The 72,089-nt window shown below is 42.8% G+C and overlaps 2 protein-coding genes across 7 annotated transcripts in view; one reads left to right on the top strand and one right to left on the bottom strand.

Moving 5' to 3' along the window:
• LOC129701676 (serine/threonine-protein phosphatase 2A 55 kDa regulatory subunit B gamma isoform) overlaps positions 1–12,580 on the top strand; it is a 280,842-nt gene extending 268,262 nt beyond the window's left edge. For all 5 annotated transcript variants that reach the window (XM_055643057.1, XM_055643031.1, XM_055643022.1 and 2 more), the window contains one exon: positions 10,070–12,580. In XM_055643057.1, coding sequence (XP_055499032.1) covers positions 10,070–10,361 — 292 coding nt within the window. In that variant the 3' untranslated portion in view covers positions 10,362–12,580. The remainder of the gene's footprint in view (positions 1–10,069) is intronic.
• Positions 12,581–31,143: 18,563 nt separating this feature from the next.
• Positions 31,144–70,858, bottom strand: LOC129701663 (wolframin-like). Of its 2 annotated transcripts, none has more exons than XM_055643003.1 (7): positions 70,628–70,858; positions 55,796–55,881; positions 41,445–41,589; positions 39,734–39,904; positions 39,513–39,593; positions 36,674–36,816; positions 31,144–36,134 (listed from the first exon to the last, which is right to left on the bottom strand). In XM_055643003.1, the coding sequence occupies exons 1-7, from the start codon at positions 70,746–70,748 to the stop codon at positions 34,329–34,331; spliced, it is 2,553 nt and encodes an 850-aa protein (XP_055498978.1). In that variant the 5' UTR covers positions 70,749–70,858; the 3' UTR covers positions 31,144–34,328. The 2 variants fall into 2 exon arrangements, with proteins under 2 accessions (XP_055498978.1, XP_055498986.1); XM_055643011.1 differs by having other exon boundaries at positions 39,857–39,904.
• Positions 70,859–72,089: the final 1,231 nt, after the last annotated feature.

The following is a 72,089-nucleotide window of genomic DNA, read 5'->3' as shown; positions in this document are numbered from 1 at the left end:
GCCTGACACAGCACTTGTGCCTCAGTGTAGAATCCTTGGATTTGAATCATCAGGTCACAGTTTTGTTACCCACTCACAAAAGATTTAAAATAAAACCCACACACCTATTTGAAATCTCACGACTGGCCAATGATAGGGGCATCATTTTGCTAACCACAATCCAGTAAACAAACTGAGTGGTGGAGAAAATCGCAGGAATCTGGACAAATCTTAACTGTGAGGAATAAGGCTCGGGGAAATGTGATCTCAAGGGGAAGGCAAGGAACAGCTCAACGTGTGACTGTGGCTGGAGCAATGGCCATGTATCAAATACTGCCCTGGGGACGATTCACTTCTGGTGGTATCACAATCATGCTGATGGTCCAATATGTAATACCAGTTTAGTTTTAGATTAGTTTACTGTCACGTGTACAGAGATGCAGTGAAAAGCTGTTTTGTTGCTTGATATCCAGTCAGCGGAAAGACTGCACATTACAATCAAGCTGTCCACAGTGTACAAATGGTAAGAAATGCTGCTGTTGGAGTAGAGGTTTAAAAGAGTTGAGCGATTGTAAGGAATGATTGCAGATCCACTGCAGAGACCATCACGCAGAGAGTGACCTGGCTTCGGTGCCATCTTGCCAAATTTAATAACATTTAAAGTAACTTCTAAAATAAATTCACTAAAACAGCTCGAGCTGCCAGGAATTAATTCAAAATAATGATAAAGTCGTACCTTTTCAATTAAGGTCAGCAATCCGATTCACATGAATGAGCCTGTACCAGCTGGTTAGGGTTAGGCTGAAGGACCAGATGGGAAGTGCATTGAGACCCTCATCTTGGGTATGCATGACCCTGATCTTACTGCTGATTTCAGTAGTGGATGTGTAGATCAGGTGCCCCTATGCAAGGCCACCAACTTGTACCAGAATGCGTGATCTATGAAGAAGACCGCGCCACCACTTCCCTACGGTATGTTTGCAGCTACCGATTGTTTTTGTTCTCCATCAGAATACACAATGCTTCCAATCCAGTGTTTATTATCCAGAATTCCCACACATGCAGTGTTTTGCTTTTGGCCTGTGAGCACAGACGTCATGCACTGCGCAATAATCTAGATTCATGAGAGCTCTTGTGAGAGGAGAAGAAAGTGATGATGGATTGTGGAGGACAGTTCTACTGTCTGATACTTTCTCCTTCCTGCCCAAGGTTGAAGGCAGTAGTGGCATAATGAAAAATTGGTGCCACATATTTAGAGAGAATAAGTTCAAGTCATTTAAAACATAATTTTGTCACAATATGGTAATTCCTCAAGGCAAACATGTTACAATATGCAAAAAATTAAATTTCAGAGCAAGGGAGGACACAATCTACCTGATGTACTAGTGGCCAGAGGATCTGGGATGACGGAGGAACTGAAGGAAATCCACATTAGGCAGGAAATGGTGTTGGGTAGACTGATGGGACTGAAAGCTGAAAAATCCCCATTGCCTGATGGTCTGCATCCCAGGGTACTTAAGGGAGTGGCTCTAGAAATCGTGGACGCATTGGTGTTAATTTTTCAATGGTCTACAGATTCTGGATCAGTTCCTGTGGACTGGAGGGTAGCTAATGTTATCCCACTTTTTAAGAAAGGCGGGAGAGAGAAAATAGGGAATTATAGACCAGTTAGCCTGACATCGGTGGTGGGCAAGATGCTGGAGTCAATTATAAAAGATGGAATAACGGCACATTACGATAGCAGTAACAGGATTGGTCTGAGTCAGCATGGATTTACGAAGGGGAAATCATGCTCGACTAATCTTCGGGAGTTTTTTGAGGAGGTTACTAGGAAAATGGACAAGGGAGAGCCAGTGGATGTTGTGTACATGGAGTTTTAGAAAGCATTTCATAAGGTCCCACATAGGAGATTTGTGGGCAAAATTAGGGCACATGGTATTGGGGGGTAGAGTGCTGACATGGATAGAAAATTGGTTGGCAGACAGGAAACAAAAGAGTAGGGATTAACGGGGTTCCTTTCAGAATGGCAGGCAGTGACTAGTGGGGTACCGCAAGGCTTGGTGCTGGGACCACAGCTATTTACAATACACATCAATGATTTAGATGAAGGGATTCAAAGTAACATGAGCAAATTTGCAGATGACACAAAGCTGGGTGGCAGTGTGAACTGTGAGGAGGATGCCATGAGAATGCAGGGTGACTTGTACAGGTTGGGTGAGTGGGCAGATGCAGTTTAATGTGGATTAATGTGAGGTTATCCACTTTTGTAGCAAAAACTGGAAGGCAGATTATTATCTAAATGGTGTCAAGTTGGGAAAAGGGGAAGTACAACGGGATCTGGGGGTCCTTGTTCATCAGTCAATGAAAGTAAGCATGCAAGTACAACAGGCAGTGAAGAAAGCGAATGGCATGTTGGCCTTCATAACAAGAGGAGTTGAGTATAGGAGCAGATAGGTCCTTCTGCAGTTGTACATGGCCCTAGTGAGACCGCACCTGGAGTATTGTGTGCCGTTTTGGTTCCCTAATTTGAGGAAGGACATTCTTGCTATTGAGGGAGTGCAGTGTAGGTTCACAAGGTTAATTCCCGGGATGGCGGGACTATCATATGCTGAGAGAATGGAGCGGCTGGGCTTGTATACTCTGAAATTTAGAAGGATGAGAGGGTATCTTATTGAAACTTATAAGATTATTAAGGGTTCGGTAACGCTAGAGGCAGGAAACATGTTCCCGATGTTGGGGGAGTCTAGAACCAGAGGCTACAATTTAAGAATAAGGGGTAAGCCATTTAGAACGGAGATGAGGAAACTTTTTCACACAGTTGGAATTCTCTGCGTTCAAGGGCAGTGGAGGCTGGTACTCTGGATACTTTCAGAAGAGAGCTAGATAGGGCTCTTAAAGATAGTGAAGTCAGGGGATATGGTGAGAAGGCAGCAACGGGGTACTGATTGTGGGTGATCATCCATGATCACATTGAATGGCGTTGCTGGCTCAAACTCTCTGCCACAGAGGGTAGTTGAGGCCAGTTCATTGGCTATATTTAAGAGGGAGTTAGATGTGGCCCTTGTGGCTAAGGGGATCAGGGGGTATGGAGAGAAGGCAGGTACGGGATACTGAGTTGGATGATCAGCCATGATCATATTGAATGGCAGTGCAGGCTCGAAGGGCCGAATGGCCTACTCCTGCACCTAATTTCTATGTCTATGTTTCTATGTAAAGGGCTGAATGGCCTACTCCTGTGTCTATTGTCTATATCCCTTCGGTATCTTGATCTTAAATTTTGTAGTTACTAAATTGTTCTTCTAAATCGGTTCTAAGCCAGACTGAAAATCAGTTCCTTATTAGCCCTTATTCCTTATTAACCCATGTCTTTGTGCTTTGTTGTAGAGTGAGGGTATGCATTTACAGGTAATTAACAAATTAGCCTCAGGATATAATGTCAATTTGGTGTTGGCATGCAATGCACCATTAAATAAAAACAAATAAAGAAGATGGAGGGAAAAAAATAGTAAAAAACCTATCGTCTTGCATTGATATGCAGATATATGATGTGGTGTAATCCCATCTTTGACCAACTTCTCCCTGGGTAACAAAAATTACTGAAAGGTCCTGCAAATCTGTTAATTTTAAATTTGCTAACTCTCAGTCCTTACTACTGATGGCGTCAGAAAATATTCTGGAACTTCCCTTTTACAAAAAAATAAGTAATATACATTTACCCAATGAAATTTTCCATTTTCTTCTGAGAATGAAATAATCAGTGAAGTCTGTGTGGGCACGGCATTTTATAAATGAATCAAGATGGGAAAATGCTTCTGCAGCAGAGGACAATTTATTCATCAAAGCTATGCTGTTGATTCAAAAATTGCAGAGGACTGAAAGCTGGATAGCAGGATGTCTGGGAGAAGGAGAGCTAAAGGGGGGGAGATGGAAAATGTTATGTAAAAATGGAGAGAGTGATGCTGAAACATTAAACAGATTGAGAACTATGCAGCAAAGGTTTCTTATTTAATAATTCCATAGCAGTGGTGATTAGAATTTGATTTATGTACTTATGGTGTAATCATCAGACTGAATACAGATCTTAAGAAGTGATTTATTTTAGACTCTGGGTACATTTGTCATCTGAGCATTTATACAAGCTATTAACTTTAAACTTGTGCTATCACAATGTTGGAACATAAAGCCCACCACTGCAATATCAGCATGTAGAACTATGGAAAATTAAGTTACTGTTATATTTAGAAAACAATTACTGAAAACTATATCAAACCAATGTTCTACCAATTGGCAGACAGAACTTCACAGAGGAATGTAATCCTTTAATAGCATAATCACAAATATTGGCCTTGCATGAAATCCAGGAAGGTTACAAATATGGCTAATTCTTACCAGATGTATTATCTTTGTGCAAGCTATTCTGTCTGTTACAATGCAACCCCAGGCCACCTCTTGCACCATCTGTGATTCATTGGGAATAGTTTATTTGCTCCTAATCTCTCGAGTACTTCCACTAAATGGCCTGTATGCGGCTAGTGCGACCTAACGTGGTCGCTTGAGCCGTACGGCCTCACGGGGCCGGTCCCACTTCGATCGCCGGAGCCGTATGGAGTTGTGCGGGGCTTGTCCCGACATCGCGCGGGGCTCCAAAAAACTGACACTGTCCAAAAATTCAGCGCGACAACGACCTGTTGGCCCACAGCCGTATTGAGGTCGTACGCAGCGTCTCGACAAACGTACGCAGCGTCTCAACGCCATATGCAGCGTCTTGATGGCGTATGCCAAGCGCGTGGCATTGCGCGATGACATCACCGCCCCGCGTGCCGTTGCTCGATGACATAACCGCCCGACGCCATGCGACGTTTAAATTCAGTCGGCCCGCCTCCTGCCCAGCTGATTGGTGAGTATCATGTCGGGACCAGCCCCGCACAACTTCAGACGGCTCCGCGGTTGGAAGTGGGACCAGCCCCGCAAGGCCGTACGCCTCAAGCCACCACGTTTGGTCGCGCTAGACGCATGCAATCGCATGCTGGTGGAACAGGCCCTTATGTCTTCTGTTTTAGTTGAAAAGGAATAGTGTAGTATAATGCTAGTGTAACATGTGACTGGTTTTACAACTAGCTCTTTCTTAATATGAGTTTTGGATGATTAATCTTCATGAGTTCTTTTAATTACCCAGATGTTTTGCAAAGTAGTTTAAGAAAAAGAGTCATCACCAAGACCATGTGTAGAAAGGAACCGCAGATGCTGGTCTAGATAAAAGTAGACAAAAAAGTGCTGGAGAAACTCAGCGGGTCAGGCTGCATCACTGGAGATAAAGGGTGGGTGACGTTTTGGGTCAGGACCCTTCAGCCCAAATTCTGTATTAATCCTCCTGGAGATGGTGCTGTCATTAGAAATGCATTGTGTTTGCAAGGTGGGGTCACAAGTGTTTGGCACCTTTTGAGTACACCTTGAATGCCTCTAAAATAGAAACATGGAAAACCTGTGGCATAGAAGTAAAGCTATTCCAGTTCATTCCATCTTCCAGCATTAAGCCCTTTAACCCCACAAATCTTCAACACATATTCAAGCACTTTATTAAGTGATGGTGTTTTGCCTCCATCACATTTCCTGTGTTGAAAGAATTTTCCTAATTTCTCTTCTAATCTTTCCACCAATTACAGGTATTTCTGCAATAGTTGCATTCCTAAACAAAATGTATTATGGGAAATTATATTTATAAAAACCATTGTGATAATGAGGGAAAGTGGGTTAGGGGCTGAAGAGATTGAGACTCTGGATTGAGACTTTTTCTCATTGGATTTTCAAAAATAAATATTTTTTCACTCGACCGTAAGTGTTTGTTACAGCAAGTTAAAATCACTAAAGGCTACATGCTGCATTAAGTATCATTGCTCACCCAGTATTAATAGAAGCAATTGCTTATCATTTTGAATGACCACCCGTGGTTAAAGTAGCAGCTGTGTTCTCTAGAGACAATGGTGGCTTATTACTGCAGGGAGATTGCATGCAAACAGATTTTGTTTTCTCACCTATACTTTTTAAATCAAAGGCGGCTTTTTCGTGCTCGTCAATTTCCAAAGTAACTTCCAAGTGGTTCTCCAGTTCCCAATCGAAATTGAGTTATAACCGGTGCCATTTGCACTTGGTGAGGTGATTCTAAATTGCTAATGAAAACGCATCTTGTCCTGGCTCTCAAACTGATTTTAAGTGTTGTCATTTCCTTAAAATAATAATTTTTAATTTTTTATGGGGAATAAAATTCTTTAATGTTAATGCAAATTGGTATACCTTTTGTTGGAATGTTTTAATTAAATTGGCTGGTCAGTTCTTGGAGGTCACGGATCCTCTATCGCAGGCACCAAGCTGCAGCATGATGGAAAAGTGGCATGAGACATACAGAAGTCAGTGCAAGTGTTAACCCTCTGCTGTGGTCACAAAGAAGTGACCTGTTAACCATAGGTGCAGCTTGTCAAACAAGATAACACACAGATGTGTACAGAGCATTTGTAAATCTTAACTCATGCTCATTCTGATCCAAACATTCTTGTGGAATGCTAATGAGGTTAATAAAAATGTTACTTTTGTATCATATTTTGTCAGAAATATGATGATTATGTGTCTACAGGGTTTGCTATAAACTTGATGTATTTTACTTTTAAGTCTCTGGGGAAACATTTGATTCTGGTTTGCTAAATCATTTTGAGTTATTGGTTTCTCTCCTTCCTTGGGAACATTTCTGCCAGTAGTAATAAATAAGTTTAACATTTTCATCTCTCACAGTTCAGTAGTTCAGTGAGACTATATCGCATGCATGAATTAATTTCTGCATTGTTGGTCTGTATTGATGTTTTCAGCAAGCCATTGCTATAAATTATAGCAGTGGAAATTTTTACAAGGTGTGAGGGTGGATGAATATTACTATTTTATTTCAGTTTGGTAATCTGATCATTGTCTCCAGAAATTCTTGAAAACTAGCTGAATAATGAATGCTTAAGCGAAATATCATAGTCTGAGAAATGATATTTTATTTCACTTGCCATTGAATCTCAGGATACTACGTTACTGACTTTTGTATGATACTTTTTATATTACTCTTGTTTTCTCCACTAAGTGCAGGATAAATTCACCTTGTGATCGGTGATCACCGCATGGTCTCTTTTCTTAACGATTGCCACGTGCGTTTGGAGCCATCCTTGTTGCACACAGTGTCATTGTATCACCTGTGATGTGTCTTAATTGTTCAAGCCATTTCCTTAGGCATCAGCTACACATTTAGTGGCTAAATCGCATTGAGCATGCCAACTATTATGGTCAATTGAAGTGAACTTGGTTTGTAATGTTGAGTTGTTTTTTTTCCGTTCCGTGTTCGGAAATCTCAGATTGGTTGATGTAGAAGAAGAATTCGAACGGAGTCTAAACTTTGTGCACGTTTGTTATGCAGTCCTGGGAAGAAGTTGGCTTGCAGATGAAGTGCATTTTGGAATGCCAGCAAGCCATTAGTGGAGAGCGAGACTGAGATTGCTCAACTGACATTGATGGGGAGTGAAACATCGAACAAAATGAATGGCTGTCTTTGTTCTAGCTCTCATTCTTGGATCAAGTGTACTAAATGAGTTGTGGATTCTTGGTTTAGACATTTCATTCAAGACTCTCAACAACTACCTCTGAAAATTGGATAAAAGGAGAGTTTCAATAAATGGTGGGAGAGTCAGTAACAACTATAATCTGAAAATTAATTTAAAAAAAAACAACATGGAAAAGCAACATTGGTTTAATCTTTTGATGGGCTTTCTCACCACAGAAATGGAGAGGGAAGTCTTTAGGTTGAGGTTTGATTGTCAGAATGGATAAAATTAAAGGTTCCTTTACAGTTAATAATCAAAAGAGATGTAGCATCAAGCTATACACAGTAGATGGTAAAATCTGATGCTGACAGTTTATAGGATAATGGATGCATTTTCTACAGCCATGACACCTTTAAGAAATCAACGGTCAATCTGTGAACTTGGATTTCTTTGAAGATTTCTGATGTGAACAGGTTGGCACGTTCAATCCCTGGGAAGTTATCGCCGGGATGTAAAGCTGCATGTACTGTACTGTAAGTAGTCATGTGGTAACCAATTTGAAGCAATAATGAGTGTAGCTAATTGACTGGCACTTTAATGTCTTGGGTCTTTCAAAATGCGTAAGAATTGTCTTCCCAGTGCAGGACCTCAGCAACATTTCCGGATATATATTTAATTAAGCAAATCAAAATTGCAGTACAATATTAGCAGATGTCCTATTGCTTAATGTGACCATGACTGTGCAAGCATGCGTTGATTGGTCTATTTGATGGCTATTGTACCCCCCACAGCTAAAGCTTAAAGTTTTTTGCACACAAGTTTAAACTTTGCATGACATGATACAAAAACATTGTACAAATTGTCGTGATTATGTGCTTTATAGTTTATGTTGTGGGCATGGTCTGGGAAATCATGGGCAGCATTTATTCTGTGCTGGGGCAGTAGATCTGGAGGACTATACTGGCTTCCTGTATATTTAAGAGATACAAACCAATGGAATATTCCTCCCCTGATCAGAACATAATAACTTCTGGATGCACATCTGACACTCTTACGATAAGATTGGCTGTGATTTTTATCCAGCTCTTTTCTGATGATGAGCATTAATCTGGGGTTCAAACCTGACAAATTTGAGTTTAGTTTATTGTTATGTGTACAGAGTAAACCTTTTGTTGTGTGCTGACAAGTCAGCAAAAAGACTATTTCATGATTGCAATTGGGCCATCCACAGTGTACCGATACAAGATAAAGGTAATAACGTTGAGTGCAAGGTAAAGACTGATCAAAGATAGTTGGAGGGTTTTGGATGAGGTAGATAGTAGCTCAGGACTGCTGTTTAGTTGTTGCTAGGATGGTTCAGTTCCATGATAACAGCTGGGATGAAACTGTCCCTGAATCTAGAGGTGTGATTTTACACTTCTATACCTCTGGTCTGATGGGTGAGGGGAGAGGTGGGAGTGGCTGAGACTCATCCTTGATTATGCTGGTGTCCTTGCCGAGGTTGGTTTATGTGATGGTCTGGGCTGCGTCCACAATTCACTGCATCACATTTTGCAGTCTTGGATGGAGCGTTTTCCAAACTTTGCTGTGATGCATCTCGGCCAAATGGCTGCTGACACGAATGGTTTGCAACTGGATGGAAGAGGTTCTGTGCTCTGGTGTCAAAAATTAAACTTGAATATCAAAAGGCATTGTGGTTCGGAGAGTAACATTTGGTAGTAAGAGAAGCCTGGCTGGAATGGAACCTGCAGCTAGAGCCTGGGTATTATAGGCTCTGAACCACAGAGATGTAGCATCTGACCTGTGACGTTGGTGACTCTGTCACTGGGGTGGAAGATTGCAACCTTCACGTGGTCCGCGTTGTTTCAACGAATGCAATCTGTTGTGTCCTGGAGTCACCACTAGAGGGCTCTGTCTCGAAATGGATGTTTCCTCAGGGAGGGTCCCTGGGGGATCTTCAGGGCTTTAGCAGCAGTCATGTTTGGCTTGTAATAAATACACTTCGGGTTCTGGACACCAAGTGTAGTTTGTGAATTATTTAGCCCTCGAATACAAGACAATCAACCCGGTGTGCACAATCAAATAGAACAAGTTGTTCTACAACTTTAAGCTGTGCACACCATATGCAGGAAGAAGACACTGTTACTCATCAAAATGGCACAAATATTGCTCTAAGAAATTGGGGTTGAACACCATCAGTCACATTGATCACCCAACCAAAGTTGAACACATCTTATTTGGGGCATTAAACTCTCAAAGGTACTATAATGCAAAGCTGTTTGTTTTGTTGTCGTTTTTGAGCACAAGTGTATGAGGAATAGACGCTTTCACAAGGGAAGTACACACATTGAAAGAAATGTCGTTTGAAAATCCATTTGATTTACAAAACTTTGCTACATTTTGAAACCTGCACATTCATTGATTACATAATTGAAGCAGGCTTGCTGTATGTTGTCATTTGTATCTGATCATGCTGATTACTGGACTAAAAACACTTTCCTTCAACATCTGTTTCTTCACAGTGTTATTATGACTGGTGCCTACAATAATTTCTTCAGGATGTTTGACCGCAACACTAAACGAGATGTCACCCTGGAAGCTTCCAGGGAGAACAGTAAACCACGGGCTGTCCTGAAGCCACGGAAAGTCTGCACGGGAGGCAAGCGGAGAAAAGATGAAATTAGTGTTGACAGTTTAGACTTTAACAAGAAGATCCTGCACATGGCCTGGCATCCAACTGAGAACATAATAGCAGTGGCAGCGACAAACAATCTCTACATATTTCAGGATAAAGTGAACTCGGAGATGCACTAGGTTTATAAATACCTTGGTGTAATTATAAACCAGCCTTCTTTTTCCAGACCTCTCTGCCAGTGATCTTCGCAAGTTTGAATTCATCTTAGTGGAATTGTCAAGTGTGGTTTCTCATTAGTGTGTATCACTTGTCAGTAAGAATTGATTTTTGTCTGTCACTGGGGTGAACTGAGCACCTAGAGTCAAATACAGAAGGGCAAGCTTGGTCACCATCTACACAGTCAATCGGATGTCTATGGTTCAGGCATCTTAGAAAATGTACTTGGAAATATTTTCATCCAAGATCTGAATTTATAGACGAGGGGACATACAGGATCTGACTACATTTTAATTTCTGATACAGTCTTCAGTCTTTATGATGGATTCACTTGGTCATGCATAAGTAAATAACTTCAGCAGGCACTTGAAACGTGGAAGAGCTGCTGTCTTTGTTTTGCCAGATTGTCCATATATAAGGATTGCTAACCAAATTGATGCCATTTCTTTTGAATGCACCATTTTAGTTGTTAGACAATTTGAGACAAAAAAATGCAGGGCGGGTCAGGCAGCATCTATAGAGAGAGAAACGTAATTCACTTTTCAGGTCAATTGCCCGATTGAGCAGTTCCCTATTTCAATCTCCACACATGCTGCCTGATCTGTGGAATATTTCCCGCAATTTGTTATTATTTAAACTTCTAGCACCTGCATTCTTTTGGTTTTCTATGGATAAGTGGATTCTGATATTACTCTCTTGCCAATTGGCTTGAATAGCTAGGTAACAATCTATCTTTCCTTTCAAATTGTTGGAAGCAAAGTGAATTGAATTATTTGCACTCCTAGTTAAAAAGTATGTACCAAAAAATTCGCAACTGCTGTTAAATTTGGCATAAATGAAATTCCGATTCAAAGGCATTTAGTTAAAAGCAGACAGTACAAAGAACATTGTTTTGAAGTTAGCATCAGTGGATATTCTGTGAATTTTTCATTGAACAGTTTTACACCTGATCTGAATCTTTCTGTCAGGGTCACTGGTCACAAAATGGGGAAATCATCCACAATGCAGCACTGCCATTGAAAAGGAAAAAAATGCAAGGTAATGCAATTTTATTTTGAAGAATATCTTCAAAATCCTGAAGAAATAGCCATGCATTAATCATTTATCAAACAGCTAAAAATATAGTTTAAAATCTCTTTACTAAACTGATCTGTAGGGGAAAGAATAATTTCCACAAATTGAGGCAAAGCTGCATTTAAAAAAAACTGTTTAATGAGTTGAATTATTTGTGGCCTGTCATAACATTTAAGATGACCTTCAAAAATGTTCGGCATTTGTGGAGGTTTCAGAAATCTACCGCATCATTAATTTGGATTATCCCGAATATGACCATTGCTCTCTGTGATGAAGCTGTGGGGAACAGGAAAGGTAACTTTACTCCTACATTTTTCGCAGCTGCTTGAAATAAAATACCAGACGACGGTGCCTCTTGGGTGCTGACGATACCTGCATTTACGTTGAGGTTGGCATAGCAATGGGATAAAATAATGGAAGTCATTACATTATGAACACTACTTAATTCTCATACCCATCGTTCTGCACTGAAAACCACAAGACCTACTATGTTTTTATATTTTTCTGAATTTTCCAATTACCTAAAATCATGTGCTAAAGAGTGGACAGTGTTATGTTGAAGGGGATTGATGAAGGGGAATGGGAGTTAATGGGCATTGCAAAGTGGAAGGCATAAGTACTTTGTCTTTATTCTTTATTAAAGTTACTGAAATATCATTGAGTTTGGAGATATTCATTGAGAAAATTGGATGTGAATCATAAAGCACAATACAGTTTTAATAAATTGATTAATGTCAGAACGCCATGGATGTCTGAAAATTCAGAGTGCTTTGGTTCTTTTTACTCCCGAGTTCACTGAGCAGTCACATTGCAGGTAACACACTAACACTGACTTCTGCGAGAAAGAACTGAACAAAAGCTATTGAACATTTTGACAAAATTGTACTGTGTTAAATAGAAATCTACAGGAGGTTCCTCAGTAGGTGCTTCAACTTTAGCTATTTTGGGTACAAACTTTGAAATTTGCTTGGAAAAATGATGTCTCTCGAACCTGTTGCTGGTCTATACCTGGGCAATGCTTTTTACTTCTAATATGAAATTGGTAAAAATGTTTGTCAATGAGAGAGATGTTAACAGGTTTTCAAATAAAATCTAATGTCAGCCACTGCATCCTTTAATTTTGCCTAAATGTACACTTTACAGTTTTGGGCATTCTTCGAGTGACGGGTTTCTAACATAAGAGAATCTTCCTTGATGTTGGCCTAGGCACTGCTGTAATTGGTCTTCAGCTGCTCATTAGAAATACAGAGGATCAGATTTTACGACTGCTGTCATTCAATGACAATTTGCACAAGATATTACAGCATGAAATTGTAATGTCTTGTATCCCTATTATCATCAGACTGTCACCAGTGCTATTGAATAGTCTCAATTGTAAACAATGTCTCACCATTGTCACATGCCTTGCTTCAGCTGTGTTGATGTATTTGCTGAATGTTGTCTGCTCCATGACAGTACTATACATTACTTTCTGAATGTCAGCCCCAAATTTAAGAAATTTTATATTTACAATTAAAAATGAGTTCAAAATATGGAAATATTCACAAATCAGAATTAGTCATAATTTTTCAAAAATAAATTTATGTAATGAAAGTAAAATGTCAGTTTAGTCTGAAGGTTCCTGAGGAGTAGTAGATAATAAAGTTCCTTGTGTGGAAACCAGGATGTTTGAAGCACTGCCATGGTTTAAATGTAACATGCACTTTTAAATTGACTTTCCTTGTCAACATGCAATCTGTGCTGATAAAAGCAAACATTTTGATGACTAAGGTTACATGAAAAATATTAATGAAGGTTGTGGATAATTTGAGGAGGGTTGATTGTTTGCATGTACCAAGCATAGAAAGATATTGCAAAAATCTTTAAATGCCTTGCCTGACAAAAGGTGTTAAAATTCTAAAATCTTCTCAGTTTAGCCATTTAATGTTTAACAGCCAGTGCAATGTATTCCTCTCAGTGTTGCATCCAGGAGTCTCAAGTTGATGGTGCAGTGAGTAATAGAGAAGGTGAAGGTAGGTACTATCACTGTGTTTAAGTAACTAGGATGAGAACATATTTTGCCAAATACACTGAAGGCTCCACACTGAGCTGTAAATTGGATTAGTATAGATGGATACATGATGGTCAGCATAGGCATTGTGGGCTGAAGGACCTTTTTCTCTACTGGATGACCCTTTGATCATGTATGAGCTGCAGAAGTAGTATAGGGAACTCCAGAATTATGATGTTTAAGAAGGGACTGCAGATGCTGGAGAATCGAAGGTACACAAAAAAGCTGGAGAAACTCAGCGGGTGCAGCAGCATCTATGGAGCGAAGGAAATAGGCAACGTTTCGGACCAAAACCCTTCTTCAGACTGATCGGGGGCGGGGGTGGGCGGGGACAAGAAAGGAAAAAGGAGGAGGAGCCCGAAGGCTGGGGGATGGGAGGAGACAGCAGGGGGACTGAGGAAGGGGAGGAGACAGCAAGGACTAACAAAATTGGGAGAATTCGATGTTCATGCCCCCAGGATGCAGACTCCCCAAACGGAATATGAGGTGCTGTTCCTCCAATTTCCGGTGCTGCTCGCTGTGGCCATGGAGGAGACCCAGGACAGAGAGGTCGGAGACGGAGTGGGAGGGGGAGTTGAAGTGCTGAGCCACCGGGAGGTCAGCTTGGTTATTGCGGACCGAGCGGAGGTGTTCGGCGAAACGATCGCCCAACCTCCGCTTGGTCTCACCGATATAGATCTGCTGACATCTAGAGCAGCGGACGCAATAGATGAGGTTGGAAGAGATGCAGGTAAACCTCTGTCGCACCTGGAACGATTGCTTGGGTCCTTGAACGGAGTCGAGGGGGGAGGTAAAGGGACAAGTGTTGCATCTCTTGCGGTTGCAAGGGAAAGTGCCCGGGGAGGGGGTGGTACGAGAGGGAAGGGAAGAATTGACAAGGGAGTTATGGAGGGAGCGGTCTTTGCGGAAGGCAGATATGGGGGGAGATGGGAAGATGTGGCGAGTGGTGGGGTCACGTTGGAGGTGGCGAAACTGACGGAGGATTACTTTTTGTATGTGACGGCTGGTGGGGTGAAAGGTGAGGACTAGGGGGAATCGGCCCTTGTTGCGAGTGGGGGGGGATGGGGAGAGAGAGCAGTGTTGCGGGGTATGGAAGAGACCCTGGTGCGAGCCTCATTTATGGTGGAGGAGGGGAACCCCTGTTCCCTGAATAATGAGGACATTTCAGATGTCCTGGTGTGGAACGCCTCATCCGTGGAGCAGATGCGGTGTAGACGGAGGAATTGGGAGTAGGGGATGGAGTCCTTACAGGAAGCAGGGTGGGAAGAAGTGTAGTCCAGATAGCCATGGGAGTCAGTGGGTTTATAGTGTATGTCGGTACGTCGGGGGAGGGGAGAGACAGGAGGGGGACAGGACAGGAGGGGGAGGGGAGAGGTGGGCGGGACATACATGAGGGAGGGTGGAGGGAGAGGGGAGGGAGCTGTGAAGGGGAGTGTGGGAAGGAATGGGGTAGGGAGAGAGAGGATGGAAGGGGTGAAAGGAAGACTAAGGAAGCCACAAACAATCTCCCAAAAATACTAGCGGACTGAGGATCCAGTGGGAGGGAGGAACTGAAGGGAATCCACATTCGTCAGGAGATGGTGTTAGTTAAACTGTTGGGACTGAAGGCAGATAAATCCTCAGGGCATGATCATCTGCACCTCAGAGTACTCAAGGAGGTGGCCCTAGAAATCGTGGATGCACTGGTGACCATTTTCCAATGTTCTCTCCACTCGATCAGTTCCTGTGGACTGGAAGGTAGCCAATGTAACTCAATTTTTTAAGAAAGGAGGGAGAGAGAAACCGGGGAATTATAGACCAGTTAGCCTTACATCAATAGTGGGGAAGATGCTGGAATTGATTATTAAAGATGTTACAGCAGCGCATTTGGAAAGCATTGACAGGATCGGTCAAAGTCAGCATGGATTTATGAAAGGGAAATCATGCTTGACTAATCTTCTGGAATTTTTTGAGGATGTAACAGTAGAATGGATAAGGGAGAGTGGATGTGTTGTATCTGGACTTTCAAAATGCCTTTGACAAGGTCCCACACAATAGATTAGTGCGCAAAATTAGAGCACATGTTATTGGGGGGTAGGGTATTAACATGGATAGAGAACTGGTTGGCAGACAGGAGGGAAAGAGCAGGCGTTAACCTCCTTTTCAGAATGGCAAGCAGTGACAAGTGGGGTGCCACAAGCCTCGGTGCCGGGACCCCAGTTTTCTTTTTACAATAACGATTTAGACGAGGGAATTAAATGTAACATCTCCAAGTTTGCGGATGACAGAAAGCTGGGTGGCAGTGACATGCGAGGAGGCTGTAGGGCAACTTGGATAATAGGTTGGGTGAATGGGCAGATGCAATATAATGTGCATAAATGTGAGGTTATCCACTTTGGTGGCAAGAACAGGAAGGCAGATTATTATCTGAATGGTGTCAGATTAGGAAAATGGGAGGTAAAACGAGGCCTGGATGTGCTTGTACATCAGTCACTGAAAGTAAGCATGCAGATACAGCAGGTAGTGAAGAAAGCTAATGGCATGTTGGCCTTCATTGCAAGAGGATTTGAGTTTGGGAGCAAGGAGGTCCTGCTACAGTTGTGCAGGGCCCTGGTGAGACCACACCTGGAGTATTGTGTGCAATTTTGGTCTAATTTGAGGAAGGACATTATTGCTATTGAGGGAGTGCAGAGTAGATTCACCAGGTGAATTCCCGGGATGGCGGGACTGACATATGATGAAAGAATGGGTCGCCTGGGGTTGTATTCACTGGAATTTAGGATGAGAGGTTATCTTATAGAAACACATACAATTCTTAAAGGATTGGACAGGCTAGATGCAGGGCAAATGTTGCCGATGTTGGGAGAGTCCAGAACCAGGGGCCACAGTTTAAGAATAAAGGTTGGGCCATTCAGGTCCGATATGATGAAAATTGTTTTTTCCCAGAGAGTTGTGTATCTGGAATTCTCTGCCACAGAAGGCAGTGGAGGCCAATTCACTGGATATTTTGAAGAGCTCTTGGGGCTAAAGGAATCAAGAGATGTGGGGGATAAAGATGTAACAGGGTACTGATTTTAGATGATCAGGCACGATCATATTGAATGGCGGTGCTGGCTCGAAGGGCCGAATGGCCTACTCCTACATCTATTTTTCTATGTTTTATGTTCTAATACATCTGTGGAGATTTGTTTGAGTATTTGGAAACATACTGAACCTTTTTAAGATTCCAAGAGAACAGAGATGCTGGATCACCTCCTTGATATTTGCATCTGTGTGTTGGGCACAGAGCAGGTCTCGCAAATGTAATGCCCAGGGATTTAATGCTCTCCACCACCCGCCCACACACTGATGAAAACCTCATTTCTCAAGTTGACGATTAATTCCTTGGTCTTGTTGACATTGAGTGAGAGAACGTTGCAGCACCACTCAGCAGGTGTTCCATGTTGACTCACTCCTACCCGAGATACAGCCAACTGCAGTGGTGTCGGTGAATGTATAGATGACATTGGAGATGGGAGTAGCCACACGGTCATAGGGTCAATATTTGGACATCCTGGATCTACCTACAGTGACATTTACACATCGTTCTAATTGGCTTTGCTCTGTCATATTCTGCAATTAATTTAAATCATCATCACTAATTATTGATTTCCTGTAATCTGCTATCAATTGGAATTTGTATCAAATTAATTGTAGAATGATTCCTAGTTTGGATAATTTCCCTGCAAGATGTTAGAGGTGGGTATACTCAATCATGTAGATGCCAACTGATTGTCACATTGGCCATCCAGATGTTCTTTGAAGAATCATTGCGATATATGAGTGATAACATAGTCTACATTTTTTTTTAGAAATTCTATTTGTTTGCAAAACAAACCGTGGTATTAATAACCACATGATATTAAGAAGTCATTGTTGCATAACCCACCCATCAACTACTTTTGTCTTCACTATTTTGAAAAAATTGGTTCTAACACATGAACATTCCAATTAAGACCATCAGTGTGGGATAAATGACATAACAGGACTTCCTTTAGATTATTGTTTTGGATCATTGATCAGTTTTGTCCCTCATATCTTCCATAGAAATGTAAACATTAATTCTAATTCTGGCATTTAATTGGTCAATTTACTGAAGAAAATGTAATTGAGCAATGCAGCATGGAATCAGGCCTATGGGCCTAACTCGTCCACACAGCCAAGATGCCCCGTCTAAGCTTGTCTTGTGTGCCTGCATTTGGCTGGTATCCATTTAAACCATATCTGACCATGTACCTGTCCAAGTGTCTTTTAAATGCTGATATTGTACCTGCCACAATTACCTCCTGGAAGATCATTCCATATACCCACCACCCTCTGAGTGGTTCCTCTTAAATCTTTCCCCTCTCACCTTAAACCTCTGTTCCTGGTTCTTGATTTTTCTTTACCCTTTATGCCAGTGGTTCTCAACCTTTTTTCAGTGATGTACCCCCTGTGAAATATTTTTTCAGCCAAGTACCCCCTAACCAGCGCAAAGCATTTTTGGTTGAAAAAAAAAGACTTAAAACAGAGCACTGTGCCATCAGTGTCTGATTTATTAAACTTTGGAACTGATAAACACATACAAAATTCAAACATTTGGAAAAAAACTATTTCGAACATTTTAAATGTTAATAATCCATGACTAAATTTATTGCAAATATTTCTCATCACTAAAATGTAGTGATTCAAACTAATGTAGCATTGACAACATCAAATATGTCCTCTCCTGTTGTTTTCCCCTTCAAACTTTTGCAGAATAGTATGTGCTCATAAATGTCGTCAGTATCAACGTACCTCACAAAAGCAACAAGTTGTGCATTTCCACTGACATCTGTGGATTCATCCAGCTGGAGTGAAAAGGAGTCGCTAAGTTTTCCCACAACTTGCTCGACAATGTCTGTTCCCATTGTATCTACTCTGCGGCAAACAGAGTCATTTGACAACGGTACAGTCTTTAATTTCTCTGCTGCGTTTTTGTCCAGCATTGTCTCAGCCAGCACTACAGCCGCTGGAAGGAGCAGGTCTTCAGCGATAGTGAATGGCTTCTTGGCTTTAGCTACGAGCAAAGACACTGCATAAGAGGCCTCCAGGGCTTTGGCTGATGTTGTGGACGCCTTCCGCATCGTGTCTTGAGATGATCTGAATTCAGACAGTTTCCTCTTAAAAAAGTCAGGTGGATTACCAACATGACATCCATGTTTTGTCTTAAGATGACGCTGCAGATGTGCTGGCTTCATGCTACTGTTAGCTAATTTCTCCCCACAGAAAAAAACACAGTGCCTTGGGTGGGTTGCAACTTGTGGACGTAAATCCAATTAAAACATAATCTTCAAGATACAGCGGGAATTTTTCCGGCTCTGGTTTGGCCGCCTTTGCCACTTGTCCCTCCGTGTTTTCAAAAGAATTGCTGCTACGCTTCAACCACGACTCCATCGTTTGAGTTGTGATTGACAGGTGATGCCGGGTGGCATATGACAGGTTGGGTCGAACCATCCTGGAATGGGGGAGACTCTGGGTTTTTAGGATAATGAAATTGAATAGCCTACTGAATACAAAATTCATTTTATGAACATACTTATATTTTCCTGAAATACTTATTAAATAATTATTTTTAAAGGATTTTTGCATGGATGCTACTTTTTAAATATATGTAGGCCTATATTTTAAAATCTCACGTACCCCCTGGAGTGCCTTCACGTACCCCCATTTGAGAACCACTGCTTTATGCATTCACCCTGTCTATTCCTGTCATGATTTTATATCCCTCTGTAAAATCACACCCTCAGCCTTCTGCATTGCAAGGAATAAAGTCCTAGTTTGCCCAATCTCTCGAAAGCTCAGACCATTGAGTCCTGGTAACATCCTCGAAAATCTTCTCTGGACTCTTTCAAACTTAATAACCTTTCCTATTGCAGGGTGACCAAAACTGAACACAAAACTCCAAAGCGGCTTCACCTATGTCTCGTACACCTGTAACATAACATCCTAACTTCTATACTCATTACCCTGATTTGATGAGCTGCCTTGTAACCATCCTATTTACCCAGGATGCCACTTTCAGGGAATTCTGCCTGTACGCCTGGATCTCTCTGCTCTACAACACTCCCCATGGTCTGACCATTCACTGTGAAGGTCCTGCCCTGGTTTGACTTCCCAAACAGCAACACCTTGCATTCATAATCATAATCATATTTTATTAGCCAAGTACGTTTTGCAACATATGAGGAATTTGATTTGCCATACAGTCATACCAATAGAAAGCAAAAAAACACAAAAAATCCATTTTAACATAAACATCCCCCATGTAACTCCTCCACATTCCTCACTGCGATGGAAGGTGAAAATAAAAGTTCAATCACTTCCCTTCTTTGAATTGAATCCTTTATTTGTCATTCAGACCTTTCGGTCTGAACGAAATGTCATTGCCTGCAGCCATACATGTAATAATAAACAACACATAATAAATACAAATTAACATCCACCACAGTGAGTTCACCAAGCACCTCCTCACTGTGATGGAGGCAAAAGTCTTAGGGTTGCTGTCTCTTCCCTCCTCTTCTCCCTCTGCGCTGAGACGATACCCCACCGGGCGATGGAAAGTCAGTCCCGCGGTTCAAGCTCCGCGGCCCGGGGATGGTCGAAGCTGCCGCCGTCCAGTCCAGCGAACGCAGTTGTTGCCACGGGAGCTTCGGAAAACAGGCATCGACCTGTGACCCGCGGGCTCCCGACGATGTCATCCACTGGCCTGCAGTCCTCCCGCAGTTGGGAGCCTCGAGCCTTGTTGGGACGATCTCGGCTCCCGTAGCCGGCAGTGCGGCTCTCTGCGTTGGGGGAGTCTCAGCTCCCCCGCGCTGGGCGATCGGACCCCAGATCGGGGCTAGTCGAGCCTCCTGCGGCTTGGAGCTCCCCGACATCAGTCTCTACACAATACTACGAGCTCCTCGATGGTGAAATCCGCAAGCCGCGGTTGGAGTGTCGATCCCAGGCAAGGAATCGCAGGCTCCGATGGTAAGTCCACCGCCCCGCGGAGGGGCTCAAAGTCAGCCTCGAGCAAGGCCGCCAGCTCCATGATTTTAGGCCGCAGAGCGACCATAGATACAATCCGGAAAACAATTGCATCTCCGGCAAGGTAAGAGTTTGATAAAAAGTTTCCCCCGACCCCCTCCCCCCCCACATAAAACAAACCAGAGAACATTAACACATACTTTTTAAAACACACTAAAAATAACAAAAAAGACAAAAAGACAGACAGACCGTTGGCGAGGCTGCCATGGCTGACGGCACCACCCGGTGGCTAAACTCCATCAGCCAATCCTCAGCCCACTTGCCAAGCTGATCAAGGTCCTGCTGTAATTTTTGACAACCAGTTTAACAATCTACCGACCACATACTTTAGTGTCATTTGCAAATTTAGTAATGCCTTGTGCATTCTCACCTAAATCATTGATATAAACCACAGACACCAATGAGTTCAACACTGATCCCTGAGGCACAGCATTCATTAGTCACAATGATCACTAGTTCACAATGATTCAATACTAGAGAGGATTTGTTTTTATTATACCTTTCACAATCCAAGATTGTTACAACACACTTCATAGCCAATGAAGAAGTGATAATTTCCCTAAAACATCTGTTGCAATTACTCCTCCAGGAATAATTGTGAACATTATTTGGCAGGTGGGAGATTTATGGCAACACATTATCTGCATGTTTCACACTTCTAGAATGAAAAATGAAATATTAGATAGGCAGCCACTCCAGTTAATGTCACTTGTTATCCCTCCTGGATTGTATTTCACCGTATCATATTTTAATTAAGTCATTTTAATATTTCTACCGGTTGAATTGAATATTTTTATTTTTTAAAACACGTCTGTCTCAAATAGACCATACCCAAGTATCAGTATTACTGGTTACACAAAAAAGCTGGAGAAACTCAGCGGGTGCAGCAGCATCTATGGAGCGAAGGAAATAGGCAACGTTTCGGGCCGAAGGGTTTCGGCCCGAAACGTTGCCTATTTCCTTCGCTCCATAGATGCTGCTGCACCCGCTGAGTTTCTCCAGCTTTTTTGTGTAACCTTCGATTCTCCAGCATCTGCAGTTCCCTCTGAAACACTATCAGTATTACTGATTGAGGGATTATTAGTGACCACAATTCTAAAATTCATTGTGAACTGAATTATTTACACCATTTAAAAAAATAGAATGTTCACATGGATTAAAATAGACAAAAAAGACGAGTGCAAGAAATTTGAAGTGATTATCATGACATCACAAGCTGTCGACTATTAATTATAAAGACACAAAGTTGTGGAGTAACTCAGCTGGTACTCAAATTTGTGTCAATAATCAATGGCAACTAAAGTTTTTTAAGTTAGGTTAGCAAAGATATTTTATTTTTGAATGGCGTATTTTCCCATTTTCAGGACTGATCAGATTTTATTTCTATTCTTAGCAAGGAAAGACTTTTTTTTTTCCCTACAAACATCCCCATGTCACATGAATCTTCTGGAAGATAAACTGGAGGGAGTTTTACTCGGGGTTTGGATTGACAGCTAATTATATTCAACTGTAGTCTGATTGCCTTGGCTTAAAGAACTCATCGCTTCTGGGGTACAGTACACCCACCAGTTGCCACATTAAACACCAATAAGGATTCCCTCTGCAGAAGGTGTTCTCGGGTGTCACGAGAATGGCAGCTGAACACTACTCCCTGCTACATCACAAGAGTTAATCAACCACTGCTGTAGTTTTGTTGTAATGTGATGCCTTGCCTTGGGTTTCGGAGTTCTTTGTCCTTAATATTCCTTACGAGCAAGGAAATGTTCTCTAAGAAAAATAAATAAATTATGGAAACAATCATTTGACATGGGGTGATGCTTGGTAAGTATGTCGTACACAAATGTGTCTGTGTGTATTTTATATATAAATGGATTGAATATGTTTTGTTAATTGGATCCCTTCCATTGTGCAGATGTTTGTGTTAGGTGACTTCAACCACACCAACCTGTCCACTGAGCTTCCAAACTACCAACCTGCCCCAGCAGAGGGAACAACACGCTCGACCACTGCTATACTCCGTTTAAGGAAGCCTACCGTGCCTTTGTAGGAGCTCCGTTGGGCAAGTCAGACCACGCGCTGCTGCTGCTTATCCCAAAGTATAAGCAAAAAATAAAATCCTCAAAAACTTCGCCCAAATCTGTCAGGTCGTGGTCTACAGACGCCATCGACAAGCTGCAAGGCTGCTTCGCATGCACTGATTGGGAAGTCTTCCGCGCAGCTGGTGACCTCCACGACTACACGGACACAGTGACGTCATATGTCCAATTCTGCGAGCAACTCTGTATCCCTTTAAGAACGGTTAAACAATACAACAATAAGCCCTGGTTCACAAAAGAAATTCAACAATTAAGAACTGAGAAAAATGCTGCATATAAAGCTGGAAATAAGCAGGACAATATGGCTGCAAAATATAAATTAAGGTCTACAGTAAGGAAAGCCAAATACAATTATGCCACTAAAATAGAACAAGAAATCTCAACCAATAACACAAGAACTGTCTGGAAAAAACTTCAGGAAATCACCAACTACAAAAAGAAATCCACCCCCATCCCTGATAATGATCATCAACTCCCAGATAAACTGAACATTTTCTATGGCAGGTTTGAACAGTATCCAGTCCCTCCACCATCGTCCCCCTCTCCTCTTCCTCCCCCTCCATTCCACATCCAGGAGGCCGAGGTGAGGACTACCTTCAGGAGACAGAAGAAAAATAAATCAGCAGGCCCAGACAACATCAGCCCAGCAGTGCTCCATCATTGTGCTGCAGAACTGGCCCCTGTCTTCACCAACATCTTCAACACCTCCCTCTGCCAATGTTCAGTGCCCCAGTGCTTCAAACAATCCACCATCATTCCTGTGCCCAAGTCTAACACAACATCCTGCCTCAATGACTACAGACCGATTGCCCTCACATCCGTGGCCATGAAGTCATTTGAGCGCATCATTCTCACTCACCTCAAAACCAGCACTTCCTCCAACATGGACCCATATCAATTCGCATATAGAGCCAACAGGTCAGTAGAAGACACAGTCAACTTGGCCATCCATCACACTCTGCAACACCTGGAAACCGCCAACACTTACGCCCGCATCCTGTTCATGGACTTCAGTTCTGCATTCAACTCCATCAACCCGGTCAAACTCTTCCATAAATTAACGGACATGAACATTGACCCCTGCATCTGTCACTGGATCCATAGCTTCCTTTGGAACAGACAACAAAGGGTGAAGATACACAACACCACATCTCACCCTCTGCACCTCAGTACAGGAGCCCCTCAGGGCTGCGTCTTGTCACCCTGGTTATTCTCACTCTACACAAACCAACTCACATCCCAGTATAGTTCAGTCAAAACATACAAATACGCAGACGACACAACCATCATAGGTTTCAACTCGAACAACAACGAAACAGAATACCGCACTCAAACACACAAAGCAGTCACTTGGTGCACAGACAATAACCTCCTACTCAACACATCAAAAACCCATGAACTTATCATTGACCTCAGACGTAAGGCACAACCCAAGTCCCCCCTACTCATCTCCGGCGAACCCATATCCACCACTGACTCATTCAAATTTCTTGGCACTCACATAAGCAATAACCTCAAATGGAAAACCAACTCAGACCACATTTATTAAAAAGCCAACCAAAGACTCTTCTTTCTCCGCCAGCTCAAGAAGTTCAGAGTGAGGAAACATCTCCTAATCCGATTTTACACAGCCATCATCCAAAGCATGCTCACTTCATCAATAACAGTTTGGTACAGCAGTTTAGACACTCACTCCCATAATAAACTACAGCGCATTGTCAACAAAGCATCCAAAATCACCAGCACCCCCCTCCCATCAATAGAATCACTCAATCTCAAACGGTCCGTGTCAAGGGTGAAGAAAATCATTTCTGATCCCTCCCACCCAGCTCACCACATCTTCCACCTGCTGCCCTCAGGGAGGCGTTACAGCTCACAGCCTGCCAAAACATCACGATTCAAAAACAGTTTCTACCCATACGCAATTCGAACTCTGAACACTCTATGATAATATCACAAAGCCACCCCGTGCATGTACTGTATACTGTATGTTGTCTGTGTTTTATGTTATGTTATGTTCTGCTTACTGTGTTCTTCTGTACCACAAACTGTATGTCTGCATGACTGGAATCAGCTTATTGTGTAAAATCCTGTACTGAACGAATTCCACCAGCTTGACTGTGTGGTCATTAAATAATCTTGAATCTTGAATGTGCACTTTTATTGAAAATTAAATGGTACTTTATTTGTCACATGTATCATTCTACAGTAAAATTCTTTTTTGTATACAGTTCAGTACAAATTTCAACTTCAAGTATCAAATAACATGACTTAGAGTTTCCTTATGTTTTTTTTCTGCTTTATAAATGAAATTTTTTTTATAGCCCCCTCTTTCATTTGTCCTCTATTTTACAGCTCTTTAGTTTCAGAATTAATTTTTTATTCTCAGGGCAATAGAATGCGAACAACTTTGATGTCCATGTGTTTCACCCAAATGGTCATTGCTTCAGTAGATATTCAAACATAGTTAAAGTGGCACAGCTGACACTAGCATTCACACCACTACCTGCGGATGAGGTCAGATAATTCTGCCCACACCACTTAGCACAACCGCTCCCCCATAATAAATCTGTCTGGCTCTGTTATTGCCATCACTCAATTTGTTTAAAGGTAACTTATCCTGGTTTATCATGCCCACCTGTCAACTACAACTATTATTTTCTGGTTAAGCCTTAGGTTTAAGTAAGCCTCGGTTAAACACAGGTTCAAGGTGAAGGGGAAAAGATTTAATAGGAATCTGAGGGGTAACATTTTCACGCAAAGGATGGTATGTGTATGGAACAAGCTGCCAGAGGAGGTAGTTGAGGCTGGGACTATCCCAATGTTTAAGAAACAGTTAGACAGATACATGGATAGGACCAGTTTGGAGGAATATGAACCAAGCGCAGGTAGCTGAAACATGTTGACCGGTGTGGGCAAGTAGGGCTGAAGGGCCTGTTTTCACACTGTATCACTCTATGACTCCAGGTTTGTCCTTCAAGGAATGCATTGCTGCCTTTCGATATTGTGCCAATGGACTGGGTTCTCCATCAGTCCATGTCTCTGCCGTCTCTTGAGCTTCAGAGGTTCCAACACTTCTGCTGCTTCCTCCTCCATGAGGGATTATTTAATTGCATCCATCTTTGTACTTGTTTACTGACTGTTCTCCCATTGTCCGCTCTTTCATTGGGAATTTTTCACCTGTTCTATTCCCGCTGATTCCTAATGATAAAGATAATGCTCTTTATTTCAAAACCTTTTATTGAACTAGGTTTGTGAATCAACATGTGTGTGCCTTTACCTGTTTTTCTGGTCTGATCCCAAGAACTTACCAGTCACTACTCTAAGCCCTTCAAATAGTATATTTCAAATATATATGTATATATCAAAAGCACAGCCCTTCAAATAGTATATTTGATGCATGAGTGTGAATTAGTAACACCAGCCATTATTCATCTTTCACTCTCTCCTCTCCTTATCTGACACCTTTTACCTTTTCACCTCTAGCTTTTATCATTTATTCCACCCATCTACTAATCAAATCTCTCTCCAAATGAGGGTCCTGATGCAAACATTGCTTGTCTATTCCCTCCACAGATGCTGCCTGACCTGCTGAATTTCTTTGACAGTTTGAGTTGCTCAAGATTCTAGCATCTGCAGTTTCCTGTCTCCACAAGTTATCTTTATTGGCAAACAGTTGACTTTATGAAAAAACACTGTTCCGAAACATTCTCCATCATTATCTCTTGAACAGTCACAAACGCACTCACCCACTGCACCTTGATTATGTTTCAATGACACTTCAAAATGGACTTTATCTGCATCTGCAGATTTCAGATTTAAATTTCAGACTCTCTCTACTACCCTTTATTTGCAATTGGGATTTGATTCTCCTGTTCTTTGCTAAGGCAATGAAATCAAGGTTGTGCGTTCACTTCTAATTTCCCTCTTTGCCACAGCTTACCTATAATATAAACCCTTATCCACCCTTTTGATGCCGCCAGATACGACTATTTTACTGTTATCCTAATTGAGCTTTCATATTTTATGAACTTCAAATTATTCTGTTTCTTATCGCCTCCCCATTCACATTACTCGTGCTTGATCACCTTATCAATAAGACCGTTTACATCTTGTTCCTTCCCACCACAGTAAGTTTCTCCAGCTCTGCGTCCTTCTGAGAATTCTGTCTTCATTATCAATGGTCCCATCAGTTGTATGATGGCATTCCTTCACTCTCAGCATCACACTTGTTTTGTTTTTCTCACCCATATTTAAGTGGTCGAAAGGAGAGTTATTACCAGCTTTTGAAATTTGCCCCTTTGTCTTTCTCCAAAGTATAATTCGATATATCCATGTTTTTACAGACAGATGATTCTGCCTTGGAAGAGACTTCTTTGACTTGAGGTAGATATGATGTCAGGAGCGTTGTCCTGCTAAAAATATGAACCATTCCAGCTTATATTTGTATAAGGAAAAAAAATCAGGATCATGCACAATGGAAGAAAGTCCCTGCGGAATGAAGCTGCCATTCCCAGAATGCCATGTTATTTATTTGGTTTCCTATACACCACTTTGTATTTGCAAATATTTTTTTCTATTAACCATTAATAGGTTTTAGAAAACAAGACCCTTATGTGGTTTTGCTGTACCTATGGAGACACCCTTTGCTTCTATTCCAAGAAACCACCTTCATGCATTCAAAATGTAGAGTCATTTTCCCCGATGATCTCAGCCTGAGAATGAAGGGGCCTTGTTAAAACCAACAAAAACACAAACTGTTTCACAGCCTGACATTTGTAACATGGCTCTGTTATTGAAGCTAAAGATTGCCGGCCTGTGTGACCTATGATCTGATTTGTGTGGCGGAGGACTGGGGGAAGGCATTAGGAAGAGGTGATGATAGTTAATGATGGCTTCAATCTTTCAATGCACTTAATGGGAGAAATGATTAAAATTACTGTTACATCAGCTCCGATAACACACTGTGTGTATTGTAAATTAACTTAAAAGCTACACGGACAATTGCCAGGTCAAATTACAAACAGAAGATCTGTAAGATGTTCTTTGGCAAGCCTGTGTGAACATAGCACTTGGGAGCTCAATTACAAGAGCTCAGTTAGAGTTCAGACTAAGTATTACACTGCCATCTTGTGGTATGTAATTCAAAGCACTGCAGAGGAAATCCTATCCTTTGACAAGCAGATGAATATTATTAAAAAAAAACATTGTTTAATTTGTTTTCTTCAAGTTCCTCGCAACTGGTAGAGATGCTGTCTTAAAGCGCCAGTGACGTGGGTTTGTTCCTGACCTTGGGTGCTGCTTGTGTGGAGTTTGCACGTTATCCCTGTGCCTTCATGGGTTTATTCCAGGTGTCCAGTTTCTACTTGCCTGTTTCCATGCTGAATCCTTTGTGCAAAGTCTGTCCAAATATATTGTATAACTTTGGGTGTCCAATTTGAGCTAATCAAAGAAGCAGTTTATAAGCTAGGAAAATCAAATGTTACTTAAAACATTTGCTGGTGCAACTCGACAGGTCAGGCAGCATCTCAGGAAAATGTGCATATTTCGGGTGGGGACCCATCTTCAGACTGCTTGGTGGGGGAGAGAAAGCTGGAAGAAAAGAGGGAGATTATAAAACTATTTCAAAAATATCTCTTAATTGAAGTGAAACATGATTATTTATTGATCATGTTACTCCTTTATTGCAAGTCTCTAGAAGGGTCCCGACCTGAAATGTTGGCTTTACATTCCTTACATTGGCAATCATCGAGGTACAGTGTTGAGTAATGTAACAGCTGCAGGGAAGAAGCTGCTCCTGGACCTGCTGGTCCGGCAGCGGAGAGACCTGTAGCGCCTCCCGGATGGTAGGAGGGTAAACAGTCCATGGTTGGGGTGAGAGCAGCCCTTGACGATGCTGAGCGCCCTTCGCAGACGGTTGCTTTGGACAGACTCAATGGAGGGGAGTGAGGAACTGGTGATGCGTTAGGCAATTTTCACCACCCTCTGCAGTGCTTTCCGGTCAGAGACAGAGCAGTTGCCATACCATACTGTGATACAGTTGGTAAGGATGCTCTCGATGGTGCAGCGGTAGAAGTTCACCAGAATCTGAGGAGACAGATGGACCTTCTTTAGTCTCCTCAGGAAGAGACGCTGGTGAACCTTCTTGATCAGAGTTGAGGTATTGTGGGTCCAAGAGAGGTCATCGGAGATGTTGACCCCCAGGAACCTGAAGCTGGAAACACGTTCCACCTCCGTCCCGTTAATGTGGATGGGGCTGTGCGTGCCGCCTCTAGACTTTCTGAAGTCTACAATGAGCTCCTTGGTCTTCTTGGTGTTAAGGGCCAGGTTGTTGTTAGTGCACCATGCTGCTAGGAGCTGGACCTCCTCCCTATAGGCCGACTCACCGTTGTTGCTGATGAGGCCAATCACCGTTGTATCATCTGCATACTTGATGATGGTGTTAGTACCATGTACAGGTGTGCAGTCGTAGGTGAAGAGGGAGTAGTGTCAAGATTCCAGTATCTGCAGTTCCTTGTGTCTGCTGAATGTTTGCTGAACTCACTCAAAGATGACCAATTTTTCAAGGGAAGGCAACCAAAATTCTACACAATTTTCTTGTTGCATTCTCACCAAACCAGTAAATGTGCTGTTAGTCATGTCTATCCCAGTACACAAACCTTTATGTAAAAGGCCAATATTTCATTTGTTGTGTTTGCATATGGGCATATAGAAAACTTTCTACAAACACACAGATCCTCCTGAATAGAAACATTACCCAATGTCTGTTTTTAACAAAATGATGACACAAGAGACTGCAATTACTGGAATCAGAATTCCTGAGTAATTCCACAAAGCTGAGTTCCTCCAGCTGTTTGTTGTTTGCTTTAAAATGAAATGCATTGCTTCTGTTTGTGCACCAGAGGATAACTTTGTCACACAATATTGCATTTTCATTTTCTTGCCCACTGCTGCAGCTTGTTTGCCCTCCGAATCACTTAACATGCTCCCCAGTATTTGCAATCCTAGGAATGACTAGATGGATTTTTTTTGTTTAAGAAGGAACTGCAGATGCTGGAAAATCAAAGGTAGACAAAAATGCTGGAGAAACTCAGCGGGTGAGGCAGCATCTATGGAGCGAAGGAAATAAGCAACGTTTCGGGTCGAGACCCTTCGTCAGATGGATTTTTGCATCATTGAGACTAATTAGAATAAGACTTAATTATCCACAGGGGAGACAAGTGCAGCTTCATGGGGCCCGTTATTCGTATTTCATCTACCCATGTCCCATATCCGGGGTATGCCTGCACAGATAAATTCTATTTGCAGGCCTGCAAATAATCCAAAAAATCTTTTTGCCCCAAGGAGACACAAAAAGCTGGAGTAACTTCTTCTTGTGTAGGGCATGCACATCCTAAAGTTGTAGGACAACTTGTTCTATTTGATCTTATTTGATTGTGCACGCCGGGTTGATTGCATTCATTGAAACAGGGCGGACCACGTGAAGGTTGCAATCTTCCACCCTGCTGGAGTAACTCAGCGGGTGAGGCTGTGTCTCTGGAGAAAAGGAATAGGTGATGTTTCAGGTGGAGACCCATCTTCAGCGTGAGGAAAGGGAAACAAGAGATATTTTCTTCAGAGATGCTGCCTGACCTGCTGCATTACTCCAGCTTTTTGTGTCCATCTTTGGTTTAAACCAGCATCTGCAGTTCCTTCCTAAAAATCATATTTTTCCGCTTTTGACAATCTATTCTCTGCCATTAGAGTTGCAGTAGGTTCTGACAACATGTGATGTGAAACTCCAATAAAGGGGACTTTTATTTTAATAAGGGGGTTTATTCCGACTGCACATGCCCAGGTCATAGGTCACTCGCCATAAATTCTCTGCTGCTGCATGGACACAGACCTGCGTTTTTATCCGTGTTCGGGATCAAACCCGGGTCTCTGGCGCTGTTGAATTATTCTCTGAGCGGGCCGGTGCCCCACCAGTCCAGGGCCACCAAGGACAGCCCAGCAGCAACCCAATAGTGCCAGAGACCCAACCGCGACCACAGATGTCCGTACAGTCTCTCCCCATCTCCCCCTCGCTCTCACTCACTGTTACACCCCGCTCACCCGCTACTTGACACCCCCATTCCTGAGATTAAATATTTTTACACCTATATTATGAATTTATACACAGTTTATGCAGCCAGCTCTTCGCTAGCTTTTTCTTTATTGCGAAAGACCCGTGACAAATCCCATGCTTCCTTGGATTTGTCAGTGTACCGAACTCGCTTATTACAGACAGAAACACATTATTACACTGTTGGGAGTCTATATCCATAATTTAAAATCATGATTAGGAAACAAATATTGTGATACAACACTCTACCCACGATGTGCCTAAAAACCTATTCAAATTGCTGGGCGAGAGTATGTAATTTTAACCTAGAATTTCTTGTACCATGTTTGCAATGTTGCTGGAATAAAACACTGATATTATACATTTTGTAAACAGCTTTATTGAAGATATAAGAACTGAGTAAAGGTAGGTGAAGGTTTTTGGTAACAGCTTTAACACTGCATTTTAATACAGAGCATATGCACTTTTGGTACAGATGTTTCACAAGTTGAGATAAATATAGAAATAAAACTTGATTAAAAATAACCAACAAACATCTCCTATTGATCATGTAAGGCTTATGCAAATTTGCAATATTTCAATTCAATACCAACTCCATAGGCACCAAGGTTTATTTCTTAGGACCCCAGCTAGCATCTTCACTTATCAAAATGCACAATTCAACATTTTACTAAAAATGCACCATTAGTTTACCCACTCCAGATTAAACCCATGAATACTACATTATGCCAGGAGTTATACAGCCACAGTGAAGGGTCATTGTCAGGCACTTCAAAGTAGAAACTGATTATTCAATGAATAATTTAAGATTCATGATGGAGGAAAAAAAATCAATTGTACGTGTTGCATTTGACCAATTTGGTGAAGTAACATGTAGTTTGAGTTATTGTGAAGGGTCATGATCTATTGCACTTGCTGAGAAACATTGTATGCTTTGGCTTTTAACTATGAATAATTTAACACGATGGGTCGGTCTCTTTAAACCAAATGCCAACAATATTCACACCAAAAGTACACTTTCATTACTGAAATGCATTAAAGAACACTTGGATTAAAAAACTTATTACTTCAAGTTCAGTTTTAGGATTTTGAGAATTTGTCTTATCCAATATATCCCTCCAATTGTACTAACTGCGGTGTACAAGTCCTCATTCTCTTGCTGTAAAATGTATTATTAGCTAACCCCATTACTTACAACCACCAGAATTAAAAGGTATGGTAACAAAAGTGGATTGATTTATTGGGCTACTCAGCAACTTCAAGTTCAAGTGAGTTTATTGTCATGTGTCCCAGTAATTCAATAATCTAAAACCATTAACCAGCATCTGCAGTTGCTTGTTTCTCCTAACAACTTCCCATTCTAGTTTAACTTTAACTCTTTCCCTCTTAATTGTACAACATGATTTTCACAAATTAACTATCAATTGCTGGCTACGGAACTATGTGTAGTGAAAAGCTAAAGTTCCCCTTTGACTTCTGGTTTTATATTTTAAAACTGTACTAGATGAAGGGTGGGACTAGTGCTGCAGGGAAATTGTTGGGCCGAAGGGCCTGTTTCCACACTATCAGTCTATGACCGTGTCTTCACAACCTATTCCGGGCTTTTTAAAAAATTTAATCTCTTAACTATTTTATAATTGTTTACAGAAGTTCTAAAAATTGTGATATTAGGAACCCAATGCACCAATCCGCACCCCAAGTGACACTTGCAATTCTCAATTAGATTAGTTTAGCGATAGACTGGAAACAGGCCCTTTGTGCCACCGTGTCCATGCCAACCAGCAATCCCTGCATACTAACACTATCCTACACGCACACACACACACACACACACACACACACGAGGGACAATTTGAAATTATACCAAGCCAATTTACCTACAAACCTGTACGTATTTGGAGTGTGGGAGGAAACCAGAGATCGCAGAGAAAGCCTACGCAGGTCATACAGACAAGGACCCGTAGTGAGGATTGAACCCAGGTCTCTGGCGTTGCAAGGCATCAAGTCTACTGCTGCGCTACCATGCTGGTAAGATATAGCATCTTTTTGCACGACATTATACCATTTAGTCAGATGTAAATAAAGCAAGGTAGCATGAACTCGGAAGTCTGATAGGAAGTTTTTCCTCTCAAGAGAAATTAAAATACTCATACAAATAGGATCCAATTAATAATTCCACAAAACCATGCTGGCAGTAAAATAAGATTTTCAGACCACCAAATTATAAACTGTCCATTACAAAAGGAACAATCATGGTGAAGTTTCAGTCATTAGAGAATTAAAGTGCTATACCATCAACAAACCACTTTCTTGTCGATAACCTCTTCCTCAGTTAACAATCATCTCTCCCACGTACGCTATTTTACATTAGCCTCTGAATCTGACTAAACACCAAAACGTAAGGTATGCAATGACTCAACATTGCTGATGCTGAGAATTATACAGTAAAATTCAAAGGATTTAAAAAAAAAACTACATTTTGTGTGCCAGCTACGGGCCTGTACAAGATCATTATCCTGCCCCATGTATAACAGCGTCATAGTGAATGTGTGGGGTGAACCAGAACATCACAGCTCATTTAAACTTCCTTACTTGATATATTTTAAAAACTACTCAATCGACATATCCCGACAGTTATAAAATTAAATTTATGGGATTCAAGGTTCATAATGTCCTCTCAAATTAATCTTATAAAATAAATTTATAAGTAACCATCACGTGTTTCCAGTAATGCACCACAGTTCAACTGTACTTTTCCAAAGTGTTCAACTAAAAATGTAGCAGAGATTAATAAAATTTGCAGATTGAAATATTCTTTGAATCTTGTGATCTCAAAATCGTTGAAATACAGTTTCAGATTTAAAGTATGCTACGTTATGCAAAATGGGATCTTTTAATGATAGTTAATTAAAAAAAGAAAATGTGATTCAAGCTTTCCTCTGCATTTTACAATCAGGTGACAGGACTGTGACAATATTTAATCTTAACTCAAAGTTTATTCATACAAAGGCAAAACCTGAGCAAGGCTGCTTTTTACAATTATTTTTTCAAAGTACATTTCACCAATTCATGGTGCTGCAGCATTTACATCAAGTACATGATTCATCATTTAGCATTAGCATTTGTTTACCATCGATACATAATGATCAGGTTAATAGAGGCCTACTTAAATGTCTGCTTTATTGGTTAACACATTTTTGAGTACCTTGTGAAAAATCACCAGCATTTAAGCAACCGTTTAATAATCTACCATTCATTTAGCAAATGCAGCCCAGGCTGAAAGCGTAGCTAACACCCACATGTCCTTTTAAGATCAAATGAAACCCAGAAAACCACTGTTAACTCTTCCTTTCGAACAGAATCAGAATGGCTTGGTCCAGGTTACATTTAAATTGAAATGGGTGACACGCAATTCCACGTCCTTGGGTGTACTCCATTCTACTCACTGGGTTGAGGCTCTGGCTTTGTTATATGCTGCAGTGTTCCTCTTAGGAGAGAGAAGCAGTACATCCAGCAATAGATTGAAAAGCAGAACCTATGGTTATACAGCACACAAGGCTGGATGAAATAAAAAATTGAATGCAAATTTGAAAGCCTGTTTCATTGTGCCTCTCCAGTCATGTTCAATTTTAACCTGCCTTTGTGTTGCTGGTATTAACTTTGACATGCAGTTGAGACATCTGATGGCTTTCAGTTCAAAAACTGGCCATTTACTACCCAACTTGCCCTCCAAAATAGTACTGAACTCTACCACATATCCTTGCACCAAGTTCAGCAGAACGTTCTTGAACTCATTACTAGCTTTCAGTACAATGTCTTTGGTTGCATCATCTTCTGGTGACTCATTTCCATGTGAATTATATGGCATGCCAACGGTTATTTCAAATTTATAACGACAGAATCTTTTAAGGTGGCAGGTGTGCTTGCTGAGGACTTTGAGACGACAAAGATCATCCTCTACCAGTGACACATTTTTAGGATCACATGCTGGATATGACTCACCGTACAAGCACCTCATCCAATCACCCAAGACGTAGGGGAGCATATTTATCGCAGACTCTGCACTGTTTTCAATCTCTACAATGCGGACGTACTTGAAGCGTCCAGTCCATGTGACCCGATGCCCCTCAAGATGGCCACAGAGCATCTGAACCTTGGCCATGTTGGTCTCTTTCCAAGCACGAGGCCCACAGGCAAGGCTGTACTGATGCCAAGTCAGGGTGGAATTATACACTTTCATTCCTTCTGATCTGTACACATATACCCAGCAGAACATCATTATTGCGGTGAGCCAAACCAGGATGAGTTTGACAATCGAGCTCCTTGTCAGGGACTTGACTAGTCCTAATATGGTGCCCGTTGATTTTGTCCACATGTGGAGGACAACGGGAATAGTGCACAAAACGAGGGTGACTATTATCTTGATCAGCTCCATGGAAATAAACCATTTTATTACCTGGATCACAAACATTAATGCGATTCCTAACAGCAGGATGGGCAGGGCAAAGAGAAACAGGAAGTAGCCAACTGATGCCCGAATAAGACCTATTCCTGTGGATATCTTAAGAAAGCCTATTGCTAGTTCACACCACATAAAGCAGACAAGATAAGGAACCAAGTAGCAGTATGTACCTTTAAAGTTCCTTAATTGTGCCATTCTGAAGAACATGTAGAACAGGAAACAGTACAAGAGACTGGGGAGGCCTATATTCAACACAAAGTTATTCCCTATCGAGATGGATGTAAAATCTTTCCCAAGAATCCTCAGATAGTACCAGCTATCAGGAAGAGTTCTAAAGAACCCCAATACTGACCATATGACTTCTGTAATGAGTGCCCAGCGTGTATATGGCTCTGCACTTGAACTCAGGCTCATGTAAGATGTTATTACAAAGAATATTGCAATGACTGACAGCTCTGAGCAAGGAATCCAATCTTTGTCTGCTACGGGAAAGGAGAGAATCACAAAGAACACAGAGAGCATGAAATGTATGTGTGGCTCCAAGTGAGTCCAACTAAAGTTCACCTCAGCCTGCTCTACATCTAAATCTGGCTCAAAGCGGAGCAACAGGTCAGTCATTGTCCTGAAACTGTCCCATGCCTTACTATCCTGAAAGACTTTCAAAGTGCAGATCACCATGGAAATGAAGGAAAGGTAAAAGATGATTAGAGGGATGACAAAGGCAAAAAAATCAACTGTCAAGTTGCTGATTATGAAAAAAAAGACAAGGGCATTCACATGGTGGAGTGGAATGATTGTCTGCAGCCAATGCATTCCAGCTTTGGAGGCTATTTCAATTAGATGTTCCTTTACTTCCATCAGGGCATGAAGTGGGTACTTCACGATCTGCAGAAAACGACAGAAATTATTTTCATTATATTAAACGAATGCAATTACCAACAAAAATTGCCAATAAAGCTGTAATGCAGAGTAGATGAAAGCAGATATTAATTACAACAAGCCAAATTAATGGCACCATTGACAGTTAATACAGTAAGCCAACAAAATGAACTGGAACCCATCGATGCAAATTTAAAATGTGGTCAATACAATGCTCCCGTGAAATGCATGTAATCTCCATGTATTAATAAAATGTATGCAAATAAATCTCCAGCTGATTTAGTTGGTCTTTTTTACTAACATTTAAAAAAAGGTAAATTTAAACAATTCACTGCTACTAATATTCAACAAACCATGATTAATTTTCTCCCTCCTAAAAAAAATTCATAATTTTGATAGCTTACCAACTCATTTAGTATGATTGCTTTTTGTAACAAAAATCTAGGATATTGTAAAATGGCCAATTATGAATTTGACTTCCATTCTGAAATGCTGTTCGATTAAAAGAAATCTATAGAATAAACTAGCCACATTCATAATTTTACCTTCTGCCGCAAAGGCATGTCTTCGGGTGGTTTCCCTTCAATACCGTCATCTTCACCCTGGGATAACATGTTCGATGGGATAATGCCCATGGCATATTTCTTTGTCAAGTCAATAAAATCTTCTACCTTCATGTCCTTGTTGCCTAAAATAGCAGGATCAATTTTGGTTGATGAATATAGATGCATCAGAAATGCATCTAAAATGCCACAGCAATGCAGAAGTGGTAGGCTTGGAGCAAGGCCATGAACAGTGACTAACGGAACATGCCGAGCACTGTTGCCAAGTTTGGTTTGCACTGACCACTGTGGCCAAGTACAAAGTGAACCTTACTCATGGCTTAAGCGTGTGGTTAGATCTCATCAAATTTTAATGCAGTAGACATAGAAACACAGAAAATAGGTGCAGGAGTAGGCCATTCGGCCCTTCGAGCCTTAACCGCCATTCGATATGATCATGGCTGATCATCCAACTCAGTATCCCATCCCTGCCTTCTCTCCATACCCTCTGATCCCTTTAGCCACAAGGGCCACATCTAACTCCCTCTTAAATATAGCCAATGAACTGACCTCAACTACCTTCTGTGGCAGAGAATTCCACAGATTCACCACTCTCCACGTAAAAAATGATTTTCTCATCTCGGTCCTAAAAGACTTCACTCTTATCCTTAAACTGTGACCCCTAGTTCTGGACTTCCCCAACATCGGGAATAATCTTCCTGCATCTAGCCTGTCCAACCCCTTAAGAATTTTGTAAGTTTCTATAAGATCCCCCCTCAATCTTCTGAATTCCAGCGTGTACAAGCCAAGTCTATCCATATTTTCTTCATATGAAAGTCCTGCCATCCCAGGAATCAGTCTGGTGAACCTTCTCTGTACTCCCTCTATGGCAAGAATGTCTTTCCTCAGATTAGGAGACCAAAACTGTATGCAATACTCCAGGTGTGGTCTCACCAAGACCCTGTACAACTGCAGTAGAACCTCCCTGCTCTTATACTCAAATCCTTTTGCTATGAATGCTAACATATCATTTGCTTGCTTAAGGTAAGACAGGTAAAAATGCCCATTTAAAGGCCCCAACACCTGTCATTTATTTTCCAAGTTATGTTATATTTGTACAATTACAACTTTGCCACATGTAAATCAGCCAGTGAAGCTTTGCTATGGTCCACCGTGACAGTCTCTCACATCAACATTAACATAATTAATACTGGCATGCATGTGTAGTTGATAGGGTTCAATAGTGCTATATTTGTCACATATGCAATGTCACAGTGAAATTATTTTTGCATATATTACACATGCAGGCACCGCAAATGTTGGTGCCATTATTCAAATTACGGCAAAAAAGGTCCATTATTTTACCTTTATTGTACTCTGGGTGGGTGGGTGCAGGAGAGTAATTACATAAGTTGGGGTTGTATCTATTGCAATCTTATAAACCCAGGCATAAAAAAAGTAAGATCTGTACCTTTGAGTTTAATGGTTCCCCGACATATTAACAAACTAAAAAAAGAAACAAAGCGCTGGAGTAACTCAGCGGGTCAGGCATCATCTTTGGAGAACATGGATAGGCGATGTTTCGAGATGGGACCCTTCTTTTCATCCCCCTACTACAATCAGTCTGAAGAAGGGCCCTGATCCAAAACGTCGGCTATGCATGTTCTCCAGACGTTCTGCCTTACCCGCCGAGTTACTCCAGCACTTTTTGTAAACCAGCATCTGCAGTTCCTTGCGTCTGTTTTAACAAACTCTAGTACCCTAAATAGGCGCAGGCAAATCTAATCAGGCACCTCCGATGTGTTTCAAACATTGCAAAGCACGAGTACCAACACAATTATCATTCTATGTTGTAACACTAATATTGGGATGTTTGCAAGGTAGGATAATTTCTTTCTGATGCTTGAAACAATTCAGTTTTAGAATTGTTGAACACTTATCTAGCTTTACTACATGGTAAGTTAGCACATGCTACATTTTCCATTGGTTTTTCAATGTTTCCTCTTTTGTGGGTTTCCATTGAAGCTTCAAGTTATTAGTTTCAATGTTTTTTCATATAACAAAGTAACCATCCACAAGTTATGTTGGGTGCAATGAATAATCTAAAACTATTTCACTGACATGAATCCTGATCACAAGCAACCTTTTTCATAAGTTATAAAAACATAGAAAATAGGTGTGAAGCAGTAAGCCATTCGAGCCAGCACCACCATTCAATATGATCATGGCGGATCATCCAAAATCAGTACCCTGTTCCTGCTTTCTCCCCATATCCCCTAATTCCATTATCCATAAGATCTATATCTAACTCTCTTGATAACATCCAGTGAATTGGCCTCCACTGCCTTGTGGCAGAGAATTCCACAGATTCATAACTCTCTGGGTTAAAAATCTTTTCCTCATCTCAGTCCCAAATGGCCTACCCCTTATTCTTAAACTGTGAGCCCCATTTCTGAACTCCCCCGGCATCGGGATTTTTTTTCCTGCATCTAGCCTATCCAATTCCTTAAGAATTTTATATGTTTCTATAAGATCCCATCTCATCCTTCTAAATATCAGAGAATACAAGTCCAGTCCATCCATTCGTTCATCATATGTCAGTCAAATTATTTGATAAACTCCTGAAAAATATTGTATAAAACATGGAAAATTCTGGTGAAGATTTGGTTTTACCATTCCTGGGTATTTCATAGAATTACATTGTACTGCTGAGGGCATGTTACTTCAACCAATGTGGAAAATGAGTTTAATAATGAAATTGTTTAAAAATATATATATTGCATTACACAGAATGTTAAGGTTGTGCTACAAAACAGAAATAACTGGTAGATGTTGCCCTTACTTTGAACGCTGACCAGTCGTTCAAGCACTCGTCTCTCTTTTTGCAGCACTTTTGGGACAGGTCCCGGTTCCACATTGCTCTCTGCATTATTACAAAAACAACAAAACTAATTTATTATAGAGCATGGTCTTTGTAAATATTATAGTCTGTCATCTCTTCCAGGTTGGACTACAGAGGCGCATCTGACATGATCCAGCCACCATTATTCGCTTTTATCCTACCTTCAGCATTGATCTGGCTGACATTTTCCAGGAGTTCAGAAACAGCCACCTGTTTCTTTCTGTGAGGATTAAGCTTCCAGTACATAACTAAGGTAGCTCTTCGTACAATCCGTTCAAACTCACTTTCATTCACAAGCTGTCTGACTTCTTGTTCATTTTCGGAAGTGATGCCTTCAGAGGGAGAAAAAACATTTAATCAATGGAAACCAACCATCTCATCTTGTACCAACCACATTTTCTTCATAAAGCTCATAAGACAGGAACTCCCATGTACAAAACCATGCTGACTATCCCCAATCAGACCTTGTCTGTCCAAATGCATACATATCGTTCAGAATCCTCTGTAGCAGCTTGCCACAGAGAGATAAAGTGACTATTGGCTATCTAGAAGAGAATTTGGATGATTAATGATATGAAATAAGGTGACAATAGATGTATGCATTGGAGTTCAATATATAAAGGGGGTTGGGAGAAAGTGTGAGGGAGAGAGGAGGAAGATGGGAGGTTAGAATAACCAGGGAAATGGTATGAGCAAGTTCCCAGGTCCTGATAGACTTCAAACTGGATCTTAACAGAAGTGATTAATGACACAGTTGACGCCTCAGTTTTAATTTTCCAAATTTCCCTCGATTTATGAAAGATGCCATGAAATTGGAAATGCAAATCCTCTATTAAAAAAAAAAGTATTTCACAGCTCTCCATGCTTGTTATCCACTCATGTGCCACATGTACATCCGTGTATAAAGTGGTGCCATCCCGACTCTTTCAAACAAGCCGAGGAAGCAAATACATTGCCATTTAAGGACGGTCAGCAGATTTCAGACTATTTGTATCCTGTGGCTTCCTGATGTGCATGGTTCTTATTGTACCTAGGAGCATAATTTTGTGGTTTCCGCATTGATATCCACTTTGTTGTGTGAAGGATAATTTGTATACGCTTTACCTATATGCTCGATTAAAAGCTATGCTTGACCTATGCTATAGATTAAGAATTGAGGAACTAGATGCACTTGGCAAGGCTGACTCAAGTTACTTCATAATGCGAGCTACAAACAAAGGCGAAGTTTGAACTAACTGAGTGGTACTGTTTGGCTACGGGAGGAAGCATCTGTATAGTTAATATGCGAAGTAACTGGAGAAAGGAGAAGTGCAGAAGGTGAACGTGTCTAAAAATCGGGTCGTTCGTGCAACATGTCTAAACATTGGGGTCGTCAGTGCTGAGTATGTGGAAAGTTGAAGTTAAGCCAGTAACTGATGGCCATCTGTGCATCTGTTATTATAATATACGATTAGCCTTACTCTTGACCGTTTGCATATGTAATCAAACTCGTCGTCACCCTTAAGTACATCTCGTTTTTATATGTATAATATAAATGCAGCTCGCCCTCTCCATCATTGAGTGGGTCTTAGAGCGACAAGCAGTATGTAACCATACTGACTGTATCTCCCTTACTTCCGGTACCGTAATAAAGAATGATATGTTTGACTGAAATTGTTTGATGTACTCTGTGTCTTCTAACGAACATCTCCAGTTGTGCCCTTATTGTTTGTAGATAACTAGTCAGTACATTAAGACCTTGTTATCTTAACATTTTCAATGAGGAAAGGAGAATATTTACTAGTTTTATCCTGGTATCTGGTCTCCAGCATAGACCAATTTGTAATCTGATTAGCAAGAAGCAATTTACTACTTTCAATTAAGAAAACTTACCTTTCCTGTCGGTGTGACAACTTTTCAGGAGTTTTACAGCTTCTTTTTTGCCCTGTTTGGCAGCTTGGAGCAACCATTCTACTGCTGTACAGTCATTCAATTCTTCATCCTTTTCATCAGCTAGCTTCAGATAATATTTGCCCATCTACTTGTAACAGAAAAATCAGTCTGAAAACCTGACATTTGTGATTTATGAAATACACAAACACATGCAGATGGGCTGTATATATATATAAATATAAAATGATCAAGTTTTGACTTTCTAAATGGAGGCAGCATGCCAAATTAAGGATCAAAATTTGTTTAATATTAATCTGATGTTGGTAATTTTATTACTTGCCTCAAGATACACTACAACTACAAGGTGCAAAGAGATTTTTTCACCAAAGAAAATGGCAGCGTATACTTGTGCTAGATTGAGAGGTTGATTACATGTTCAATTCTGACATTTGTGCAGATTTATGGGGGCAAGTGGGCAGGATAAAAACTGGGAAAACTGCAGATGCAAAAAGCAGAACTATGAGCCTTTTCAAAACTAGGAATGAGGAACATTTGGAAGGCCCCAACATACGGTGTCGGAGGCTTCAAGCGGGATATTTTCAGCGAAGACAGAGTGAGGCACTAGAATGCAGAATGGAAGATATCAGATGCAGCATTTACATTTAAAAGAGGATGATGGACTCCAACAGAAAACATGAACTAGAGTGCAATTTATCTTGTGAACTGGAGACTGTCAAAGCCAAGTTTTACTGAATTCATATTGTCCTGGTCTATTTCTGTATTATTCAAACTGCCTTCATTTAAGAACAAATCTGTACATTGCCAACGATTTGTGGAGAAGGAGTTTGGCTTTTTTAGAAATAAAAAGAAATAAAGATCAAGGAAGTCAGACATGTAGAAAGAAGGAAGAGAGGTAATTATTTTGAAACAAAATATTGAGGGGGATTGACAGAGTGCATGCTGAGAACGTGGGAATCTAAAACTAAGGGCATAGTTTTAGAATAAGGGGTTTCCATTTTAGACTAGGACAAAAAGTGATTCCTTCTCTCAGCATGCCTGAATGTTTGGACTCTCTTCCCTAGTCATGGAGGCAGAGTCATTGAACATAATTAAGCCAGAGATTTATACATTTAATCTGGGAGCATGGTAAGAGAGGAAAAGTGTTGTTGAAATGAAGATTGGATCAGCCACGATTGAGGCTGAACAGCTAACCGTTCTTCCGTTTCTTCTGTTCCTACACAAGATGGGTCATGAATCCCAAAAAATGAGTATTCCTCTGCATTATGATGGTTATTTTGTCAATGCCTCCAAAGATGTACAGGTTAATTGGCTTGGAATAAATGTAAATTGTCCCAAGTATGTGTAGGATTATGTTAACGTGCGGGGATTACTGGGCGACGCAGACTCGGTGGGCCGAAGGGCCTGTTTCGGCGCTGTATCTTTAAACTAAACTATATTAAATTATGTACCAGACAACAGGGCAAGCAGCTTTTGGCCAAATTAAAAAACGGTGTGAGTGGGCCCATTTTACTTCATTTTAAAAAATGATTTGAAGATGATTGTCATGGTAACCTCGGCGACCCTGCTCAAAGACATCCTCTGGTGGAATGTGATATATAATGTCCCAAAAGACAGAGGTAAGATATCACCAAGGGGTTCCATGTCTATCAGCAATTTTACAGAGACAAGTTAACCTACAAAGTCCTCAATGCATCTTTGGGATGTGGGAGGAAACCCACACGCTTGCAGGGACAATGTGCAAATTCAACACAGACAGTGCCCGAGGACAAGATCGAACACAGATCTCTGCCGTGTGAGGTAGCAAGTCTACCAGCTGTGCCACTATATTTTATTTTCCAACACACAAAAAATTATACATTGATAACTTTGGTTACTAAAAAAAAAACTATCCACTTTCAGTCTTAAATCTCTAAATGAAGCTATGTCCCCCTTTACAGCTACTATATGTTTTAATTCAGTTTAAGACTATGGGGCAGTACATTAGCCATAAAGTTGCTGCCTAAAATTGCCAGAGACCTGGAATTGATCCTGAATATGGGTGCTGTCTGTATGTTGTTTGCTCCCTTTCCCTTTGATCGCATGGGTTTTCTCCGGGTGCTCTTGTTTCCTTCCACATTCCAAAGGTGTGCAGGAACCTTTTACAGACCCAACCCAAAACGTAATATTTTCCTTTTGTCCAGAGATTCTGTCTGACCTGTTTAGTTACTTCAGCTTCGTGTCTATCTTCAGTTTAAACCAGCATCTGCACTTCCTTCCTACACACACGATACTATACGATAGAACTTTATTAATCCCAGGAGGGAAATTGTGTGTGCGCGTGTGTTATACACACACACATAAATATACACTGTTTTGTTTTCTCATTCTTAACATGATCGGTGATCGGCGTCGACTCGGGGGGGGGGGGGGGGGGGGGGGGGGGGGGGGGGGGGGGGGTTCCACGCTGTATCTTTAAATTAAACAAGAGAGAGAGGGGGACACAGACACAGACAGACAGACAGACAGACCAACCACTCAGAGTTGAACGGCAGGTGTCCCGGGTGCTTGCCAAGCCGGGCAAAATGACACGGCCTTTAGGATGCCCGGCGGGACTTGAGGTGGCCATTGGCAACCGGGCAACCGTTAATTTCGAGCCCTGGGTCACAGTTTAAGAATAAGGGGTAGGCCATTTAGGACTGAGATGAGGACAAACTTTCTTCATCAGAGAGTTGTGAATCTGTGGAATATATCCCCCCACTTTGAGGTGGGGGATAGCCTCTATTATTATTCCCCAGTTTTTGGAGGTCAAGCAATAACAAAAATAATAATCACCTGCTCCTATCTCTCATGTAGGCCCTATATTATCTTAAAAATTCTTAAAACAGAACATTGAAATCATACATCTACAACGCACTAAAACGTGATTTTAATACATCAAATTTCAAAAAGTCGCTCCCTCGCCGGACACCCTCAAGGTCAGTGATCAGGGATCACACAGCCCCCCCAACTTTCCAAAAAGGGTCCACTGTCCCTGCCATAATATTTGGGACACAGCAATGTCATGTAAATGAAAGTAGTCACGTTTAGTATTTTGTTGCATATCATTTGCATGCAATGACTGCTTGAAGTCTGTGATTCATGGACATCACCAGTTGCTGGGTGTCTTCTCTGGTGTTGCTCTGCCATGCCTGTATTGCAGCCATCTTTAGCTTATGCTTGTTTTGGGGGCTAGTCCCCATCAGTTTTCTCTTCAGTATATAAAAGGCATGCTCAAATGGGTTCAGATCAGGTGATTGACTTGGCCACTCAAGAATTGACAATTTTTTAGCTTTGAAAAACTCCTTTGTTCCTTGTGAGTTCCACAGCAAATTGGAGGAGCAGCACCTCATATTTCGCTTGGGTACTTTACACCCCAGCGGTATGAACATTTACTTCAGGTAGTCCTTGCTTTCTCCCTCCTTCCCCTCCCCAGCTTTTCCACAGCCCACTGTCTCCGCCTCTTCCTTTCTTTTTCCGGCCCACCCCCGACATCAGTCTGAAGAAGGGTCTCGATCCAAAACGTTGCCTATTCCTTCGCTCCATAGATGCTGCCTCACCCGCTGAGTTTCTCTAGCATTTTTGTCTACCATTGTTGCTTCAGCAGTATGTTTGGGATCATTGTCTTGCTGTAGAATTGTTCTGGCTCCTTGCCTGGTGGCATTTGATAAGTTTGTTCCCCTGACGCTGTCGGGTCTAGAGGATGTGGTTAGCCATATCAAACCGTCGGGTTCCCCATGTGATGCTGTCCCTCCTCTTCTTTTTAAAGAGGTCTTCCCGAGCATAGGGCAGTCGGTCCTCGCCATCATAAACAGTAGCTTGTCTTCTGGGGTTGTCCCCGTAAAATTTAAACATGCTGTAGTGCAGCCATTACTCAAGAAACCTGGCCTGGACCAGACTGTCCTAGCCAATTTTAGGCCAATCTCCAAGCTGCCATTTATCTCGAAAATCATGGAGAAAGTAGTTTATGCCCAGCTGAAACTCTTCCTGGATGAGCACAACATCCGGGAGGTCTTTCAGTCTGGCTTCAAGGCTATGCATAGCACAGAGTCGGCTTTGCTAAGGGTCTCTAACGACATCCTCCTGGCAAACGACTCTGGTAATTATGTGGTTCTTGTCTTGCTGGACCTATCTGCCGCCTTCGACACTGTGGACCATGGAATATTAATTTCCCGATTACAGCAACAAGTGGGCATCTGTGGCAGTGCCCTGGGATGGTTCAGGTCCTATCTGGCAGATAGAACCATGCGTGTAAGCCTTGGTGGCTTTGAATCCTCCTCTGCTCCCTTGGCATATGGGGTTCCACAGGGCTCCATTTTAGGGCCCCTGCTTTTCTCCCTTTATCTACTTCCACTGGGCTCAATTTTAAGAAGGCATGGCATCTCCTTTCACTTTTACGCAGATGATAGCCAGTTGTATATGCCACTCAGGAAAGAAGATAATTATTCCCTAAAATCACTTCTGTCTTGTCTTGAGGACATTAAGTCCTGGATGGCCTTAAACTTTCTGGGACTTAACGAAAAAAAGACAGAAGTGATTCTGTTCGGCCCTAATGGCTGCCGTGAACCTCCCTCTGTTGACTTGGGTCCACTTGCAGTGTTCGTAAAGCCAACAGTTTTAAACCTGGGTTTTATGATGGACGGTGATTTTAAATTAGATAAACAAATAGGCGCAGTGGTTAAGTCCAGCTTCTTTCACCTAAGGAAGCTGGCAAAGGTGAAGCCCATTCTCGAGCGGCAGCATTTTGAAACAGTAATCCATGCCTTTATTTCATCTCGGCTGGATTACTGTAACGCACTCTACTCTGGAGTCTCACGAGCTTCGTTGGCTCGTCTCCAGTTGGTCCAAAATGCTGCCGCTCGCCTTTTAACCGGAACTCGAAAGAGGGAGCACATTACGCCAATTTTGGCCTCCCTTCACTGGCTCCCAGTGCACTTTCGAGTTCATTTTAAAATTATTTTATTTGTTTTTAAATCATTGAATGGCCTCGCCCCGCCTTACCTCTCTGAGCTGCTCCACCTATATGCTCCTACCCGGTGCCTCAGGTCAGCGGATCAGCTGCTCCTTGAGGTACCAAGGTCTAAGCGGAAGCTCAGAGGGGATAGAGCCTTTTCTGTTGCTGCCCCGGCACTCTGGAACACCTTGCCGCTGCAGATCAGACAGGCCCCATCACTGTCCATCTTTAAATCCTCCCTAAAAACTCACTTTTATTCACTGGCTTTCGACACTGGCTGAGACATTGTTCCTGTTTTAGTGTTTTTAATGTCTTTTAATTTTTACTGTTTTAATAGTCCTGTCGTCTTAATGGTTTTAGTAGTTTGTAATAACTTTTTGTTGACTTCCCATGTACAGCACTTTGTGGTAACTGATGTTGTCTAAAAGCACTTTATAAATAAAGTTATTATTATTATTATTATTATTATTATTAGAATGAACCGCCGGCCAATGAGTTTTGAGGCTTTTGTTTGAACTTAAGCAGATAGGATGTGTCCACATTTCAGAATTCATTATGCTACTACCATCAGCAGTTGTATCATCAATGAAGATAAATGAGCCAGTACCTTCAGCAGCCATACACAAAGATCTTATAGCAGAGCAAGATAGGCTACTCCTGCTAAATGCAATGGACTGACGTGTAGTACGCTATGGAGGGGATCATGGGCATTTTCCACACCCATTTTAGCAACCTGAGCCTACCTAACCCGACCCGACTCGCACTGTAATCAATGTTGCGGGGCAACAGTTTGTGTGGGTCAGATTCATAAATCTGTCAGTTCAAACTTCTTGTCAAGAATAAAATTTGACTCTGGTAATTGTCTTTTTTAATGTTTTTTAAATCATTTCTTTATAAATGGCTCACAAACAGTGTTTGAGTTGATTTTGTAGTAACTGGAACCGACCCGACTCGCAGGGTGATTGACAGGGGGAGACTTTTTGTGCGTGATATAGGGTTAGATTCATAATTCTGTTAGTTCATAATTCTGTTGATTCTTGTTAAGGAATAACATGTTTATAAACACACATACATGAAAATTATATAAATGTATATAACACACACAATTATATTTCTTCTAATCCAATAATGAACTTTATTTCAGACTAGACAAGGGACATTAAATAAGAAACATTGTAAATAAGAAACATTGTCTTGGGGCACTCTCTCTCCTCGCTGCCCCGGGCCCCGCACTCCTTCTCCCCCGCTGCCCCGCACTCTCTCTCCCCGCTGCCCCGGACCCCGCACTCTCTCTCCCCGCTGCCCCGGGCCCCGCACTCCTTCTCCCCGCTGCCCCGCACTCCTTCTCCCCGCTGCCCCGCACTCTCTCTCCCCGCTGCCCCGGACCCCGCACTCTCTCTCCCCCGCTGCCCGGACCCCGCACTCCTTCTCCCCCGCTGCCCCGCACTCTCTCTCCCCGCTGCCCCGGACCCCACACTCCTTCTCCCCGCTGCCCCGGGCCCCGCACTCCTTCTCCCCGCTGCCCCGCACTCTCTCTCCCCGCTGCCCCGGACCCCGCACTCTCTCTCCCCGCTGCCCCGGGCCCCGCACTCTCTCTCCCCGCTGCCCCGGGCCCCGCACTCCCTCTCCCCGCTGCCCCGGACCCCGCACTCTCTCTCCCCGCTGCCCCCGGGCCCCGCACTCCTTCTCCCCGCTGCCCCGGACCCTCTCACTCTCGCTCCCCGCTGCCCCGCACTCCTTCTCCCCGCTGCCCCGGGCCCCGCACTCTCTCTCCCCGCTGCCCCGGGCCCCGCACTCCTTCTCCCCGCTGCGGATCCAATCTTTGGCCGGAAGCAAGAAGGCGGGAGCAAGAAAGCGGAGCAAGATGGCGGAACAAGATGGCGGAGTCAGCTTGCTAAAATGTGTCCTATAATCACCCATGAATCCGCCCATGAGCGTACCTCACGTTTGCGTGAGAGTAATCCATCTTGCTTCGCTATAAGATCTTTGGCCATACATGCCCAGGCCATAACACCCCCACCACTGTGTTTCACAGATGAGGTGGTATGCTTTGGATCTTGGGCAGTTCCTTCTCTCCCCCATACTGTGCTCTTGCCATCACTCTGATATAAGTTCATCTTCGTCTCATCTGTCCACAAGACCTTTTTCCAGAACTGTGGTTGCTCTTTTAAGTACTTATTGGCAAACTGTAACCTGGCCATCCTATTTTTGCAGCTAACCAGTGGTTTGCATCTTGCAGTGTAGCCTCTGTAAATGTTCATGAAGTCTTCTGTGGACAAATCTACACCTGACTCCTGAAGAGTGTTGCTGATCTGTCGGACAGGTGTTTTTTTTTTTTTCCTTTATTATAGAGAGAATTCTTCTGTCATCAGCTGTGGAGGTCTTCCTTGGCTTGTCAGTCCATTTGCGATTAGTATGCTCACCAGTGCTCCCTTTCTTCTTAATGATGTTGATTTTGATTTAATCGGCCGCGGGACTTACCAACGCCCGCCAGGAGCTTTAACATCTTCTTCTTTTCGTGTCTTTGAAGCTGGTTGGTTATATGACAGTTTCCCATTCCTTTACACAGTCCTTTGCGTTTTTATTGAACACTGCAAGATCCTTTGGGCTGCACTGGTTGGGTAGTAGGGGGCAGACAAGGCAGTGCTGCATTGTATGGTCCTCTTTTCCACATTCACAGGTGGTTTGGCCAGTTTTATAGCCCCATCTGGCCATGGCAGCTTTTGATCGCCCTGTTCCTGTTCTCAGGTAGTTGAGCGTCTTCCACTGGACCCATGGTGCTTCTGAGCCCGGAAGGAGGGCTTCAGAAGGAGGGATACCCATGTCAGTAGGAGGGGGGTCGTCCTCAAGCCTTTTTGTCCATAGTTGGATTCTGGTTTCTTCCCGTGATGCTATTAGGGGCTGGACATGGCTGAGAAAGCTTTTCCTGGACTTCAGCCGTTGGGCCGGGGGTACACGTCCGTAGAGGAGGTGGCGTTCATCACTAGTGGCCTTAGTCATCTCTACTCGGCTGGCGACTTCCCGTCTCACATCGGCAGGGGCAATGCCAGCGAGGAGGTGCAGCTTTAACATGAAGAGCCTCGATCGCCTCGACGCGGGAGAAGAAAAAGAACAGGGAAGAAATAGGACTTTTGCCTTCCATCACAGTGAGGAGATGTTTGGAGAATCACTGTGATGGATGTTTGTGTGAAACTGTGCTAATTGGGTGTTATGTTTATTTTACTGTTATGACTGCAGGGAACAAAATTTCGTTCAAACCTCCGTTTGTTTGAATGACAATAAAGGCAATTTGTATTTGTATTTACATTTTGAAACAGTTGATTTTGATAAGCCTAAAGTTTGGCTGGTGTCTCTAACAGTTTTTTCTTGTTTCTCAGTCTCATTCGGGCTTCTTTGACTTTAATTGGCACAACTTTGGTCCTCATGTTAATAAACAGCAATAAAAGTTTCCAAAGGTGAAGGAAAGACTAGGTGCTGAGAGCTCTCTTATACTTGCATTAAGGAGGCGATTAAACACACCTGAGCAATAAAAAAAGGCTGAGAAGCCATGTGTCCCAAACATTATGGTGCCCTGTAATTGAGGGACCATGTATAAACACAGCTGTAATTTCTACATGGTGAAACCAAACTGTGTATAAATGTCTTTTAATAAAATCTGACAATGTGCACTTTGACCACATGTGTTTTTTTCTATTACAAATCTCAAATTGTGGAGTATAGAGGCAAATAAATAAGCGATAGGTCTTTGTCCCAAACATTATGGAGGGTACTGTACATGCTCATGATGGATACCCAGGAAATTAATTAGTCACCAGATTGCCAACAATTAGCCTGAACAAGAACCTAAAGATCGATAAAAGCTTATTTTGAGACGAGACTCTGGAGTAATCATTTTTTAGTCGTTAAGTAGAATAATTTTTATTCCTGTTGATAGTACACTATTATGTTTTCAGATTAACCCATGTGAATTGCTAATTATTATTCTATTTTATATTTTATTTTACCATGCACATTGCCTCCTTTTACATAGCAGGAGCAGCTGTAAGACTCCTTTGGAGTGTGTTGGCATTCAGGAAGCAGATCACTGCAGTGTTACATTACACAAATTTGCTTACCGAGACATTTCTAAATTGCTGTGCTGCTTTGGGCATTTGCTTTAGTGAAGATCTATCTCTTTACTGGAATAAAGGTACATCGAAGTTTGCTGATGGCACTAAATTAGAAAAACTCAGATCTAGTGAGTCCACAAAATGGTTACTCGATAATAAATAATTTCAGTAAGACTATTCAGTTTGGACCCAAGAAAAAACAGAAATACTCAGAAGGTAAGAGAACATTTGTACAAAGACTAGAGTATCGCTTGTGTAGTCTACCAACAATATCATTCAACAATACCACCATCCAACCATGAAAATTAATCTCTCCAATTTTAGATAAAACTCCCCTCTTCCCTGTGCCCCACACGAGTGCACACTCATCTCTCTCACTATCCAGTTTCTGCCCCTCATTCCCTTCTATCTATATCCCTTCCTCACATTTCACTCCTTGCACCCTTTTTATCTCAAACCTTTGCCCACCTGTCAAGCCCTTCCCACCTTTATCCACCCATCACTTGCCTCACACCTAGCTTCCTCATATCTAGCTATCAGTAAGGACTCAATACCGTTCTCCGAGAATTAATGTCACAATGCTTAAAAATTCTGCTTTAGAAGAAAGAGGTGGCAGAATAACAGAATCACAATTGAGTTACGACTGCATTCTCATGCATGTTGGTCCACTTGAAAGATAGATAGCTCTTGGATATGGGCTACAACACAGCTTATTTATTTTATTTATTTATTTATTTATTTTACTTTTCTTTTTCATCAATTGGAACTGCATACTAAATCTCGTTGCACTGACGTGCAATGACAATAAAATATATTGCAAAAGTAAAAAGTGGCAACAAAACAAGTCAGAAGAATGAATTATAAGAGTAAAAATGTGCAAAATTGTGCCATTTCATCGCGGGACTTCCTTAACTAGATGCAGATGACTTATACAGATCAAGTGATTCCATAAAATGATTTAACTGAATAACCAGTTAAGGGCCTGTCCCATGAGCATACGACATGCATGCAGCAAGCGCGACCTAAAGGGCCGGTCCCACCAGCAGGCGCCTGCATGCGGCAAGTGCGAACAAACCAGAAGCGCAGGGGCCGAGTGAGCGAAATGAAGTTCGAGCAAAGTCCGCGGGAAGTTCGCACGTGACGCAAGGCCTCGAGGCGGCTGTGGGCCGGCAGGCCGTTACCATGCGGCATTTTGAAACACGGTCAGTTTTTCTGAGCCCCGCGCGATGTCGGGACCAGCTCCACACAACTCGAAGTGGGACCGGCCCCGTGAGGCCGTACAGCTCAAGCGACCACATTAGGTCGCGCTTGCTGCATGCAGGCGCATGCTGGTGGGACCGGCCCTTTAGGTCACGCTTGCCGCATGGAGTCGCATGCTCGTGGGACAGGCCATTCAATCTATCACCAAGAATAGCTTGGTAGCACCGTCACAAACTGCCCTAACTCATGTCACCATTCCTTTTCCATTGTTGATTCCACATCCTGTAACACCACTCGACAGCATTGTGGAATTAACGTCAACTGAAGCACTTCAGTGCTTTTCCACATGCCATTAGGAATGGACAATCTCCTTGTCTTGCCAGAGATGGTAATGTGCTGAATGGTGCTTGATAAATTATTTACACGGGCAAAATAAGATCAAAATGCAGGAAACACTCAAATTCTGGCAACATCATTGCAGAGAGAAACAAAGATAAGATTTCAGATCAATGGACGTATTTCACCCATGGAAAAATGAGAGGAAAAAATTATATTTAAGTTACAGAGGAGGAACAGTGGCAGCTGAAACAAAGGGAATACCTAGGGGTAGATAGATAAAGGCAGGGCAGCAGATGACTATATGGACTTTAGTAAGGCATTTGGAAAGGACTTGCATGACAGCTGGCACAGAAGGCTAAAGGGGCTGTCCCACTGTGACACCCTAATTCGCGACTTTAGAAGAGTTTGCCCTCGACTCGTACTCGCAGCATGGTTGACATGAGGTCCGAGGAGGTCTTTGTAACTCTCCTTCATGCTCCGCGTACTCGAGGCCTCAGCTGGGTCGTGGAGTGTTTTTCAACATGATGAAAAATGCCCGTGAGTAAATTAAGGTCGCTATTGGAAAATAAATGTTTTGATATTTTTTACTTGTAGGTTTAGTCGAGGTAGGTCATAGTAGGTCGGCATGTTATTCGTAGGTGATCAAAGTCAAAGGGAATCGAAGGTAAAGCTCGGTGAGGAAAAAAAAGGTAAGTAAACTGATCGGTAATGTTAAATGCCCGCTAAACTTTATTAAAAATTATCTGGCTTCTTAAAAGTGTCTCCATTCCTTCTCCCCCCTTCTCTCCCCACTTTCTAAAGGACCTACCGCAACTACCACAAAAAATATTTTACCTTCCTGTTCATCGCGGGTGTGAATATCAGACAGCGGGGGGGGGGTTTGTATGTGTCTGTGTCCGTGTGCGCAGACAGTCGATCCGGCTCGCGGTTTCATCGCTGACGGTCGATCCAGCTCGAGATTTTTCAGGCGAGTGCCCTCAAGCTTGAAGGTCAAAGACAGTTGCTGAAAAGTCGCGTCAGTGGGACAGGCCCTTTAGACACACAGGATCCAAGGTGAGCTATGTAATTGGATCCTGCTGTAGTCTGAAACTATTTTCCTTGTTAAATAAAATATCTGACCAACCTTTGTGTCATTTGAAAATGTATATATCATGTCTCATACATTCACATCCAGATCGTTAATATCCCAAGGAACAAGCGCCTCATCAGCAATCCATGCTGTACACCAATGGTCAGGGACAGAGGTTTTGGGAAGGGTTTGTTTTCCCCGAGAAGTCATCTGGGTGACGACCTGATAGAGGGTTATCTATCTATATTACTAAAAGTCTGTTCTTGACCAGTTTTGGCAATCTGTGCTGCGATTTCCAAGAGAACGCCGCCACCTACGGCCGTCATTTTTGGCCACCTCGCTCAGAGCCCCCCTCCGCCATATGTGTGCCGAGGATTTTTCCCGTCGATGAAAAATGACAGAGATATTAATGATTTTACAAAATTCCCCATTCTCTCTGCTGCCCCTGCTGGCGGCAGGGGGGAGCGACTATAAAACCAGGAAGTGGTGTGCCTCAATCAGTGTCTGCAAGCTGGAGGAAGGCAGAGGGTCATGTTTCTCCGAGCTGTGAATAACACTGAAAGCATGTCTACTCAAATGTAAGTGTCCTTAGTGGTTCTAAAACGCTTCCAGAATGTGTCTATTGGTTCTAAAATGTTTGCAAAAAGTGTTTATTGGTTCTAAAATGTTTGCAAAAAGTGTCTCTTTTGGTTCTACAATGCTTGCAGAATGTGTCTTTTTTGGTTCTTTTTCTCCCACCCCCTCCATCCACTCCCCCACCATTCCTCCCCTAAACCCCCTCCCCTCCACCACCACTACCCCCTACCCCCTTCCCTCCACCCTCCCTACCTCTCCCCCTCCCCTCTCAGCACACACCTCTCTCCCCCTCTCCCCCTCATTCCCGCTCTCTCCCCCTCTCTCTCCCCCCCTCTCCCCCCCCCTCCCTCCCCAACCCCCTCTCTCCTTCACCCCCCTTCCCCTCCATCACCCCCCTCTCCCCACCCTCCCTCCCCTAAACCCCCTCCCCTCCCAAGGTCTAAAGATATACTTGTACCACCGTCATCTCAATATCAATTGCTCGTTGTCTTACCAATTCAACAAACAAGGAATTTCCTTCAAATACAGCTTTTGCCAGTTTGATTCTCAGGCCATCTCCATTCTCATCAGAATGCTCTTTCAAATTATGTCTACCATGTTGAATAATAATTGTATGATACTGAGAATAGAACGAACGAGAAAGGAAGTGCCATATTCTATCTCTACAAGGAAAGCAAGTAAGCTAAGAATAAGAAGTATACAATATTGTCTGCGCGACTGTGTCTGCGCGAGTGTGTCTGCGCGAGTGAGCGTGAGCGAGCGTGTGTGTGTGCCCACAATGTCCAAATAACCCTCTGGAAACCAGTCCCTTCGGCCCACAATACACATGCTAGTGCCGAATTGGAGGAGAGGTGGAATATTGTGTTGGGGGACCAGCCCTCTTGTGTGAAGCAGGGACCCAACGGGTCCCACTTAATCTAGTTGTATTATATGAGCCAAATTAAGAAACTAAACCAAGTTCAAAATTGTTCTATAAAGCAGACACAATGCACCTGACAATTTGTGTGTGAGTGTATGGAGTGGAGTTGGACGATAAAAATGATGAAAAGTGAACCATGCACATCGAGATGTAGATGAGCAAGTCTCACGGATATGCCACAACAGAATTCTTAAACATTTGATTCCTTCCTCCCAATTTCTTGTGTAAGATATGTAAAGATTATTTAAATATTAGATCAATATTTACCGAGTACAGATAGTTCTATATTTCCAAAATGTAAATTAGCTGTACAGAGAATGATAAATTAGGGAGCACCATTTGTATTTAGTTTTAGTTTTTAGAGATACCGTGCGGAAACTGGCCCTGAGGCCCACCGGGTCCCGGCCGACCAGCGATCGCCGCATATTAACACCATCCTACATACACTGGGGACAATTTTTTTACATTTACCAAGCCAATTAACCTACAAACCTGTACGTCTTTGGAGTGTGGGAGGAAACTAAAGATCTCAGAGAAAACCCACGCCGTCATGAGGAGAACGTACAAACTCCGTACAGACAGCACCCGTAGTTGGGATCGAACCCGGATCTCTGGCGCTGCAAGCACTGTGAGACAGCAACTCTACCACTCCAAATATATCTCCAAATTTGTTATTTGGAGATTTTGATTGGGAACAAGAGAACCACTCTTTAATTTTGTCCCCTATGCTGTTTAATCCAAGGCAGCTTTGTTTCTGCTTGTCAATTTCCTACGTGACTTTTAAGTGATTCTCTTGCTGCAACTTTAATCACTGGTGGCCCTTGAAGTTGACAAGCAATTGCTTCTATTGACACTAGTGCAACAATACTCTAGTAAATAATGTAAGAAATAGCTTTCAGTATTTTTAGTTTATAGTACTAAAATAAACTTATTGATATTGAAAAGACCAGTTTTTGAAATGGTACAGGAAAAATAACTTATTTAATAAATTATTTTTAGCCTGAAATTCTCTAGCCCCTAACCCTCAATTGTGTTTTTAACACGATTTTCAATAACACAAAGTTTCTTCGGAACACAAGCTTTGCCTTATAACAGAACAACCTCTGCATTTGAATCACTGAGTTTCTTTGCAAAATGTTCTAATTCTACCTCAGTCTGTGCCGCTGCATCACCATCTCTGGCTTTCTGTGTTTGTTCCTCTATTGATATCTCTTCTTCCTCATTTAGTGGTTCCACTGAAAAAATGAAGCAGACCAAAAGAAACCCATTAGTTTCATAAATCATCTTTGCCTTTCTTTGGTGCAAAGTCTAACATCATCTATCTTACTTATTGCTAAAGTTAAGCGCATAAATAAATGTTAAACAAATATACCATATTACAGAGCTCATGATTTTGTAGGCATTTGAAAAATTAAGACAATAAATACACTACACAAGGCATCTGTTGAATTAGATGATACCAGCAGATTCCCGTTGGGTCAGTAGTGAATGAAGACAACCCACTAAATATTTTCCCTTTAATGATTAGTTAGCCTGATGAACTTTATTGACCAGGCCTATTGAATCGTTTTATAATTATACTGATAAATAGAGTGTATTTCAATAAAACCTATATTATTTTATTGTCAAAAAATGGAGTTAAAGCAGCAAAAAGCACAAGCAAATTAAGAATCTATAATCTGGGGCAGGCAGAGGAAATAACAAGCTGGCTGCAAAAGGCAGGTTAATTAGCTGGCTGCAAATGGTTAAAAATAGTCACCACCCAAACTGGAAACAAAAGTTTGCCATTTCCCCCTTAGATCACGACAAGATCCACTTATGACATACAGAAAACATCTAACCCCAGGGATTGGAAGCGCAATTAAATATTTTGCAAATTTGTTGTTACTACAGAGGACCAAGCTAACATATTAATTGAATGTCTATTTAATTAGTAAATGAACTTCAAAATAGACAAGCTCAAGGTAGTACCTTTTGGGTAAAGAATAAAACCAGAGTTTTCCCTTGGAAAGTTATGCCCGTCCCACTTAGGAAACCCGAATGGAAACCTCTGGAGACTTTGCGCCCCACCCAAGGTTTCTGTGTGGTTCCCGGAGATTTTGTCAGTCTCCCTACCTGCTTCCACTACCTGCAACCTCCGGGAACCACACTCTGGCTTTGCAGCTTATGAGATGACTGATGAGACCAAAGTGGGAACCACAGACTCTGCCACTGGAAAGAATATTGAGCTTACGGTTCAGGAGATAACACATTGACTGGCTAGCTGGAAAACACAAAATGGCAACGTCCCATAAGTTTTACTGATCTTGTACAGGCTGCACATTTGCCAAAATATTTAAAAAACGATAAAAGTGTATTTTGAATCAGCCTCGTGCAATTGCGCAAGATACACAGCTGCAGTGGTAAGTGCTTGCAAAAGTCAAATGCAACTCTCTCTTACCACATAGGTCCATAAGAACCAACAATAATAATTATATATACTGTAAATGCTACACAGAATCAAAAGTCAAGAATGTAGCAACAAGGAACAGCAGATGCTGGATTACAGATCTAGACAAAATGCTGGGGTAACTCAGCAGGTCAGGCAGCATCTCTGGAGATTATGGATAGGTGACGTTTCGGGTCAGGACCCTTCTTCAGTGCCAACCCGAAATTATCCCCAGAGAATCTGAGTTACTTCAGCACTGTCTTTCCATTGTACATTAGTAGAAGTTCGATAGAGTCTTCAGTGATATTCTGAATCTTCTCAAACTTAAGTAGAGACATTGGTGTCTTTGTAATAAATGTTTACAGTTTTCTTTGTAATTGCATCAATATGCTGGGCCCAAGACAGATCTTCAGAGATGTACACGCCCACGAACTCAGTTGACTCTGACAATGAAGACAGGTCCATGGTTCCTCAATCAACAATCAACTTGATCTTGCTCATGTTCAGAGAAGGATTAAATTTAATAACAAGGAACTGCTGATGCTGGTTTATACCAAAGATAGACAGAAAATGCTGGAATAACTCAGCAGGTCAGGCAGCATATCCAGAGAAAAGGGATAGGTGGTGTTTTGGGTCGGGACCCTTCTTTAGACTGATTGCGGGGGATGGAGAACTAATCGAGAAGGGGCCAAAAAAAAAATCAGTCAGCAAAAGATTACCTCAATCTGCCTGTCTGGGAACCCCCTCACCTGGGATCATCTGTTCCTGGCCTTGATTTCTTCTCACTTTCAGTTTTTTCCCCCCGCTCCCCTTTGCAATCTCTTCTGGGGTAGGGGTGACCTATACAAAAGGGACGGGTTACACCTTAACTAGAGGGGGACTGACATTCTGGCAGGCAGTTTGCTAGGGCTACATGTGAGGGTTTCAACTAAATAGTGGGGGGTGGGGGGGGGGGAGATTGACAAATTGTAAGTATAAAGATGGAGTTGAAGGGGAAGTGGCTACAGGAAAAATTACAAAAGATTCTCAAATTAATGGGAAGGAAAGCTCAAGAAGGGACCACAGAGTAAGGTCAGGGCCAATTGCGAGCGGTGCGAGGGGGAAGTGAATACGGAGGTCAAAGTGCTGTATATGAATGTGCGAAGTATAAGGAATAAAGTGGACGAGCTTGAGGCTCAGTTAGAAACTGGCAAGTATGATGTTGTGGGAATTACTGAGACATGGCTGCAAGAGGGCCAGGGCTGGGAACTGAATATTCAAGGTTATACCTCCTATCGAAAAGACAGACAGGTGGGCAGAGGGGGTGGGGTTGCCCTGTTGGTGAGGAATGAAATTCAGTCCCTTGCAAGGGGTGACATTGAAACATGAGATGTGGAGTCAGTATGGATAGAACTAAGGAATTGCAAGGGTAAAAAGACCCTAATGGGACTAATCTACAGCCCCCCAAACAATAGCCTGGACATAGGGCGCAAGTTGAATCAGGAGTTTAAATTGGCATGTAGTAAAAGTAATGCTGTGGTTGTTAAGGGAGATTTCAACATGCAGGTAGACTGGGAATATCAGGTTGGTACTGGACCCCTAGAAAGGGACTTTGTAGAGTGCCTTTGTGATGGATTCTTAGAACAGCTTGTATTGGAGCCTACCAGGGATTTAGTGTTATGTAAATAACTGGATTTGATAAAGGACCATGAGGTTAATGAGCCATTAGGAGGCAGTGGCCATAACATGGTCAGGTTTAATCTAAAATTGGAGAGGGAGAAGGGTAGATCGGGGGTGTCAGTGTTGCAGTTGAATACAGGGGGCTATGGGGCTATGAGGGAGGAGCTGGCCAACGGAGGAACTAATGGAGGAACTGAAGGAAATACATATTAGGCAGGAAATGGTGTTGGATAGACTGATGGGACTGAAGGCAGATCAATCCCCAGGGCCTGATGGTCTGCATCCCAGGGTACGTAAGGAAGTGGCTCTAGAAATCGTGGATGCATTGGCGATAATTTTCCAATGTTCTATTGACTCAGGATCAGTTCCTGTGGATTGGAGGGCAGCTAATGTTATCCCACTTTGTAAGAAAGGTGGGAGAGAGAAAACAGGTTGTTTAGTAGGACTGGATGTTACAATCCCTAAGGTTCTTCACCACAACTGACACCCGGTATTCTTGGGGATGACCACTAGGTGATTTTGCTACCAATCAGACACATCTTCAGTTGTGTACCTCAACATCACTGGGTGTTTCGGCCTTTTATCACAAGACACCCTCAGTCGAGGCAGGCCCACCGCAGGGTGATCAGACCGGGGTGTGTGTCTTATGGTTAGCCTCTAGATGGTCACGTGGCAGCCCAGACAGCATCTTTCCTCTTCAGCCACAGCCAGTGACTGTTCCGTTCGGCGGCATTGGCAAGTTATTTCATTGCCCTCCTTTGTGCCTGCCCTCTGACTCCTACTTCCCTCAGGAGCCTTGCGGTGGAACTGGCTACAAAGCCCCTGCACCCCACCTCCACTGGACACACCCTTACACTCCAACCTCTCTCCTCTGCCTCTGCTGCAAGGTTTGAATATTGAAGCCTTTTTCTTTCATAAGCCTCGTCCACAGCCTCCTCCCATGTCACCGTCAGCTCAATGATGAAAACACACCGACAGGAGTTGGACCAGAGAATGAGGTCTGGTCGCAGGTTGGTAACTGCGATTTCAATTGGGAACAAAAGCCTCTGGCCTAGGTCAACATGCATTTCCCAGTCCCTGGCTGCGTTCAGTGGGCATGAGTTGAGAGGCGAGGGGTCAGTCCTCTGTTTCTCTCCTTCCCAGATGAAAGATGGTATTTGCGGGAATGTTATCTGGGCATTGAGGTTTGCTGGAACTGCACACAGGGGGCAGGCTGGATCCTCTCCCAGCCAAAGATTTAGGTTTGTGGGAGAGGGAAGGACGTCATATGTGGCTCTGATAATGAAGCTCAACTTATTTGACTCCATGGTCCACAGCTCTCTCCATGTGATCTTCCTCCTCTCAACGCCATCCCACGTCATCCAGCGGCCTTGTTTGGCTTGGGATATGGCTTTGGCACACCTGGCTGCTTCTTCCTGGTGGCGCACCTCATCCACCACCAGGTGCGACGTTCAGCTGGAGTAGCCTTTTGCCAGGTAGGTTTCATTGCTCCCAGGCCAAAGCCCCCTTGGCCTTGTTGGACATGGCCCACTATGTCCCGGTGTTGGAGGGCAGATTTTGCATCCATTACCACTGCTGCTGGAGTCCATTTCTTCCCTGTTGCTAGGGTTGGAGCGACACCTCTTATTATTGGGTCCAGGAATTCTGTTAGTGTCGAGTCCAGCCTCACTTTGGCACATCTGTTCTCCTCCACCAGGCTTGAGACTGGCAGTGAGAGGGCTCCATTCCCATAGACCCCTATGCTGCTGAGGCGTCTCGGTCACCCAAGCCACTTCCTCACTTGTGAGTTCACCAGTCTCTCCAGCTGGTTGACATGGGATAGAGTGACCTCGTAGATGGTATTTGGCCACATGAGTCGGGGCAGTAGACCGAATTGAAGTCACCAAAGCTTCAGCTTCCCTGGGTGAGCAGTTTTGTTGATTTGCTCGAGGCCACTGATTGTATCCTGTCTGAGTTGTTCCACTTGCTCTGTATCCTTGAGGTATGCGGTGTACCATCGCCCGAGGCTTTTGACAGGCTTCTCCAGGACAGTTGGTATTGTCTCGTTATTGATGCGGAACCTTTCGTCAGTGAGCTGGCCTTGATAGAAATACTGCAGGATTTGCTGGGTTTAATCTCCATTCATGCCCATTTGATATTTTCCTGGAGTTTATCCAGCAGGCGTTTGGTGCATGCTTTTGTTGTTGTTATTGTGGTCATGTCATCCATGTACGCCCTGATTGGAGGAAGACGCAGCCTACTCTTCAAGCGTTTCCTTCTGAATTAGGGAATTATAGACCAGTTAGCCTGACATTGGTGGTGGGGAAGATGCTGGAGTCAATTATAAAAGATGAGATAGCCGAACATTTGGATAGCAGTAACAGGATCAGCATGTATTAAACCCCCTTTTCACGGGGCGACTTGACGCAAGAGGTAACCAGAGTTTAACATCGTGGGAACCTCGTGCGGTAACAGTACGGCATTCGTGGACCACCGTGGCGCTAACGGCAGGTAATCGTGTAATTTGGGTACTCGGGAGAAAATTCAAACATGTTTGAATTTGTCCAAGAGTGACTTGTACACTTGTGGTTGAGCATTGCAACATTTTATGAACGTAGTGGCCAGTGCGATATCCGTAGTAACTCTTGTGGTTACCGTGGGAACACCTGCGAACGGTGAACCCGGAAGTTGGATAGAGTGAATCCAGCCAATTTGCTATTTACATACAAATCTAATAAAACTAGCTAACAAGCATTTCATTAATGTCAGTGTGTCTCTTTTTGTCTGAAAGCAGTTTCTAACTGGAGGAACTCCGCGGGCCAGGCAGCATCTACGGAGGGAAATTGACAGGCGAGCCTTTCCTCAGGCTGCCTTATCTCTCTACCCCCCCCAACTCCCACCCACACACACAAATGCTGGAGAAACTCAGCGGGTGCAGCAGCATCTATGGAACGAAGGAAATAGGCAACGTTTCGGCCCGAAAAGTTGCTTATTTCTTGTGTATGTGTCGGAAGGAACAGCAGATGCCGGTTTAAAGAGAATGAGTTCGACGGCAGGCAGCATCTTTGGGGAGAAGGAATGGGTAACATTTCAGGTCGAGACCCTTCTGATATGCTGCTTGTCTCGCTGAGCTACATGTTGTGTCTATCTTCGTTTTAATCCAGCATCTGCAGTTCCTTCCTGGCCGAACCCGATTGAAAGATGAGAGGCTAGGCGATAGAAATCATTAATTGAATTAAATAACTAGATACCTGTCTAATCGTATCTACGGGATTGGACAAGCTAGATGGAGGAAGAATGTTCCCGATGTTGGGGGAGGTCAGAACCAGGGTCCCAGTTTTACAGTCTACCGTGGGAACTCTTTAATTACAGCGGGAACTCTTCAGTTTCCCAGGGGGTCGGGACGGGACTGGAGTTGGGAGGGAAAGGTGGGGGAGTCGAGGGGAGAGGGGGAGACAGATGGGGGTGACTTCATTTACTGGCGGTGGGTGTCTGTCACTGAAACAGGCAGGTGAGATTTCGCATTCACCTTGTGTGTGCCTCTCTCTCTCTCTCCCTCCCTCTCACACAGGCATGAATGGAGGAACTCCGCGGGCCAGGCAGCATCTACGGAGGGAAATGGACAGGCGACCCATTCTTCAGGCTGCCTTATGTCTCTCCCCCCCCCTTCCCCCCCCCCCCCCCAACTCAACTCCCACCCACACACGCGAATGCTGGAGAAACTCCGCGGGTGCAGCAGCATCTATGGAACGAAGGAAATAGACAACGTTTCGGCCCCGCTGCACCCGCTGAGTTTCTCCAGCATTCGTGTGTGTGGGTGGGAGTTGGGGGGAGGGGGGGGGGGGGGAGAGAGACATAAGGCAGCCTGAAGAATGGGTCGCCTGTCCATTTCCCTCCGTAAATGCTGCCTGGCCCGCGGAGTTCCTCCAGTCATGCCTGTGTGAGAGGGAGGGAGGGAGGAGAGAGAGAGAGAGAGAGAGAGAGAGAGGCAGTCCTGGTCAGTCCTTTGAAGATAGACACCAGTTGCTTGGAGCAACTCAGCGGGACAGGCAGCATCTCTGGAGAGAAGGAACGGGTGGCGTTTCGGGTCGAGAGCCTTCTTCAGACTGAAAGTTTCACCTGTCAGTAGATCATAAAATAACACAATCATCACGGTCAATGTGAGACACTGTCTTTATTCATATTTGACAAAATAAAAAGACGACTTCTTGCACATATTGAGAGAAGGTGCATCACACCAAACAACATTTGTCTAAAAAAACACAGATTATTCTTCAGCTCATTAAAGAGCTCGGGTGAAAAAAACCAATATAGTGTGTGACAACAAAGGAACATCATTTGTGCCACGTGATTAACTACACTACAGTCCACGATGTTCATTCACGATTAACGGGAAAGCTCGGGAGACGGACAAGTCACTCGCAAAAATGACAGAATTGCCGAGTACCGTGGGAACTCTTTGTCTACCCCCCCGTTATATCGTGTGATATCGTGCTAGACCACGACCACTCCACTCTTGCTACATCTTGCGTCAAGTCGCCCCGTGAAAACTAGCCATTAACAAAGGGGAAATCATGCTTGACTAATCTTCTGGAATTTTTTGAAGATGTAACTAAGAAAATGGACAAGGGAGAGCCAGTGGATATAGGGTACCTGGACTTTCAGAAAGCATTTAATAAGGTCCCACATAGGAGATTAGTGGGAAAAATTAGGGCACATGGTATTGGGGGTAGAGTGCTGACAGGAAACAAAGAGTAGGGATTAACAGGTTCCTTTCAGAATGGCAGGCAGTGACTAGTGGTGTACCGCAAGGCTCAGTGCTGGGACCGCAGCTATTTACAATACATGTCAATAATTTGGATGAAGCGATTCAAAGTAACATTAGCAAATTTGCAGATGACACAAAGCTGGGTGGCAGTGTGAAATGTGAAGAGGATGCTATGAGAGTGCAGGGCGACTTGGACAGGTTGGGGGAGTGGGCAGATGCATGGCAGATGAAGTTTAATGCAGATAAATGTGAGGTTACCCACTTTGGTAGCAAAAACAGGAAGGCAGATTACTATCTAAATGGCGTCAAGTTGGGAAAAGGGGAAGTACAACGGGATCTGAGGTTCCTTGTACATCAGTCTATGAAAGTAAGCATGCAGGCACAGTAGGCAGTGAAGAAAGCGACTGGCATGTTGGCCTTTATAACAAGAGAAATCGAATATCGGAGCAAAGAGGTCCTTCTGCATTGGTACAGAGCCCTAGTGAGACCACACCTGGAGTATTGTGTGCAATTTTGGTCCCCTGGTATGAGGAAGGACATTCTCGCTATTGAGAGAGTGCAGCGTAGGTTTACAAGGTTAATTCTCGGGATGGCGGGACTGTCATATGCTGAGAGAATGGAGCAGATGGGCTTGTTCACTCTGGAGTTTAGAAGGATGAGAGGGAATCTCAATGAAACATATTAGATTGTTAAGGGTTTGGACACGCTAGAGACAGGAAACATGTTCTCGATGTTGGGGGAGTCCAGGAGCCACAGTTTAAGAATAAGGAGCAAACCATTTAGAACGGAAACGAGGAAACACTTTTTCTCACAGAGAATCCAGAGAATCTGGCGAGTCTGTGGAATTCTCTGCCTCAGAGGGCAGTGGAGGCAGGTTCTCTGGATGCTTTCAAGAGAGAGCTAGATAAGGCTCTTAAAAATAGTGGAGTTTGGGGATATTGGGGAGAAGGCAGGAACAGGGTACTGATTGGGGATGATCAGCCATGATCACATTCAATGGCGATGCTGGCTCGAAGGACTGAATGGCCTACTCCTGCACCTATTATCTATTGTCAATCAGTCTGAAGAAGGGGTCCTGACCCAATATGTCACCGATCCATTTTCTCCAGAGATACTGCCTGACCCACTGAGTTACTCACAACATTTTGTGTCTATCTTTGAGAGAAAGATTGTTAGTTCTGGCAGCATTCCACCAGATTACCAGTCTTGATGCTGTACTCGGACCCATCATCATCTATTATTTGTGCAACAGCAACAGAACCGTTGGCAAATCTGAAGATGGCGTTGAAGCAGTGTCTGGCTACACGGTCATGGTTTTATGAAGTAGAGCAGGGACTGAGCATGCAGCCTTGAGGTGCCCATGCTGATGGTCAGTGAGGTGGTACATAGGTCCCGTACTCAAGATCTGCAGAAAAGGAAGTCGAGGATCCAGTTGCATAGTGGAGCCAGTTCCCCTGAGATTGAAAGGGATGATAGTGTTGAATGCAGAACTATAGGTGATGAACAACTGCCTGACTTACCCAATCTTTGTGTCAAAGTGGCCCAGCGCAGAATGAAAATCCAGCATAATGAAACTTAACAGCACAAAGCCATTCATCGTTGATCTGTTGTGATGGTAGGTGACTTGAATTGTGTCTACATCATTACTAAAGCAGGAGTTGATTTGTATCATAACCCATTCTCATCATACCTCTCAAAGTACTTCATCACAACATACACAAGTGCCACCAGTTGGGCATTTGTTGAGGCATGTCATCTTCTCTTCTTGGGCACCAGTGTTATGGATGTCCTTTTAAAACAAGTAGGGACCTTGGACTGTAATAGTGAAAGTTGAAGATTCACCGCGAAAGCTCTAGCCACTGGGTCAGCGTTTGTGGATCAAAGGCCAGATATATCATGAGGGCCTTCTTTCTAAGGTTCATCCTCATGAAGGATAATATTCTCATCCTCTTGCATGCGAGGTGGTGAGCAGTCAAGTAGTTCCAGAAGATGAAATATGTAGGAAGGAACTGCAGATGCTGGTTTAAACTAAAGATAGACACAAAATGCTGGAGTAAATCAGTGGGTCAGGCAGCATCTCAGGAGACAATAGACAATAGGTGCCGGAGTAGACCATTCGGTCCTTCGAGCCAGCACCGCCATTCAATGTGATCAAGGCTGATCATCCACAATCAGTACCCCGTTCCTGCCTTCTCCGCATATTCCCTGACTCCGCTATCTTTAATAGCCCGATCTAGCTCTCTCTTGAAAGTATCCAGAGAATCGGCCCCCACCACCCTCTGAAGCAGAGAATTCCACAGACTCACAACTCTATGGGTGAAAAAGTGTTTCCCTCTCCCCCCCCCCCCCCCCCTTCCCTCACATTTAGCCATATTAAACTGCATCTGCCATGCATCTGCCCACTCCCCCAACCTGTCCAAGTCACCCTGCATTCTCATAGCATCCTCCTCACAGTTCACACTGCCACCCAGCTTTGTGCCATCTGCAAATTTTCTTCTCAGCTCTCCCAGAGGGCTTGGGGAGAGCTGAGAAGGGGAGGAGAAAGTAAGGACTACCTGAAATTAGAGAAGTCAATGTTCATATCGCTGGGGTGGGGTACAAACTGCCCAAGCAAAATACGAGGTGCTGCTCCTCCAATCTACGGTGGTCCTCACTCTGGCCATGAAGGAGGCCCAGGACAGAAAGGTCGGATTCGGAATCGGAGGTGGAATTGATGTCCTGAGCCACCGGGAGATCAGGGTGGTTATTACAAACCGAGCGGAGGTGTTCGGTTTCACCGATGTAAAGCAACTGACGCCTAGAGCAGTGGATGCAATAGATGAGGTTGGAGGAGGTGCAGGTGAACCTCTGCCGCACCTGGAAAGACTGCTTAGGTGCTTGAATAGAGTCAAGGGGGGAGGTAAAGCGACAAGTGCAGTATTTCTTGCGGTTGCAAGGGAAAGTGCCCAGAGAGGGGGTGGTTCGGGTGGGAAGGGACGAATTGACCAGGGAGTTACAGAGGGAGCGGTCCCTGCGGAAAGCAGACAGAGGAGGAGATGGGAAGATGTGGCAAGTGGTGGGATCACGTTGGAGGTGGCGAAAATGTTGGAGGATTATTTGTTGTATGTGACGGCTGGTAGGGTGGAAGGTGAGGACAAGGGAGACTCTGCCCTTGTTATGAACGGGGGGGATGGGGAGTGAGAGCAGAGTCACGGGGTATAGAAGAGACCCTGGTGAGAGCCTCATCTATGGTAGAAGAGGGGAACCCCCGTTCCCTGAAGAATGAGGACATCTCTGATGCCCTGGTGTGGAACACCTCATCCTGGGTGCAGATGCGGCGTAGACGGAGGAATTGGGAGTAGGGGATGGTCCTTACAGGAAGCAGGGTGGGAAGAAGTATAGTCCAGATAGCCATGGGAGTCAGAGGAGGAACCTTCGTATCTCATCTTTTCTCCCCATCTTTTCTTGCCTTGTCAGCCACGGTCACCCCTTACTCCCATTGGAATCTTTCTTCCTCTTTGGAATGAACTGATCCTGCACCTTCTGTATTATTCCCAGAAATAGAAGGAATGGGACCCAAACCATCACCCATTCCTTCTCTCCATAGCTGCTGCCTGGCCCGCTGAGTTACTGCAGCATTTTGTATCTAAGTAGATTCAGCATAGCTCAAATGGACACGATGAGATTTAAGTGGACAGATTGTGATTTGTTTCACTGCTGGTGAGTCATGCCATTGGAATCTTCACAAAACATGAACAGAGGCAAATACTGTCAAGGCATGCAGCAGTTTAGTCTGGGCATTGCCCAGAACTGCTCTGCAACCACCTTGATCTCTGCAGAACTTAGCAAGCAAAGTAATTATACCAAAATCCAAACTTTCAAGATTAGAAAGTAAATACGTTTAAAGAATCATCAATAAATTTAACAGTAATTAGTGGGAAGATGCAGTTTGAGTGGGATATGCAGCAATGACTAAGGTTTTGTTCTAAAAGGCTCATTAATAAACCAAGTGACTGGAAAAGTTTGCCAATTTTTTTTGACTGTTCAAATATCCTGAACCCTGCAAAACAGCTCTTCATTCTCATCAGGGTTGATATTGTTTACCCCCACCCAACTATTTTCTCATCACCATTCATCCAATATCTGTGGTTACCCTTAATTCATTTGATAGAAAGCACTGCTGCATGCTAATTAATGTCAGCAAACATTTATACAATAGAATCTGAACATAGAACAGCACAGCACAGGAACAGGCCCATCGACCCACAATGTCTGTGCCAAACATGATGTCAAGTTAAACAATTCCCTTCTGCCCGAATATGGTCCGTTATCCCTATCTCAAAGCCTCTTAAATGCCACCGTCATATCTGATTCCACCACCATCCCTGGCAGCACATTCCAGCAGCCCACCACTCTGTGTAAATACCTTTAATCATCTCCTTTAAAAACTTTTCCCCTCTGACCTTAAAGTAATCTCTCAGTATTTGAAAGTCCCATCATGTGAAAAAAAATGTTCTGATATCTATTTATGCCTCTCGTAATTTTATACATTTCTATCAGATCTTCCCTCAGCCTCCGACACTTACGGGGAAACAATCCAAATTTGTCCAACCTCTCCTTAAAAATCTTCTGCACCTTCTCCAAAGCCCCCATCTCCTTCCAGTAATGTATCGACCAACACTGCTCACAATACTCCAAATGTAGCCTGTTTTATTAAGCTGCAACATGACTTCCTGATAGTTATACTCAATGCCCCTGCCGATGAAAGCGAACATAACATATTCCTTCTTTACCATTATTTACTTGTGTCGGCACTTTCACAGAGCTATGAACCTGGACCTCAAGATCCTCTGCACATCAATGCTGTTAAGTTGGCAGTAACTGTATACTTTGTCCTTACATTCAATCTCCAGCCATGAGACAGCAAAAAACTGAAAAAAGAGGAAGAGAGATGGGGGTCCAATTTGTGATGATCATACCTTAAAATGTAACCAACTCCTTACTTGTTTACACTTAAGTCATATTGAAAATATTTTATATTACACCTACTTGTAACATGATACCTGTTCCTTGCTTGTTTACTATAATTAGAGAGGTATCCTTTACCATTGTGTTTAGACGCCAAATGAATTTCAAATCCGACTCTTAACAGTTAGGATGAAAATGATGATCTATCTACTTCAAAGATGATCATATAGTGCTACATAGCTACGCAGTCAAATTAAGTACAGTGGACAAAATATTAACATCGAAACCTATATTTAAGACATTATTTAAAAATAAGTTCCTAAAATTAAAAATTAAAGATTTCATTTTTTTAAATCTATGGTCAAATTATTTTTTAAAAAAAAGAAAAATAAGCAACTAATCTTTTATCTTTTGATTGCTGGACATTTTCTGATTGCCCGAATTTGCAAAGTCAGTGACTATTAAGGAATGCTAATTGCTGACTCAATGGCGAGTCCAAGTTGGAAATGTATGTTGGAAATGTTGGTGTCGTCTGCAAACTTACCAACCTATCCACCCACATTTGTGTCCAAGTCATTTATACATATCACAAACAAAAGTCCCAGTGCAGATCTCACAAAGACCTCCAACCAAGTAACACTCATCCACCACTAATGGGTAAGCCAGTTCTGAAACCAAACTGTCATGTCACCATGAATCCATGCATCTTAATCTTCCACCCTCAAAAAACTCAATCTGTTGGTAACGCATGACTTGTCATAGACAAAGCCATTCTGACTATCACTGACTGACAAATCCCATCTTGAAGAACCCTCTTCAACAGCCTTACTACCACTGGAATGAGACTCACCGGCTTATAATTGAACATAATTGGTTACTGTCCAGTCCTCTGGGACTTCACCAATGATCCCAGCAGTCTCCTCTCTTCCCTCTCTCAATCCCATGCCATAGTTATTTTTCCACCTTAAAGCATTTCAAGAGCCAACTCCACCATCTTCTTGATTTCAAACTGCCCTGGCATATTTGTGTACTTCACACTGATCTTAACTCTCTCCCCCTGGGTGGGTGGGTGAATTCAAATACTAAGTACTCGTTTAGTCCTTCAACTACATCCTTGGATTCAATCTGATCATTGCATTCACACTGTCATTTCCATTATCCTCAATTTATGCATCTTAAATCCCTTATGTGTAACTGAAAATCATTATTCAGAGACCAATGGAACTGAACACCAGATATATGCTTCCACCATTCCTTTTAAGTCCTTTCAGTCTCAATTTTTATTCCTTTGAAACCACTGGGGCATTTTTGATGAGATTTCCCAATCTATGAGAAATGTTGGTATGTCTTAAATCATCAGCGTCTTACTTTTCCCGAGTTATTTCACATCTCCTGATACGCATCATTGAAAGGGGACAGGGGAGAAGTGGGAGAAACGCCCAGTGCAAATTACTGCTGCACATCTGCAGAGTACATAACCCTTTTAATTTCTCAGTTGTTCTGAGGAAGTGCCACTGACTCAAAACCTTGTTATTTTTCTCCTTCTCAAGATACCGATGTACTGGCTGAGTTCCCCCACCATTTGTTTTTGTTTCAGATTTCAGTACCTGCAGTTTTGTTTTCCTTTTAACTCTTTGATTGACTCATGTGTCAAAAGACATTTAGGCACAAATATAGATAGGGGGCTGAGGGTTATGGGCCAAATGCAAGCAAATGGAACTAGCTTCGTATGCCAACACCACAGAGACAAGGTGAGCCAAAGAGCCCGTATCTGTACCGTACTATGATTTACTCCGACTCTGATTTACTCGGAATATATTGATTTTTCAATTGGATAATAAAAAAAAACAACTAATCAATAAAACAAGTATTAACAACATTTGAAAAAAAGCTTTAAATTAGTTTATTAAATGTCCAGATTATTAAGTGCTTAAATTGTAAATGTTGTATAAAAATTGTCTTTAAAAAAAGTTAAAGAACACCACACCTTTCTCATGTCAAGGGCTTTCCCACCCACAAACAACAAAGATTTGTCAAGCAAACATTGCTTCTATGATCAATAAACGGTAAATATTCTGGTTATGCAGAAGAATATGTTGCACTTGCTGGAACTAATGATACGGACCAATCACATGCACAGATTTCTCTCCGGCCAACTGTTGACCAAGCAGTTATCGACAGGTAGGGTGCAAATACTGACCGCCCTCTGCTGCCGATTGCGGAAGGCTGGCAGGCTCTGACTCATCCCGGTGCACGTCTTCGGCAGTGGCATTGAGCTGTGACTTGCCGTGCGGCGGGACTGTCGGCTGCTCGGGCTCCATCGCTGCAGAGGAGCCGCCGCCCACTGTCGCTGCTGCAGTCGTACAGATCCTGATCCCGGAGCGCGCGCCGCCGCCGACCCGCAGTCAGCGACGTCACCACCAGCCGACGTCACCACGGCCCGGCCGCACCCCCGGCCACACCCCCAGCCACACCCCTAGCCAATCAGAGGGAACGTCCCCCCCTCCCTCCCTCCCTGCTCACGGCTTCAAACCGCCTCTGGGAGAGGGTGATGATAATAATAATAATAATAAACTTTATTACGGACTCGAGGTCCAGACAAGGGGCAACATTACATACAAATGCATTGCATATTAAAAAATATCATAAAATACATATAAAATCTTAGTATATCACATTAAAGCATCATAAATTATATATTTAAAAAAAAAACACAATACATGAATTAAAAATCCAGATTAAAAGAATGATCAATGTCCTACGAGACAAAGATACCAGTGTCTCCACAGCTAGGATTCGTAGCATGTAGTGCTAACCCTTATGTTTGACAAGGCAACAATAATCACATTTTTAGAGTCATTTATCTTGCAAATGAATTTATACATATGATTTCTGAGGATAGCGTCTAAAGTACTGACTCAAACATGTTACTGGCACTAAACCATCTAGGTTTCCTTAGCAGTGTTCTCATTGCATCATTATATGCCACCTTTAGTCTCTGCAAACTTGTCTTTCCATGGTTCGACCACAGGTGTGCAGTGTAGAGTGGTGTGCAGTATGCTCTAAATAGCGGCATCTTCACCACATCTGCACACGCACCAAATTTACGCAAAGAGAATATTTGCCTGTACATACAGCATGTGTTAGATATTTTACCTTATCACAGACACTAAGATTATTGTCAGATAATTTAAAATCAGGAAATTTTAGACATTTATCCTCTTTGGTTCTACAGATCATAACAGCACTTACTAGCATTATATTTAATATCATGTTCCACACCATACACAGAACATATAGGGTGATTGCACGAAAGGTCACTGGGTCATAGAGCTTGACGCACGGAGCTGCTAAATCCAACTGGAAGACATCCATCACTTCCGGTATAAGTTATTAATGCTAGAAACGCGTACTTTCCTGCCTGTTAAAAACTGCCAAAATGTTGAATTTTTGCGCTGTAAAGAATTGTGGGAGTCAGGGTAAGTGTGAGAGACATGTACCCAACTTTAGAATTCCAAAAGTGAAGCGAAATGAAGGTAGAAAGAAGCAAGAACTCAAGGGACTACAGCAGCTAAAGTGCTTGGTAAACATTGAAAATATTGGGAATTATCGCGTTTGCTCACTGCATTTCATCAAGTAAGGCATTATTTGTTTTTTCTTGA

The sequence above is a fragment of the Leucoraja erinacea genome, chromosome 1 (genome assembly GCF_028641065.1).
Source record: "Leucoraja erinacea ecotype New England chromosome 1, Leri_hhj_1, whole genome shotgun sequence".
NCBI classification, from domain to species: Eukaryota; Metazoa; Chordata; class Chondrichthyes; order Rajiformes; family Rajidae; genus Leucoraja; species Leucoraja erinaceus.
This window is presented reverse-complemented; position numbering and strand designations above follow the sequence as displayed.

Excerpts from the sequence above, each read along its gene's own strand:
- LOC129701663 (XM_055643003.1), bottom strand. The coding sequence starts at position 70,748 with ATGGAGCCCGAGCAGCCGACAGTCCCGCCGCACGGCAAGTCACAGCTC. Across the intron at positions 39,905-41,444 it reads TTGTCACACCGACAGGAAAG|GCATCACTTCCGAAAATGAA; the intron begins GTAAGTTTTCTT and ends CTCCCTCTGAAG. Across the intron at positions 36,817-39,512 it reads ACGACTGGTCAGCGTTCAAA|GCAACAAGGACATGAAGGTA; the intron begins GTAAGGGCAACA and ends CTGCTATTTTAG.